Raw genomic sequence first — 72,089 nt, forward strand, 5'->3', positions numbered from 1 at the left:
GTGAGGGTCAACTGAAATCCAAATATAAGGGATTAATATAAAGGGCTTCAATAAACACCCATGATACGAGTTGTGTTTGAGATTAGTCAAACCTTGGTGACTGCTCTCTGAAATTTTATCTCTTGCTACTCCACCCTTACGGCTGGCTTTGGTCCCAGAGCACCTTGAGCTATTTATCTATTTCCTAGGGAAATCCCATGCCCCCTGCACATGCATATAGCAGTCTCATACCCCTTGCCCATCCAGGGTTCAGAAGTGGTTCAGGGAGAGTCCACCGTGGCATGCAGAGGGTTAATCTCGCGCCACTGGGGATGTGCAAAGCAGAAGCCCGTCTAAATCTCAATACCACATGCTGCCTTAGGGATCATCATGTACTAAAGCCCAAGATAAAAAGGCCTGACAAAGATTATTGACGGTTTACCTTTTAATGAGCAGCTGGGATTGATTCTGTTCCCCTCTGGGATGGCTTCCTCTGTCCTTCCTCCACCAGAGAAGCCAGTGGGGAATGACAACAACAAAATACAAATCTCCTATTTGAATAATTGCAAGGATCTGCTTTCTTGCAAATGAAGTCTCCATGGGTGAGAAATGGCCCACCTCTTTAAAAATCTGTATATATATATTCAGGATTGTTATGATTGTCCTGATTACTATTAAACATTCCTGGAACACTGGGTATTTTCGAAGAGGCTGGTTGCCTCTAATTGGATATTCCTTGCAATTTCCCTCTGGGCAGGTCAGCAGTGTTAACTCTTAATCATCCAAGGCAATTAAATGCACATGGTTCTAACCTACGTACCAATGGCTGCTGAATTGTTAATATAGTGATGATGGTAGAGCCAGATGTCAGGGTGCTATTTAGGAGGAAGAAGCTGGCAACCAATTGTGTGAGCTCTTGCACATCTGGTTTGAGAAAGCAAATTCCTGCTTTTGCAGAAGGCAGCGGACAGCAGTTCTGGAGATACCGACCTGCAGGCACCTCACAGGGCGCTGCTCTCTGGATCGAATTCCTCCCTTTGCCTGGGGCCAGAGCTCCACCTGAGCCTCTGTGTACTTTGCTGAGCTTAGAATGAGGCCTTCAGGTGACCTTTAGGTTGGAAATGGTGATTACTGGAAGTAGTCTAGAGTAGGAAGAACCAAAGAGGAAAAGGAGGAATTTTGAGCTAAGTTTTTGGACAATTTGAACATGTTGTGACCCTAAGAAAACCAACAATTATCTGTCCTGGCTTTACAACCTTGAACGTCCCATCATTCCTGCTCCTCATCCCTGCACCCCCATCCCTACCCACTGTAGAAACGGGCCGGGGATACCTGCAATACATGTTTTTCATAATTATTTTCTATGATCTCACATCGACTAGGATAGTGGTTTCAGCCTTTTTATTGGGACTCACATAAATATACTTTACATTTTCACTCAGCACATACACACAACCAAATCAACATTTCATAGGACAATAATTACCTTTTTTTTTTTTTTTAACATGCCATGCACTCTGATAGAATCTGTCCTGTGCCATTTTTTTTTAAAGCCTTGGCTGTGACTATTTGATTGCATAGCCTGCTAATGAATTGTAATGCATAGTTTGAAAAAAAACTGAGCTACTGGAAGAAGCAAGGAGGTCTCTGGGTTTTGAGTCTTAAGGATCAATGAAGATGTGGATGGGTGGCCTGCCTCGAGAGAAAATAGAGCCAAGCCAAGTGAGCAGCACATACAGCCTTTTTTTCTGTAGCCTCTTCCAAGATCTAGTGCTAGTCCAGGGACCAAGCCTAATGCACTAAAACTGACATTGAAGGGGCTACAGGATTCCTCTGTGGGCTCTTAATTCTGCCCAGACGCTATCTCCGTGATCTTGACCTTCCCAGATCACCTCACAACTGTTTAAGTCCTAGATCTGGTAGCACAGAGTGCTGGATATTTGTTGTTTGCCCCTTCACATCTGTAGTCTACCCTTCCCCCGGCTCTGCACCAGGGAGACTGTATCAGTGGACATTGTTTGCCCTCTGGCTTTTGTTGGGGTTCCCTACTGGTAGGAACAAGCAGGGGAAAGGAAAGCAGGAGAAAGAGGTCAGAAACTCTTTCCTCAGTTCCCTCCTTCCCAGGCTACAGGTTGATACTTGATACCTGTTCCCCCACCTAAGGCCCCAGCTCACTCCTGGAGTTCTGGTCACTGCTGCAGTCCTCTCTTGAGGTTATGTCATCTGCTACCTTCCTTTGTCCTTGAGGTTTATGGGTGTAGTTCAGTGCAGTTTACAGGGAATAGTGTAGCACCCTTGTTAATTGTAGCTTCTCTACACACTCCTCAGTCATCCATCTGTGCTGTCAATTTCATGTTGTGTCTGGTGGTGGACAACTTAGACATCCCTTAAGGAGGATGTGCTGCCTGGCTGTGTGGAGTGAGGTCAGCAGTGGTCAGCTCCTTTGGGGCCTGCCTCAGTGTTAAAGACCACCCTGCCCTAGTCGTGCTCTTCCTGGCAGCCTCATCTGGTTGTTACCAAGTCCAAGCTCATACTGCTTGCTGCATGACAGGCCAATAAATCTAGAGACAAGGTGTTGGGACAAGGAATAGCAACTTTTTTCAGAAAGCGAGCTCACCAACAAGGTGGTGGACTGTTGTCCCAAAGAACCATCTTGCCAGAGTTAGAATTCAGGCTTCTTTTATACTAAAAGGGAGGTGGGGGTGTGGTTGGTTGTTGCAAACTTCTTGGTATCAGAATCCTTTGTTCTTGCAGCTGTCCACTTAAGTCAGGTCATGATGTTCCTGTAAACCTCCAGCAAGACATATGTTACCCTCTGTTCTGAAACTGTTTATCTCTGTATGAATGTGAAAGTGTTATACCTTTAAAGGTCAGAGCCTTGAGAATGGGCTCTCTTATATATTTCAGGCGATAGGCAACATTTAAAAACTTGTAGCATAAGTAATAGAATACAAAAGTTAAAATAAAAGAAAGATCCAATACGGAGTCAGATTTGTTCTGCCCGATTACACGGTGACTGAGAGAAGTAAGCCAGCAGGCATAGAAAGGCCAGGCCATTGAGCCTGATACAGGACAACCTGGACAGACAGTATTCACTTTAGAGCTCCCGCCGGGGTAGATAGGCTTTGCTGGGACCACTCACAGTACAGCTTCCCTCTCTGCTCAATCCTGCTCATTCTCTTTCCTTTTTAACTCTTGGTCTCTATTTAAAATCTCGTACCCTAACTGTGTCTCTTCATCTTCCTCTAGAAAACGCTGTCTGTTACAGGAAACTAACTGATACTCAGGGTTATAGGGGACCCATTTTAGAAGCAGATATGTCTCCTTATTGGTTTTTCTGTCAAAAGGACAATAACAAAATGAGGAACAGCCTCACCCACCTGTCCTGTCTGGCCTCCCACTCTTAGAATCAAGGCAGAGAAGGAGTTGGACACTTGTCCTGTGGAAGGGATGTGTCTCTCAGTGAGTGTCCCGATGTTAAACATTTTTACTCTTTCTGCTCCATGGCTTGCTTTCTGCTAGAACCCAATCTCCTCAGCTTGTTCAAGAGTGAATTTAAGGAAGCAACTCAAATCACTATCTGAACCAGAAAGATCTGTACCACAATTCCCCAGACCCGCATTCTGAGGAGGGATGGCACCTTCTGGGTACATCAGACATAGAGGCTCACCCCTTAGTGTGCAGCTGCTTTGTCTTGCTTAACACTGAGGCTTAGCACAGTTAAAGAGGAAGACACAGCTGTGAATGACTTTATCCAATTTCCTTCCCTAAAAGTACATTCCAAATATAAGTATATTTTCCTTTTTTTTTTTTCATGACACTGTATTCTACAGGGCTTGTGAATTTCCCCTTTGTGAAAAGGAAAGGATGGGGGGAAGGAGAGGCTCTAGGTCTCCAAGCCAGCCCCTCTCCCTGCCCCTCCCCAATTCAGCCAAGCATCTCCACCTTCATTTTCTGTACATAGCTACGGCTAATCTGGTCCGTCATCTTACAGATGAGAAACCAAAGGTCCAGATAAGACAAGTAACTTGTTCAGGGTCTCTCAACGATTCACACCAGAGCCAGGAATAAATGTGGCTCTCTCCATTACTTATAGTCCAGTCTGGTACTTTCTTATAGATTCACCCATCCAAAGTGGCAGCATATTCAGATGCAGGTAAGTAGAAGGTGGAGAGGAGTGTCACGCCTTTGTGACAGAGGGAGTGAGGGGTTGTGTTTTGATGATACACGTGGGATCTTTGGCTCCTGTTCAGAGTCATAGGCTAGAATCACCACTTTATCTGTAGGAATATGGTTTATTCTCCTTTGGACTTCTAGCATCAGTTTCAGGCCTGGCATAGAATAGGTTCTCAGTAAATGCTTGTCTGTGGGTGAATAAATAAATGAATACATGAATTTGTAAAAATCCCTAATACTGGCAGCTCCAAGCTAGGGCAGTCACATTCATCATCCTGATTTTAAGTGTGGTTCTTGTCTCATCTGATGCTTGATATTTCAGGTGGGCAGCAGGACCTGAAAAAAGCCAAATTATACTGCTTGTAGCAGATCACTGGATCTGATGACAAGGGATTGGGTGGGGATAAAACTAGATGTAGGTTGCCATTAAACCAAGTGATCATGCGATGTGATATATTTCTTTCTGAGACTGTAGCTTAAATCCCAATTACCTCCTGGTGACAAATGAGCTCGCTGAGTAATTCATTCTGACTGTTGGAGCTCCCACCTTCTGTGTTACCAATGCATGGGGACAGTGTATGACAAATTTCTAGATTTAATTTTAGTGCTTGGGAGCCCAAGTGGCACAATTACCAGATCAAGAGCGATGGCAGAATATTAGCAGGAAGAAGTCATGTGAAGCTGAGTTTTAACTGAGGATGCTCAAACTTGGACCCTTGCAAGCAACGTGGAGCTCCAGCTGGTCCCAGGCATCCAGACCTTGGGATATTTTCTTCTCTCACTTTATCTTGATGCCTCCCATTCAAAAGGCCTCTGAGCCCTGCTGATGGTACCTCCAGCATCTCTTAACTTCCTCCCTTTCCTCCACTCTTCATCATCATTCACGTTGACTGTTAAAGACAGTGTACATAGTGATTAAGGACACAGGTCCTTTGGTCCACCTCTGCCTTGTCCTCCCTACATAACCCTGGCCAAGTTACTTAGATGCTGGTATAGGGTTGTCCTGAGTATTAACTATGTTTATACAAACAAAATGCATGTCAGATAGTAAATGTATACTTCATGGTAGTTTTTATGGTAGCATTAGCATCCCAGTCTAGCCCCTATATACTGTCCAATCACTCTGTCCAGGGACCAGCGAACATTTTCTGTAAAATACCAGATAGTGAGTATGTTAGGCTTTTCAGGACGTAAGGTCTCTGTTGTAACTATGCAATTCCACCATTGTAGGAAAAGTAACCACTAAGTCAACAAACGTGGCTGTGTTCCGATAAAGCTTTATGAACTCTGAAATACGAATTTTATATAATTTTCCCATGTCAAAATACTCGATTTTTTTCAGTCCTCTAAAAATGTAAAAACTGGACGGATGAAATAAGTAGAAATCAAAAGGTACAAACTTTCAGCTATGAAATAAACAAGGCATGGGGATGTCATGTACAGCATGGTGACTACAGTTAATCATACTGTACATATTTGAAAGTTGCTAAGAGAGGAAGTCTTAAAAGTTCTCATTGTAATGAGAGAAACAAAATTGTGTAAGTATGTATTGTGACAGCTGTTAGCTAGATTGATTGTGGTGATCATCTCTCAGCATATACAAATATTGAATCATTATGTTGTACATGCGAAGCTAATCTATGCCTCAATCTTTAAATATTAATTAATTTAAAATTAATAAAAATGAATGGGAAGGGTATAGCTTAGTGGTAGAGTGCATGCTTAGCATGCACAAGGTCCTAGGTTCAATCCCCAGCACCTCCATTAAACAGATAAATAAATAATTAAACCAAAGTATCCCCTCACAAATAAAATTTTAAAAATTTTAAAATAAAAATAATAAAAACGTAAAAAGCATTGTTAGCTAGCAGACTAAACAGATGGCCAGTCAGATGCTGTCTATGGGCGATCACTTGCTGACCCTGGTTCTGATATATTATATACTCAATGGTCAGCTCAGTCTTCCTGAAGACCCCTTGGAGCTTACATTTCTTCTTCTCAAAATCTTCAGTGACTCTGTATCTATATTGCCTAAAATCAAAACTGTTCAATTTGGCCTTGAAAGCACTTTGAGGTCATGGGTCATGGCCCCAGTAACTTCCCTGTCACTGCCCAAACCTCTCCATTTATCATTCCTAAATTGGGTCTTCCCAGGTTTATATGTCTCACTCCTAAAGAGTTGTATTCTTTTTAAAGGTTTGTGAACTTAATTTACATATAACAGAAAGGACTGAGGAAATCCAAAAGGCTCTAGGAAGATGCTGTTAGGACCACAGCCTGTCTTCTCTAGAACAGGATTCCGTTCATAGCCTTGAGGTCTGGGGGGCCGAGGAAACCCCTCACTCTCTGCTCCCGAAACTACTCTCCCTGACTTGCTCCTCTGAACCGATGACTTTCCGTTCACTCAGTCTCATCTCATCCTCACAAAGACCTGATGATGAAAATTATTTCACTTTGCAGTCAAGGAAGCTTACTCACAGCGAGGTTATATACCTGGCCCAGGGTCACACAGCTAGTAAGTGGTCGATCCAGAACTTGAACTCGTGCAGCAAGAGTGGGGGAGCCCATCCCCTTAACCATTCCATTCCATTGATGCTTTTCTTGCTTGACAGCTGGTGACCTTCTGAGAGGAGCGTCTTCCCCTGACAAAAATAAACGTTCCATGATGTGCATGACTGTGTAGAGGCATATGTAATACCTTCCCCCGGAGTTACGTTTCCCCTTTCTGTCAAATCCAGGGATAACAGGAGGAACATAAAATACCTTATTTAGCATTGCAAAGCCATACTGTTCCATAATCTGCACAGACAGTCTTGAAAGTGAGCCCAGAGCTGGAAGGACTGCTGCTTTGAATGTATACTAATCCACAGCGAAGGACCGAGCACAGGAAAACACTTCCCAGCTCCCTGCATTACCATCAGCAGAGGACGTGTTTCAGGCAGAAGGGGAGAAGCTGCTAAAATGAATTCGTTGCCTCATTTTCCAGCCGAGAGAGGTGAGACCACATAAATATAACGCGCTGTGACAGGAAGTGGTCAACTTCCTTTAACGAGACTCATTCGAGCTGAATCGGCACGTTGGTGGGAAGAGGTGTGGGGCGCTCACATCTCTCTCCCCTGGACCTTGAGACTTCTGAGAAGACCTCTGCTCAGAAGAAGGCAGAGCAAGCGGAGGAGACAACGTGCCCGAGGCTGGCTGTCTTTGGCTCCCTGACCCCTGTCAAAGCAGGCAGCCAGGTGCGGTGGAAAGCTCCCCCGAGACCAGAAATCAGGCACCCTCATCCTTCACTCGGGCTTGCCCTTACCTGCTGTGTGATTTTGTGCATCACCTCGGTCCCTGCTTTGTTTTCCTGGGCAGCGGTATGGGTATCACCAGCGTTACAGCCCGGGCCTTCCCTGCAGGCCAGGAGGCCCTGCGGCATGGGGGTTAAGAGCTTGAACTGTGAAGGCAAGCCATTTGGGTTTGCATGTTGGAGCTATCATTATTGCTGAAGGCCTTGGGGCCTGTTATTTATGCTCCCTGTGCCTTGATGTCCTCATCTGTAAAATGGGAATAATAGTAATAGTACCTGCCTCACATGGTATTGCCAGGATATAATAACTTAATCTACTTTGAGCTCTTAACACATTCCTGGTGTGTGATAAACCATAATAGATGATGATTGTACTAAGTGAAGCCAGTCAGAAAGAGAAAGACAAATACCTTATGATATCACTTATATATGGAATCTAAAATGATATGAGTGAACTTATTTACAAAACAGAAACAGACTCACAGACACAGAGAACAAACATAGTTTCCAGGAGGGAAGGGAGTGGGAAGGGATAAATTAAGAGTTTGGAATTAGCAGATACAAACTACTATATATAAAATAGATAAACAACAAGGTCCTGTTATATCCACAGGGAACTGTATTCAGTATCCTGTAATAAGCTACAATGGAAAAGAATATGAAAAAATTATATATATATACGTAAAACCGAATCATTTTGCTGTACGTTGGAAACTAACACAACATTGTAAGTCAGCTATACGTCAATAAAAAATTAAACGTAAATAAATGATGATTGTAATTTTCGTAGTCTTCTGTGAGGTTCTATTTAGAGAATAATAACTAATGCGTATATGACTGCATAATTTTCTGTAGGAACCAGTAACATTTAATCTTCATGAAAACCCCATGCATTGTTGTAGGTATCTTTATTCCCAATTCGGATAAGAAATCTAAGAGTCGGAGAGGTTGAAGACACCTGTCCTGGGCCACACAAATTGTTAGTGTATGTTATTGATTTGAACGAAGCCCTCTTTTCTGTGTTCTCTCTATGGTTTGAAAACTGTAGTCTTTTATACATGTAAAGAATGATTACTGTCACTGAAAGAAGAACCAGGGATTTCTGGTTTTCATCATTTTCTGGTGTCTGTAGGTTTTCTCCTATTTGCTTTTATATTAAGTTTAAAATGTTTTGAGGCTTCCAACGAAATAAAGGTGAGGATAGCATGATATCTAAGTGGCCAAGACATACATCTGTTTAAGCCAAGATTAGATTCAGTGTGTTACAGAGTAATGTGACAAGAAAGAGGCAAGGTATTCTGAATGTCCTGACTTGCAGAGGAGGGTTATACAGCAAGACAACAGGCTTGCAGACCAGACTGTTGTCCTCAGAGTGAAATTCCCAGATGCCTTCTTTCTCCCCCTTTAACCTATATGAGACTGATTCTCGAGGACGCAGTTCTGAGCGTCTGATAGAAAAGGCACAGGGGCAGCTGCTGTTGGTAGGAGGAGTTAACTCAGGAGAAGTAAGCGAAAAGCCTTTCTTTACCCTGGAGGGTTGTTCAGAAGGCAGAGCGAGAGAAATAGGGTGGGCAGATGGGTTCTGATATTTTTTTCCTCTAAGCCAAATGGAGCTGCAGTGGGTAACTATGGGTGATACTGAGGGTGAAGTATTTTTATTCCTGTTCATCCACAGGACTCTAGAAAGAGGAAAAAAACCCTTGGGGCCACCCTACACGACTCTGCAGTGGGGTGCAATGTGGTCAGGAGAGAGCTGCAGGAGGGTAAGTGAGAATGCTGATTCCAGGGCCTGGCAGACCATGAACCCCACATCAGGCTGGATGTGGGGAATCACAGAGACCTGGGGGTCTGCAGCCAGCGGCACTGAGGACGGGGCAGCCAGACTGAGACCACGCTGAGGGAGAGACAAGACTATGACTCACACCATGGGGATAGGAGGGCACACAGAACCAAGAGGTCAAGGGTCATGACCCCAGAGACCCAAATAGGCAGAGGATGCTCCACTGACAATCCTAGGTCCCCTTTGCCTTCTCAAGGGCTTCTCAGACAGGCCTCCCCAAGCACATCTGGATACTACACTGAGGGAGGAACAGAGGAAGGGAGAAACCAGGCCCCAAATGGAACATTATTATTTTATTGAAATGAGTGACACTGAGTAGCACCTAAAAGGGGTTAAAATTATTGAGTTGGGATAAATTTCAACTGAATTAGGCATTTAGTTTCATTTAGATTGTATTTTCCCTGCCAATCATTACAGAAGAGTTTGAGGGGAAGCCCAGATCAGGCTTGGAAAATAATAAATCAATTACATTTTATCCGAACACATGAGTTCTGGAGCGAGCTAAATTTACCACAAGCGTATGTATGTGCCATGACACCTTATTTTATAGAGCTCTTTACAGTTTTAAAGCACTTTATGTATCAGTGATGTCGGATTCTGTGACTTTGGCAAGGCGTGAGTTACCTTCCCCATTACACTGACTTAGCAACTGAGGATTAGGGAAGGCAAATTATCTCATACCCAGGATTACCGCTTACTCACGTCGTAAGGAAGGATTGGATTTACTTATATTCTTAATCTGAAATCAGCATTTCCCTCACTGTATCATTTGCTGAAATGCATATTTATAGACATCCAAGCATTCTGTTTCAGGAGTAGTTATTTTTTAAACAGTGTAAGTAAAACAAAAAGTCATTTAGGCTATGTGTAGGAGAAAAAGCCATTCAGGGTTTGTTGAGAATTCTGCTACCAGAGTTTTGAAAAATGAGGAAAATGTAGAAAAAATGTATACCAATTAAACTTTGTATTTAATATCCTCCTATGACCTGTTCCCTACCTGTATATCTATGGCTGTGCTCTTGTGTCTAAAAAGCCCCTCTCCTTGAAGATGCTCCCCCTATATCCAGGGGGATTTCTTAATCCAGCATTTTCCGAAGCCTGTTTTATGGAACACTAGCTCCCTGGGATGTAAAAATGTGTAACAAGAAAAATGATTTCTAATGGTAAAATAAGTTTTGAAAACACTGGGCTAACAAATTAAATAGATGTCTTTACCTACAAATTTTTTCCAGACCTTGGATGTGATGAATAGAGCTTATGACTCCTAGAGGGAGAGAAAATACATTGCATTTCCCACTTATCTGACCGTGGAACCATTTTTGTCAGTGGTCTCCTGTGTTGCTTGTGGTCTTTAACGCACATGTTTCCACTGCCACCTTAATCAATAACTCTGATGGATGGGAGAGAGTCGAGCTATGATATGGGTCACTCCATTGGCCATTAGGGTTGATTCGGCTGACTGGATGGATGGATGGTTACATCCCAGCGCTCCATGCTCCAGCAGACAGTGCGACCTTCCCATGAGGACCATTATTAGGTCAAGTGCCTGTGGTCCCCTAAGATCCTGATTTCTGCTTGAGCGCTGCTTGCCCTAATTCAGATCTCTGTAGCCATGAGTCATGCTGGGAGGAAACCGGATCTAGGTGAGAACCGTGCCATGGAAATTAATCTTATTCATTAAAGCAGTAGATATTTTTGAACACCTACTAGGAGCCAGATAGCGTGCTGTGGGCGAGGGATACAGTGATAAATAAAGCATAGTCACCGTTCTCCAAGGACTTACAATCTGGGATGGGAGAGAAGATTGGGAAATGACAGATACAGAGACTAAAATAGTTACCCAATATGGTGTTAGAGAAGACATACGTGCTCTGATACAGCGGAGGCTTGGGGCAAGGAGTGCCCTGATCTGCCCAGGAGGGTCAGGGAAAGCTCTGAAGAGGAAGTCGTGCCCAGGCTGGGGCTTATAGACTGGGTAGTGTCTTTGCCTGGTGAGCATCCCAAGAAGAGAGAAAAGCATGTATTCAAGTAGGGAGGTCTGATAAAACATGGCACTGTTAGAAAACAAGTGGTACAACATGGATGAGATACAGAAACTGAAGAATACACTGGAGAAGCGGATGCCAGGAAGACAGAGAGAAGCCAGATCATGATGGGCCCGGTGCCCACACTAAGGGGTTTGGACTTTACCCTGTTGGTAATGAGGATCTGTCTGCTACTTTGCTAGACGGTTCCGATCTCCTTCTCTGCTAATGTTGACAAAAAGTTGGATTGTGGCAGGAGCAACCGGCAGCTGAAGTCCCAGGTTCCTGGGGATGAGAGGAGCTCGGATTCAGTCAGTCCAAGGGGACCCCTCTGACTTTCCGAATACAGGGGCAGGACTCTTCCGGGCCAGAGACAAGTCTTGGGGTTCCAGGAGGGTCTAGCACAATGGAGCAAAGTCAGTGAGGGGTATCAGGATCCCAGCCTAGCACCAAAATCTAGGCTGTGCCCCAGTTTTGTCAGGGCGTCCAAAACTAATCAGGACACCAAGATGGACGCTGAGGCTTCTCTGCTAGGCAACACTCCGTGGATTCAGAATTGGACCGCTGATCATGGGACACACAGAGGGCTGGGTGACTCATTTTAGAGGCCACCTCCTTTGGGGGCTGAGCCTTCTTGGTAAACACTGAGTGATTTACGATCATTATCTCATTTAATGCTCACAACCCCAGAAGGTGCCCTTACTCTCATGGTTTCAGAGGAAAGGAAGTTTCGAGGCTTAGTGAAGTTCGTGCAAGTACACACAGGGAGTGAGTCGTCAAGCCAGGACTTGATCCCTGGTCTGCCTGTCTCCGAAGTACAGCACAGCTCAGCCACCAGCCCGCACTGGCTTCCTGTTCTAACTCTGTGCCTCTCTGCTGCCTTGGTCCGTGCTGGCCAAAGGTCTTGAAGCCCCTCAATGCCGGTAGCATCACAGGACTGGAGCAAGTCACGGCCCGCCACGTCTCCTGGCATTGCCACTCAAGGCCCACTTGTCTCTCCTGCGAGGCCTTCTGTTCACTCCCCGTGTTCACTCATCCAGTACGGTCAGGTTCAATGCTTTTATGATGCCTTTTTTTTTTTTGTGGAACTCAGTACATCAGGAAGAATTTATCTCTACGATCCCCAGCCATTCCTGTGAGGAGCATTCATTTCTATTTCCATTTATTCAGATATCTGAGGAAAGGTCATAGAGAAAAAAGTTCACCCACCTGGGGACTCCAAGATCCCCACCTAGGAAAGATACCCTGTTCATTTACTTGCTCCACCTGCCTGAAGCTGTGCACTCTCTTCTCTCCCTTGGGGCTCTGGCCTAGGCGTTGCATTTGGATCACCAAATCCCTACGAAATGCCACTCATTCCGGACGGTGGACCTAAAACTTGACTGTAGGTAAGACCCTTTCCACTTGGAGTCTGAGGTTCCCCATCAACCAAGCAAGGAGATTCACTCCGTGCTCTTTAAAATCTCTTTCAGCAGTGTAATTCATGCCCATTTTACAGATGATGAAACTGGAGGTATCATAAGCTTTAATGGTTCTGCTAAGAAATTCCCGAACTAGCCAGTTGGCAACATATTATTTTCAAAGAAATCAATTATTTAAACATATTTATTGAGCACCTCTGATGTGCAAAGGCACCATGCTGGAAGCTCATAGTACATGAGGTAAAAGAAATCATCCCTGCTGTCTAGGCAAGTATTGATATATTGGAGGAGATAGACGGATTAAAAAAAAAAAAAAAGTTCCAACATGATGTGAGAGGAATTATAGGGAAAACATGAATGAGGTTTCACAAGAGCGGAGACAAGAGAGTTGTTACCCAGGCCCAGGTGTCTTAAGAAAACTTACAGCGAAGGTGGCCACGCGGCGGGGGAAGGAGAATTGACCTGTGAGTTAATGAAACTGGCTGATGAATTTGCTCTTTGGCTACTTCTAGAAAAAGACATCCTCACTTTCTTTTCACTGTGTTGGAGTCTAAAAAACTTCAGCAAGTAGAGTTTTAGGAGCTGCCCAGTGGAAGAAGAGCTGTAAGGAGATGATATAAAAGGACAACTAGAAAGAGAAGGTCCTCAAAGATATAGGGATGTGCACCTGGACAGCCTGCCATCGAGCAGTCAATAAGGCATAAAAATAAATACATGCATCTGGCAAGAGCAAGGGGAAGCAAAAGGAAAAGTCATTGAAGATAACAGGAATCTGCCCATTGTCCGAGTCATTCGCAAAGCCTGGTGAGATTAGAGTGATTTTAAGAGACAAAAGCAAATTGTTAAGGGAACGCCAAGAGGAGAGCAGAGGGGAAGGCGACAGTAGGGACAGAGATAAATAACCTGCTTTTCAAGTATATGTCCAGTAAGTCCGCAAAGGAGGGGTTGGCAGGGCCTCAGACACTCACCCAGTGTGATTTATTGACAAGGAAAAGTAGACATTCCTTTAAAAAATTAATTCTTTGCCTCGGTGACTGTTAACAGCAGAGGTTGGGAGATGGATGCTGGAAGTGAGCATAAATTCCCTTCCAGAGGAGAGAGTAGCCCTTGGAAGAGATAAAGGTGGATGCTGACAAGAGGAGGTTGATTAAGAAGTCAGTGTGCTCAGAGAGGGAGAGACTGGTCAAGCCTGGAGTGACTGATTGGAGAGTCTTCAACAGCACATCCTAGATTGGATGTCTGAGCATCCCCTGGACGTTCAGTCGGGGAACGGGGGATGGAGAGATGAGAGTTGGAGCCCAGGTCTCATGCACTCAACGAGCTGCTTCCCTTTGGATGTCCAGGAGGTGGGGAGTGAGTGAGTGCTGAAAACAAATTACATGCTGGGCACTTAAAGTACATTGTCTCATTGATTTCTTATCATACCCTGCAAGGTAGCTGTTATTATAAGAAAACTGAGGGTCAGAGAGGTTAAATAACCTGTCCAGGTTCACATGGTACATAACAGACTCAGGATTTGAACTCCAGTCTATCTGATTGTAAAATCTATAGGCTTTTTTCACTACATTTCAATGAAATAGTCATATCTTTTTACATTTTCATAACGGATATGTCAAGCCTAGTAGCTAGTAGGAGCTCAAATAATGGTAGCTAGTAAAAATAGAACTAGGACTAGCAAGGGTAAAGGGGGGCGGTATATGTAAAAGGATCATAATATTTATCTGAATGGATGGTTGTGAGAAACAGGATAAAATATGTCAGGTTCCATCACAGGGCCAGCAGCATACTGGGAATTCACAAACTGGGAGGTCCTTCTTTGGTCCTTGTATCAGACTTCTCTGTATGATTTCTGTACGATCGAACACCTCTGATAGGCGATAATTAATCTCTGTATTTCTCACATAAAGGACACCAGTCAGGGTTTACTGGATGCGGGCAAGTACTCTGAATGCAGATCAGGACTTTATAATATTAAAATGCCATATTTCTCTTTACAATTACTATTGTTATTTTCATCATCCCTAATAGCTCATCTGCTATGCTTTAAATACATACACATATGCACACGTGTGTATATGTTGTGTAATGTACCAGGTGCTTTATATAGATATATAACCAGCTTATTGAGGAACTCAAACTCAGCAGTATATAACCTTGATTTTTTTTTTTCTCCATTCACTGCTTGCAACATGCTCATAAAATCTCCTTTTCTCATTCCTTAATGATATCCTGGGCAGAATCTGTAACCTTCCAATCATTTTCTGGTATTAAACGTTTATCCAACTCTAGTCTCACACTGGATTTCACATCTGCCCCTCCTGCGTACCGACCAGAATTGTGGCTTGGGGTCATGGTGGGAAAAAGGTGCTTGGGGCTGCTTCTGGCATATGTCTCCCTCCCTTTCCAGTGCTTATCTCCTCTGGTGTTGGGAGCTGGTGGGGCGAACGTTACTTTCTTACTGGCCCGTGATAACTGTCCTTCACTACTGGTTGGTTGGTGGCTGCTTCATAAGGACTCCCTGCCCGTCATCACCTTCTGTAAGGCACATATCCAAGTGCTGAAGATACATGGGGATCTTGAGAGGCCCCATTGCTGTAGACAGCACTGTTTGACCTCTGTCACTGCCTACCCTGCCAGGCTGCATCAAAGCCTCTTGCTTTGGGGACCGCTTGCCCGCCCAGCAATCAAGACAGCTCAAGCCCCGCCAACTTCCATGACCTTTGACTCCCAGGGCACCACTCATCCTTGCCACATCCAGTCACGGTAGTCATGGCTGACTCAGTGCCACGCCGTCTTTCTCCCCATCATTTCTCCCCAGTCTCTTTTCCTTCTTTTCCTGTGAGCGCAGAAGCAGCTCAGCCAGTCCTCTGTGTAGGTAAGTTATCCAAACAGAGAATGCCTGGCTTTCTCCCTTGCAGGCCCCTAGTCTGTGAGGGATCTTCTTGGTATATATGCCTTGCCTTAGGGATGGCCAGGTGAAGGCTCTGGCAGGTGAAGGGTGAGCCTCTGCCCTAAGCTGTCTCCTCTCCCAAGGCCTCCAATGACTCTTCCTGAGCCTCTCCTGCCAGATTTTGGTTTGCTTCTTTCATTATAAATGAAAGAGAGGAGACAGCGGTCATGTTGGGGGGGGGGGAGGGATGGGCACAGCACCGTCCATTTTGGTGCTTTGTAATAAGTACTAAGGGAGGTGACCAGCCTCATTTGTTGATGGTGTCTTTTAGGTGTGGATCTTTTGTCTGCCTGACATCAATGTCCACACCCATAGCAGCAAAGAGATGCTCTCCTAAGCAGAGATGGGAAATAGGCGGAGAGACATGAGTGGGAGATGCAGGGAATCATGACAGGAGGCAAAAGATGAGCTCTCCGGTGGGCTGCTCCCAGCTGGCAAGGTGTCCACTAGACCAAGGGGTCTGACAGCAACAGGGCAGCCCTCCCCCAGGGCCATAGCCATTAAAGATGGGCCTTTAAAGGGACCCTGTATTCTCTGGTCCTGTTGTTTGCAAGACTCTCTTTCACCAGCATAGCAGGGAAAGCTGTTCCCCTCCTAGATTATTGGACCGAAAGCCTCAAGGAGCCAAGGCAGAGGCCCTGGGTGACTGCCTCTGGTGGCCATCATTGGCTGAATGGAGAAGCCCCAAGTGACATGCATGTGACTAGTGTGTTTTTAATGGCAACCGGCCCACAGCGAGAGAGCCTATTCCAGGTCCTGAGTACAGAGCACTTCCCCCTGATACTCGTTGGGATGCTGGGTTCTCAAAGCAGAGTCTCCAACCAACAACCTCCGTTATCACCTGGGTACTTGTTAGAGATGCAGTCTCGTCTGCTCCCACTCCCCAGACCTAAGACGGAGACCCTGGGGCTGAGGCCCAGTAATCCGTTTCTATAAGCCCTACAGGTGATTCTTTTCTGTTAGGTGTAAGTCAGGTTTACCAGGGTATAATTTACATCCAGAAAGCAGTTTGCCTTATAATGTAAACCTTGATTAGTTGTAATAAATAGGTACAGTTTTGTAACTGACACCAAAATCAACATGTAGAATGTTTCCATCTCCCCGCGAAGTTCCCTCATACTCCTCTGTCGTCAGCACTCCCCGTCACCTCCAGTCCCTGGCAAACGCCAATCTGATTTCTGTCGCCAGTTTGCCTTTTGTAGAGGGCGGTGTAAATGTCACGTACACTATGTAGCTTTTCATGTCTGGCTTTTCTGACTTAGCACGATGCTTTGCGAATGATCTATGTTGTTACTCATTTCGGTACTTCACTCCTTTCTATTAGTAGCTTGCTCCTTCTTGTTGCTGACTGGTGTTCCCAGGTATAAATGGACCCAAGATTTTTTATTCATGCATCAAGTAATGGACCCTTGTGTTGTTTCCAGTTTGGGACTTCTGTGAATACAGCTACTGGAAATATTCCTGTATGAGTCTTTGTGTGAACATATGTTTTCATTTCCTTTGGGTAAACACCTATTGCTGCATCACAGGTAAATATATGTTTAGCTTTATAAGAAACTGCTGAACTGTTTTCCAAAGTGACGGTAACATTTGCTTCTCCACATAGGAGAGTTTCACTTGCTATAATCTCTCAATCACTTGGTATTATTAGGTTTTTGTTTTCGTTAACATAGCCATTCTAATAGGTGTTTAGTGGTATCTAATTATGGTTTAATTTTTATTCCCCTGATGATGAGTGATGCTGAGAATCTTTTCTTATGCTTATTTGTCATTTACATCTCTTCTTTGATAAAATACCTATTTAAAATCTCTTCCTGTTTTTAAAATGGTATTGTCTTCTTATTGAGTTGTAAGAAGTCTTTATATAATCTATATACATGTCCTTTAGCAGATATGTGTTTAACAATTATTTTCTCCCACTCTGTGGTTTGTCTTTTATAATCTTAACAGGTTTTTTTTTTTTTGAAGAGCTGAAGTCTTAATTTTGATGAGGTTCAATTAATCAATGTTTCTCTTTTATAGTACATGCTTTTTTTTTGTCCTATTAAGCATTTATTTTCCTAACCTTACAAAGATTTCCTCCTTTGCTTTCTCTAAGAAGTTTTACAATTCTAGATTTTTAGTTTAGGCCTGTGATTCATTTTGAATTAATTTCTGTATATGGTGTGAGAGGGTTTTTTTTTTTTCCTTTGCATATAGGCATCTAATTGTTCCAGCACCATTTGCTGAAAACACTATCCTTTCTCTATTATGTTATCATCGCACCTTGTCAAAAAATCAATTGACTGTATACTGGGGAGATATTTTTCAGACTCTCCATTTTGTCCCACTGATGTATTTGCCTACCCTTATACCAGTACCACCCTGTCCTGATTATGGTAGTTTTATAATAAGTCTTAAAATCAGATAGTCTTAAGTCCGCCAATTTTGTTCTTTTTTTTTTTTTTTGAGAATTATTTTAGGCATTTTAGGTCATTATATTTTCATATAATTTGTATAATTAGCTGTCAATTTCTTTTTAAAAAGTGCCTTGTAGAATTTTGGATGGAAATTGCTTTGAATCTCTAGATCAATTTGGGGATAATTGATTTGTTAATAATGCTGAGTTTTCTAACTCACTCACATGGTTTATCTTTCTATTTGTTTAGGTTTCCCTAAATTATCTCAGTTCTTTTTATGGTAGCAGCATACAATTTGCTGCTAAAATTTTGCATTATTTTATTAGATTTATCCCTAAGTATGTCATGGGTTTTTTTTATGTTATTGCGGAGGATTAGGTATTGAAAAAATTAGTAATGGTGTTTTACCCATCACACTTTTCCAGGAACCACGCCATGCCCTAGAATGGTTAAGGTAAGGGCTTTGATATCACACAAAGCTATGTCTGACCCCAGAATCACCAGTTTGGGGAAGCATTACAGGGCAGTGTTGAAGAACTCAGATTCTAGAGTCAGACTGCCTGGGTTTGAAGTCTCACTCTACCTCTTGCTAGCTTTATAACACTGCATTCTCTAGGGTTCAGTTTTCTCATCTGTAAAATGGACATCATAATAATACCTATTTATTAGGGTTGTTAAAAGGATTAAACAGTGTAAAGCTATGTCAAGCACATAGTCACAACTCAAAACATGTTAGCTTTTGGTATTTCTTACTAGTTGAGGGATCTTGGGCAACCCAATTTCAATCAGCTTCCATCTCCACATTTATAAATTAGGGACAATAATAGTAGGATTGTGTTGAGGATTAAATTAAAATAAAACATTGAAAGCATAGAGCACAGTGCCTGGCACATAGGCCCTTATAAATAGCTATTATTAATCGTAGCTATTGGTTTTATTAATACTAGCTATTAGCAGTGTCTTTATTAGTATGGCATCTGACATACATTGACATTAAACAAGTGAATATTTAAAAATAAAATACCTTCTGAACAATGACTCCTAGCCTTGCAGAAGAGCTTGTAGGGGAAATTCAAAAGTTGTAGAAGTGGCTGCTAGAATATTTAGGTGGTGTGCAGACTGATTTATCGAAAACTGATTTTTTCCACCATCCATGCTAAGTGGTTTTCTTGGGTCGTCCAGAGAACTGCCCCTCCCCCTGCACCGTTTCTAAACTCATCGCAGATGGTAGTGGTCAAGCTTCAACCTAAAATCAATCTATTTATTGTAATGACTTCTAGTTATGTACACCCAATTACCACCGTCATTAGGAAAGCTGGAGCTGCCGATACTGGATAGCAATGTGACATTAGGCGTTCAATGCGTGTAGCTCCAAAGCATGACCTTCTCACCCAGGAAAATTAAAAAGCACCCAGGATAATACCATTTATCCCTAACTCATCTCCTATTTAAAAAACAAAAACGAAAACCTTTGCCAATTTGCTGATGTTGGGCAAGAGAGAGTTAGGTGGTTCTGGAAGACCTAAGCACTGGTTGAGCGTTTGGGCTGTGGCATGCCGTCGGCAGGGATAGTAACATAATCTCTAGGGAAATTAGCCTGTTTGCGCCTGTAAGCATGTGTCTGCACAGATCTAGGCACCCGGGATGATACCGGAAATCATAAATCAATGATATACAACAGGGAAGAGTGGATCATGATTTAAGCCGCGGGTTTGAATGTCTAGCTCTGCAGTGAGATTTATAAAGCTGTGTGTCTTTGGCCAGGCATTTGCCCAATGTTTTTCATCTTCTTCATCTGTAAAATATATAGGCCAGTGTAATGAGGTTGATTAGAACTTAATGATTCAGATTTTATTCTCTGGTTTTAAGATGTGTTCTCTGGCTTCAAGCTTCTTGCACTTATAGTGGAAGAAAGGGGTCTACCTGAAAAGGTATATAATTAACCTAAATACTATTTGGTTAAGAGTGATGTGAATAACCTCCAAGGTAGCAAATGTCTCCATCATAGGCTATATGAATTAACATGGAAGAGTGTTTTCTCATCTGTGAAATAAGGTTAATGATATTTGCTTTGCAGTGTATAGAATTAGTGACTTAATGTTTTTCAAACTTCTAGAATATTTAAAGTATTTTAAAAGTTAGTTGCTTTCCTCTTTGGATCTACTATCTAGTTAAACCTCTCAGAAACTGTATCTTGACATAGTAAGGAAAACTGTGCCCTGAAGATGTTTGGATCATAAATCTACCGTGGGAAAGGGAAAACTCAAATCTGTTTTACTGTCTTCAAGGGAACAAACTATCCATTATTTTCCATATATAAAATTTGTCCAATTTGATCAGCACCACATCATCTACTGTACTTTTTCTCTCTCAATTCTTTTAACCAGATCCAAAGACCGAGCTTGATAACTGCTCCATATTGAGATCTGGTAAAAAACTTTGGAGTCATACCGGCCTATGTTGAAAGCTCATTTCTGCTATTTACACAGCTGTATGATTTAGGCAAACTGCTTGTTTTCTGGGAGGCTCAATTTCTCTCTCTCTGTAAAATGAGAATGTCCTTGCTTTATAGGTTTTTGTTTTGCTTTGTTTTGAGGTGTAAAGTGATCAGGCAGGTAAAGCCTTTAGCAGAATGCCAGGCATAAAGTAGGTGTTCCCAAATACTGCCTATTGTTACGTTTGCTTCCCACCCCAGTGAAGTGGGGACGGGGTTTCCGAGAGCTGTTCTCTCACTATATCTCATGCCATTGGCTATAATACTGGATTCTTCAAATAGCTTAAATGGAGGTAGCCTAAATTAAGCATCCTGTTTTAATTCTGACCATGGAGAACAATTATACCTATGTGATAGAAAATGATCCAGCTATAACAATAATCCAGTAATATGGCATTATGTTATAAATCACATGAAAACAGTAATTAGGCAGCTATATATGTATACACGCACACACACACATACATGTATATATATTTTTACATATATATAGCTATACACTATATGTATATAGTGTAAAATGAAATTTATAAAATATGCATAGAACAAAGGATGGGAAGGAGACAGTGCATAAGGGTAAAGTAGGTGGTGGTGGGGACAGGGTCATCTTTTTTTTCCTTTTTCTACTTTTCAAAATATGGGTAATTTTAAAAATTTTTTGTACCTCCCACTTTTCAAATTTTTCTGTTCTTTTAAACAATGAGCATATATTAAACATATTACAAGACAGAAAAAAACCCATCCATTTAAATGCATAGTGAAGAAGAAGCCTATATCATTAAAGACGTTCTGGACACAGAAGAAATTCCTATGACAATGCTCACCTCTGACAGGACTATGATACCTAGTCACCAGTTTTAGTTAGACAAATATCACATTTTCTCACAACCTACTTCAGGTACTTGCTTCTCGCCTTTGTCTTCTCCTTGGTGTAACTATATTTAATTTAAATGTCTACATTATGTACAGTTGAGAACAGCACAGATCAACATGTTAAAGTATGAGGAATATAACTGGCCTGTGATTGACATAATGTGAGAGAGAGAGAGAGAGTGTGTGTGTGTGTGTGTCTGTGTGTGTGTGTTTTAATTTAAAAACTGGAAATTCCAGATGTTCAGAGTCCCTGTGACTCCACACAGGATACTTGGTATAGAGCCCTGGTTTCCCCCCGTGACCTCCAGGGGATTATCTAGCTCTGCCCATTCCTCAAGCTAAAATCCATTTCATTAGGTATGACTTTCCTTTTATAACTTAAAGCACCATTCTTCTATCTCAGGATTAATCTTTAGTAAGTAGGATAGAGAGATTAGAACTGTTATATAAAAATTAAAAAAAAATTTTATATATATATAAAATGGTCTTGGTAGTCTCAGACCTACTCCTTTCTGTGATTCTTTTTTTTTCATTTTAATTAAAGCATAGCTGATTTACAATATTACGTATTTCAGGTGTACAACCTAGTGATTAACAAATTTAAGGATTATACTCCGTTTATAGTTACTATAAAATATTGGCTGTATTCCCAATATATCCTTGTAGCTTCTTTGCTTTATATATAGTACTTTGTACCTCTTAATCCCCTACCCTGATCCTGTCCCTCCCCTCTTCCATCTCCCTACTGGTAACTGCTAGTTTGTTCTCTGTATCTGTTTCTTTTTTGTTATATTCATTAATTGGTTTTATTTTTTAGATTCCACATATACGTGATGACACACAGTATTTGTCTTTCTCTGTCTGACTTATTTCACTTAGCGTAATACCTCCAAGTTAGAACTTCTGTCTTGAAGAATGTTCCACTTTTTGGATTTGTCTTGTTTCCTCGTGAGCAGATTCTGGCTAAACATTGTGGCAAGAGCAGCATGTAGATGGTGTGTACTTCCTATTGTGTCACATCAGTGGCCCCTGTTGTCAGGTTGTCTCACCCTTGGAGATGCTAAGTTTGAGCTCTTGGGTGAGCACCAGATCTCTTCACTCTCAAGGTATGTAGAGGGAAGGAGGAGTGCAGGAAGGAAGGAGAGGGGAGGGAGGGAGGAGGGAGGATCATTTACCAAATAGTAGCAGAATAACTGAATATTCATCTGGAGACAAAAGTACTTGATTCTTATTTCGCACCATACAGTAAAATCAGTGAAATGGATAATAGACCCAAACAGAAAGTCTGAAACTAAAAAACTTCTAGAAGAAAAAATATTCATAACCTTGGAGTAAATATAAAGCATGAGACATAAAAGGAAAAATAGAAAAATTTTACTTGACCAAAATTAAAAGCTTTTGCTCTTGAAAGACACTTTTAAGAGAATGAAAACCAAACCATAGATTGAGAGAAAATATTTTTAAACTACATACCAGACAAATGACTGGCATCCAGAATGTGTGTATGCACGTGGGATGAGAAGCAAACCTAATAATAAGGATTATTTGGACAACTATTTTGTGTCTGGCATTCTGTATGTGTGTATATATGTGCATGTGTATGTGTGTATACAACTCAATAACAAGAAGATAAACAACTCAGTTGAAAAATGGGTAAAAGGTTTGAAAATTTGCTTCACAAAAGAAGATACAAAATTGGCCGATCAGTACATGAAAAGATGCTGTGTTAGTTTCCTAGGTCTCTTCAAAGTACCATTAACCGGGTGACTTAAAACAACAGAAATTTATTCTCTCACAAGTTTGCAGGCTAGAAGTCTAAAGTCAAGGGCTCAGTAGGGCCATGCTCCTTCTGAGGGCTCTAGGGAAGAGTCTGTGCCATGACTCTTTCTTAGCTTCTGGTGGTTGCTGGCAATCCTTGGCATTCCCAGATCTGTAGATACCTCATTCCAGTTTCTGCCTATGTCTTCACTTGGTATTCACCTCTATGTTTGTGCATGTATATATCAATATGACCTTCTTCTCAGGACATGAGCCATTGGATTTAGGGCCCACCAGAATCCAGTCTGACTTCATCTTAACTTGATTACATCTGCAAAGACCCTACTACCAAATAAGGTCATATTCACAAATACTGGGAATCAGAAATTCAACATTTCTCTCTGGGAAACACAGTTCAACCCACAACAGATTTCTCAACATCATCAGGGAGTTGCAAATTAAAACTAAAATGAGAATGCCTACTACAATGGTTACATTTAAAAAAAAATCTGACAATATTAAGTGTTGACAACAATGTAGCGCAAATAGATTTCTCATATAAAGCTGGTAGGTGGTAAAATGGTATAGACACTTTGGAAAAACAGCCAATTTCTTGTAAGTTAAACATATTATCATCCTAGGCCTAGCAATCCTACTGCTAGTTTTTAATCTAAAATGAATGAAGACATATGTTCATACAAAGTCCTACACTTCAGTGTTGATAGTAACTTTATTTACAATCACCTAAAACTGCAAACAACCCAAATGTCTACTAATAAGTGAATGGATAAACAGATTGTAATAAATCCATACAGTGGAATAGCAGCAATAAGAAGGAATAAAGTATGGATGCATGTAATGACTCAGATGCATCTCAAAATTAGTACAAGAAGTCAGAGACCAAATGCTACATACAGTACGATCACATTTATATGAATTTCTAGACTAGAAAAAACTAATCTATAATGACGAATCAGATCAGTATGTCCTTGAGTAAGGAGATTTACTGAAAAACACTAGAAAGTAACTTTGAGGGTGACAGAAATGTCCTGTGTCTTGATTGCAGTGGTGGTTACACAAGTGTAAACATTTGCTCAAAATTACTAATGGGTGTAATGAAATAGGTTCATTTTATTTCACACAAACTATGCATCAATTAAGGTGATTTTTAAAATAGAAGCATCTATTATTGGAGTGAGACTTCTCTCTAATTCTCATTTAAGCCAGGCAGTTATAACTAAAGAGAACAACACCTACTACCAGCCTGTATCCACCCAGAGTTGTTTCCTGTTAGGAAGTTTTAGGACCTATGACACAGTGTTAATATTTGTATTTATGTTCATTCAGTGCTAATTATTCTATTTCACAGATGTGAACAATTACATCGTTTTCTGAATTCTGCTGGTCTTGTAGCTTTTATAAATGACAGACTCTTAGTATAAACTTGATTGTGGTGTCGTGGTATAGTGGAAAGAGCTTCAGACCCAATCAGCCTGTGGTTGAAATGCCAGCCTTGCCGCATGCCAGCTGTGCAACATTCATTCCTTCATTCCTGCGTTGAACGTGTATATAAGGTGACTGTGATGCGCCAGGTATTTCCCCAGGCGTGAGCGTGTGTATTAAGGGTATATGCACCTGACCTGGTGGAGCTTGCGGCCCGATGCTTCACTTTACTTACACTCTCCAAATTTCTGAATTTTGCCATTTTACAGATGAGATTGTAATACCTTCTTCACAGGGTGGTTGTAAGGATTAAGTGAGATCACCCACTAGTCTACTCAGGATGCATTGGCCAATAAGGCTTCCCCCTCCTGCCGTGCGCATCTTTGTGTGTTTCCAGCTCCCTTATCTGCCCTCTCCTCTCTTCTATCCTATCACAACCTACCCTTTTTCTATCCATCCTCCTTATCCTGTCCTCTCCCATCATGAATTTGATGTCTCCTTCTATACTTGGAGTAACATACTACAAATGCCAATGCATGTTTATTTTCTCAGCTAATAAAGTCATTTGTACTATTGAATGAATTCATTCAGCTCTTTTCCTATTTAAGCTTTTATTATTAAATTTGTGTTGGATGGTATTTAAAAAACAATTCCTGCACTGATTTTTGCATTATCCAAAATTAAATGGAGTATGATATTCCTCAGCGATAACTCTTTGTATGTGTATGGCATTTTACCTTTCCAGAGCCTTTTCCTGTCTATTAGCTCATTGAATTATCTCAACCATCTTGTGAGGTCAGTGAGGGGAGTATCATATCTCCTGTACGGATTCCTACACCAAGGCTTATCTAGTTAAAAAGGTATTCAGATCAGAGCTGGAATGTGCACCTGCTTGTGTTTCCCATTTGTTTATGTATTTCACTGAATTTATTGACTCCAGATTGTGTACCAGGCATCATGTGATGCTGCCCTTAAGCTCATTGTCTGTGGGGGTGTGCATCCTGCAACTGGAAAGCAGTGACCATGATACATACTGAAGATACAGTGACAGACCAGGACACATGAACAGGATGGAGACGTGCCACTGAGAAGGAAAGGATCTGCCTTGCTGGGATGCAGGGGAAAGGGTACTATGCTGTGCCACTTAAGCAGAGAATCGAGGCTAGCTTTGATTTCTCCGTGAGAATGAGGAAGGGAAAGTCCTTGCTAAAACACCCCCCAAAAATAACCCTTTTTCCATCAGTGCTGAGTTGTTCTTCACTTTGACAAAAATGATTTTACAGAAGTCACAGAGAAGAAAGAGAATCACAATCCAGGCACTCACTGGCTGGGCTTCTTTTTTGGATAAATGGAGAAAACAAGGACTGGTTTCCTGTAGCCACTCTCCATCAGACCCATGTTCCTGCTCAGGCTGGATGGAGCCTGTGCAGGGAGGCAGTGGGGGATAGGGTTTGCGTTCATCAACATGCGTATCTTGAAACTGGCCACCAGTGAACAAGCAGATCTCTTTGGAATATTCTTGAGCTTCCTACGTGTTTGATTAGTTTTTCCCAGTAGGGAATGAAAGAAAGGCAGCAGCCACTGCAAAAGCTTGCTCTCTGCGTAGCCCAAGACTGTCTCCTGGAGTAACACATCTTCAGAATAGACATGACGGTCAGAACCATTCCAGGTTTTGATGGAAAGCCTGCTATTGGAGGTGCTTGGTCTTTGTCATGGATGGGGGCAGAGGAGGCAGGAAACCCAGGTTTCTTTTTAACTGTTCCACAGGGCCCTTCCCATGCTTTCATCTCAGTTTCCTCTCCATAAAAGAAAATGGATTTGTATATAATATTCTTTCGTTTATTCATTCTCTTGATATCCCACAGAGCATGTACTACATGTAGCAGGTCCTCTGCTAGGTGTCAAGGATATGAGGATACAAGAGTAAGATACAAGTAAAATACAGCTCCTGCTGAAAGGGGGTGACAATCATAAAGACTGGGTGGGGGAAGGGCAATGTGAGCTCAGATGAAGGGGCCAAGTTATCCTGGAGGAAGCAGCAGAGAACCACATGGGGAAGTGGGGAGGGAGAAGCTGGTTGATTATGTGGCCAGAGGACAATCTCGGTGGAGAAGAGAACTATCCAGTGAAGATCTTTTACATCATTTTGGTGTGATGTGTGATATACGCCCTCTCTTTAATATTGCTCATTAATATTTGGTGAAGTAGATTATCTTTGAAGATGCTGAGCCCTGCTTCAGGGTTTATGTGGAAAACAAGAGGCTGGACACAGAAAAAAAGACAGCCAATATGGAATGGAATTTAAATAAGCACAGTATGTGTGTGTATATATATGTATGTATAAAATAAATATATATACATACACACATATCTGTAAATCTAACTGTGTATACATTTATGGGGTATAAATGTAGATCCTCCTGAAACAAACTTCTTAGGGAACAAAAAGGAGGATTATTTAGACAATATGTTGTTAATGTCATAACATGTGTTAACACTTAAGTACTTACTAAGTACCAGATCCTTTTCTAAGTACCTTTAAATGTGATACGTCTTCTTTAATCTTTATAGTAGCTTCATGAAATAAGTAGTAACATTATCACTGTTTTGCAGAGAAGGATCTGAGACACCCAGAAGTTAGATTACACACCCAAGGACATACAGTGAATAAGAGCTCGAGCTGGGATTTGAATCTAGGCAGCCTAGATCGAGCACCTCAACTCTTAACTTCTATGCCTATTATGTAAGATATGATTTATTTTTAATATTTTTATAAGGAATTAAATCCTTCAGGGAAACTAGAGTGTGTATGGAAGAAACAAGGAGGCTTGGATTCTGGAGCAGTCGCGCCTTCAGTGGTGGCTTTAAGTGGGCTGCTTCCTCAATTTGACTGTAGATCATGGACAAGATTTGCTCATTTGTTTCTTTCATTCAGTAACCATTTATTGAGTAGCTACTCTGTGCCAGAAATTATTTGAGGTGGTAGAGAAAGAGCAGTGGACAAAATGAGCAAAATCCCAGTCATTATGGAGTTTCTGTTCTACTGGGGAGGACAACAGAAGTGTGAATTGATGGTTTGTACAACCTTGATAACTTCTAGGGAAACAAGGGACATAGTGAGAGTACAGAGGAGGGAGGAGAGCTGCCGTATAACACAGGGTGGTCCAGGGAAAGGTTACTGACAAGATGACCTTGGAACAGAGACCTGAAGGAGGTAAGGGAGCAGGCTTGCAGTATCCAGTAAACAGCACTGCAGGTAGAAAAAAGGGCAGGTGGGAAAGGCATGCGGTTCACTTGTGCTTGGCATGTGCGGGGAGTAGAGGGCAGACCAGTGTGTTTAGGGTAACATAGGGGATGAGAGATTTAATGGAGACTGTGGTTTTTACTCTGAGATAAGAAACCACTGGCCATGTCTAGGCAGAGGCATGAAGGAATAGTTTCTTTCAAAATCTTCATGTTTTGAAAAGATTACTCTGGCTGCTGGGTGAAAAAAGTCAACTCTAAGTGGATGCAGGTGGGCACAGGGAGGGAAGCAAGGCAACTATCACAATAATCCATAAAAGATTATGGCGATAGTGGTGGAGGTAAAGTGGTTAGGCTGTATTCTGAAGGTAGAGCTAACTAAATTTGGAAGCTGTCACCCTATAGGTGACATTTAAGCCGTAAAACTGGCTGAGATCACCTAAGGAGTTGTTACAAGCAGGACCGTGTTGTCATCAGTGACCATCTGGTATCTGTAATAGTGTTTGTAACTCCTTAACTGTATGATGGTTTAAAGGGTTTTCCTCACGCTCTTGCTGACCAGGGTTGGGCTGGAGAGGAGGGAGGCTTGGGTGGTCTGCCTAGCCCCATGTGGTGATACATGTGGGGCTCATGCTCAGGGCCCTGCTTTTGCCCCTGATGCCCTCTTTTTGACCCCAACACCTCAGAAACAGCAGTTGGGTGTTTTGTGCATCTTGTTGTTCATAACTTGGCCCAACTGCACATGTCAGCAGTTGTTTTTGGCCCTTTGTGGTTCCCTTGTATCCTGTTGTTCGAGCTGCAGGCCTTAGCCTGCAGGAGGAGGTCCCAGGCCTCAGCCTGCTTAAAAGGCTCAAAGCATTTATCAACTTGACTTTAAACTGCACAAATTTTTCTCTAGACCTCTTTTCCACAGAGCTACTTCCTATGCATCCTTTGTTCTAGGTACAAGAATATTAAAATAATCCCGAAGCCAGAGGTGAACTTCATATCCAGCAGAGGTAAGGGGACCACTGCTTCAGCAAAAACAAGAACAATGTGTTACCCTGTATACACTCCCTATGGAGCTCTGCCCCTTGAACTCTTGAACTTTTACTATAGAACCTCCTGCCTTCTCTCCCCAGCAGGTTCACAGTCTTAGAGACAGCAGCCCACTGTGACCTCCTTTGCCTGGCAAAGAAATAAAGTTGCTTTTTGTACTCTATCCAAAACTCTGTCCTCGAGTCTCCGTTTGGTAAGCGGGATACAGAGGCCGTGTTCGGGAAGCAGAGTGAGTCTAGGTAGAGAAGGAAAAGTGTTCAAGGATGGATACCTGGGAAACTGATGTTTAGAGGTCGAGGAGGTGGGAGGGACCAGCGAATGAGAATACGATAGGGTGGCCAGGGAAGAAAGAAAAACCAAGGGGGAGTGGCATCACAGAAGTCAAGTGAAGAGTGCGCTTCAGGGAAGAGGGTGACCAGCTGTGCAGTGCGTTGCTGGTGGTCAGTAAAGACTGAGAACTGACTACTGGATTAAGCACCACAGAGGTCACTGGTGACCTTGACAAGAGCTGCTTTGGTATGGTGGAGTTGGGGGATGTCTGATTGGAGTGGGTTTAAGAGAAAATTGTGACCCCTGGGTATGCTATCACATGAGGCTGTCATCCGTGTGGAAATGGAATCTGCTTTCACACTCCTCAGAGGCCTGAGTCTTGTCCTTAGAAAACCAAACCTCAAAGGCCCAGGGCTTCAGAAGCAGCAAATAAGAAAGTGAACCCTTTGAACTTGGGAATAGTATTAAAGTTGTCATCTAGGGCTTGAAATGTTGGAGTCACAGATCTTGCTCAAGGAAATGAGGTGGACCAGTCGTTGGGCTTATTCTGGTGCTCTGCTAAGACTCCAGCTAAAGAATCTCCTTTAGATATTTACCCAGGGACTCTGTCCCCCCAGCACTCCTTGACAACAAAGTGCAGTGTCCTTAAAAGTCTGGACTCTGGAAAAAAAATGATTCTTTCTTTCTCTGATGAAAATTTCTTCTACACATTCTTAGTCTTCTTCACTTGTTGGTGGAGCATCCTCTGAATGCCAGGTGTGGCTGGTATGAACATTATGCTAGGGCATGGGAGAAGTGAATTCTAATCTATTTCCTGTTACTAATTTGTTGTGCAAAAATAATTGTATCATTACATCCCTGTGAACCATCATTATTTCCATCTAGTTTGGCAGGATAACTTCTGAATTACCTTCTATATTTTACACCTTCTGATCCCTTCTGAAATTCATTTATGTTCCCAAGTTCCTAATTTATGTCAGCCATCCATTCCTTCTACTCATGACAATTCCCCTTTGCAAAAGGAATAAGGGATATTTTCCAACCATTCCATCTTCTTTACGAACTTTCTGTTGCTTCAGGTAATGATAAATGATGGAGAACAGCATTCAGTCTTGATGTGTCAAAAACTCAAGACTGGACTCAGAATGACAGCTGATCCCTGGGGTCTCGAACACTCTAGGACTAGAACTGGTTGCTTCCCAGTGCTCTGGGACTGGTTGCTTCCTTTGAGCTCTGAATACTCTCAGCAAAAGCAAAGTCCCAGGTACCCATCCCTGGCTTTGTGTACTTGCTCAAGGTAATTAACCTCTCTGTGCTTTGACTTCTCAACTAAAAAGGGAATATCACCATCACATGTGTTGGGAGAACAGATGTGATAGTCCTTGTCCTCCACAGGAGCAGTTACTACCACTTACCTGTCTACCTACCTGAAAGATAACTGCTAATTGTAGTTAGTTACCTGGGACTATCCACTCAATTCCGACTTGGCTGTGCAAAAATAGCCATCCAGATTCTCTTAACCTCAGGACTTTATGGAAACAACAAAGAAATTAAATGAAAACCAAACACACCATCAAGACTGCAAGCCTTCCTAAATTTGTCTACGACTCTGCATACTGTACCGTGGGTTCTGAAATCAACGCCCAGTTTCCCCTCACTCTGAACCATTTCTGTTCTGGCATGGTCTCCATCGCTGCCCAGATTCTGCTGGCTGCCTCCTGTTGTCTCGTGCTGTCCCTCTTCCGTGTGTGCTGTGACACGGATTGCTGCCTTTAGGCTCTTAGCGCAGGAGTCAGCGAGGCTGCAGCCTTTGCATAAGCAAATGTTGAAAATGCATTTGAACAACTGAGTCTGACCGTGGCCTGGCTCAAGAAGCTCGACCCTCTACTGGGAGGTCTGCTTTCTAAGTGGCCTCTTTCTACACCCTGCGTTCTGTGTCACACACTTGTAAAGGGAAGCTTTCGGCAGGTGAATTCAATGATTTAATCCCATTTGGGGTCCCCTGTATTGACTAGGAAGATGGATTATGTGATACAGCCTGCGTAGTATTATTCATCATCCCCTTTGCCTATGTGGCAATGGGGGAGGGAGTATAGCATGGGTGGCGGTGCCCACTTACATCATTTCTGTCGTCTCTTCCACTACAATTTGAGCACCTTAAGGGAAGGACTAGTACCTTTCACTTCTGCGTGTCTGCCTGGCCCATGTGAGGAGTGTAGTCAGTAGCTGTTGGAATGACTTGTTGCTTCGACTCCAGCATCCTTGCACTGGGGCATAATACCAGGTGTCACAGCACTGTGGGATCAGAGATACAGGGCTTCTCTTAGCGTGGTCCGGGAACAAAGGTCAGGAAGGGTAGTGTGCAGAGCATGGACCCAGCTTCGGGAAATCACAGAGAAGACCATGGTTTCCCCAAAATTTGCAGGCTGAATAGGAATTTCCCACTCTAAGAACAGTGGTTCTCAAATCCTGGTCCACAGAGTGGTGCTAGAGCTGGTCACCAGTGAAATGAAAATGAGCAATGGAGTGTTTTTTTTTTATTTTATTAAAACAAAAATAATGTTTTAAATCTGAGTTTACAGCCTCCCTGCATTTTTTCATTGAAATAACCTTTATGAAATTATGGTGATGATATATGGGAAATGGTTTTACTCATGTTACTGTTAGATGGGAAAACTTACTACTTTACATTGACTCCTAGTTTACTTTATTTTAATTTATTTTTGACATTTTTCCACCCCTGTCCTCTCTCTAAGGTTTACTGTTAGAGCAGTGGTTTCTAATGAGACATGGACCATTTCATAATCTGAACTAAAGTTTTAGACCCTTTCTCCAGAAAAAAATCTCATTATGTACACACACTCAAACATTTGCAGGTAATTTTGGAATGTTCACAGACCTCTTTAAGAGCAACCATGGGCTTTTTAAGGGTCCACAAAATCCATGTTAGGAATTCCTGAACCAGAGGGAGCAACACTTATTGTGAGAACATGGCCTTTTCCTATTTATTTGCTCTTTAATGAAATATTCAGTGTCAATAAAAAGTTTTCCATTACACCCTTTTAGGACCATTAAAAATCCAGGGAACCAAGGCTAGAGATGAGGGATTTAATAGATATTTTAGAAGAGCAAATGGCACGCTGTCGAAGGCTGCTGGTAAGTTACATTTGAACCATTATTCTGTGGATGCGCTGGGTGCAGGAACCACTCTTCCCTTTGGCATTTTTTGCTGAGCATATGTTGCAACCCATCACCACCGACAGGGCTTCATGCATCTCCCAGGCTGTCTGGGGGAGTCTTTTTGAAGGCATTTCAGCCATCTGTTAGGGTTTCCTGCTCACAAGGGTGCTTTGGTGCCATGAGGAGATGTGACATGACATTTGGAATCTGAGCCCACGTGTCACAGTGCGAAGGGCAGGGACAGCCCCGGGGAGACTGACTCTGGCTGTTGTGTGAGGATGAGTGTGTCAATCAAATACATCTGTCTGGGCAGTCATATTAGCAGCTGGGCCCCTGGAATTTAGAGAGGAGGGGGAATGAAAGGTCTTAGAAACCTTCAGCAGAGAAGGGCAACCCCCTTCCTGCTCATCTTCCTCTGCAGAAGCCTTGCGGTAAAAGTGGAGACCCCAGCTGGGGCAGTGAAGTTGGCAGTAATCACAAGATCTCAGAACCATAAAGATCATCAAATCCAGAATTTCCCCGACTTCAGTGATTCCAGACCCCTAGCCATAATTTGTTTTTGCTATCCACGTGCCACCAATAATTTACTTGATACTTTCTTAAATAGGCTCACATTTTAATTTAAATGCGTGCATTTTTAAAGGAACTTTATATAAGTAACTAAATAGAAGCGTCACTTGCAGGAAATATGATATAGTCAAATAAAATGAAAACAAAGCCATTTTTTGAAATTCTAGCTTGACACTGTGATTTCCTTGCTCATTGTTAACGTGGGAAGTCAGCGAGGGTCGTGGGCTTGTTAAAGGCGTGAACTCAGACCTTCTCCTTGATGTAGCAGCCACATTGAAAGCATATTCAAAAGTGAATCATCATTCCTCTATGTGCTTAATACTAATGAATACCACATCCACAAATTCACTAAATTTCATGTGCCACCTAAAATCATTAAGTGTGTTACTACGGGATTGCATTTCACACAGTTAAACGATACCTGGAGATTGGAGACTTATCCAAGGTAACCATGGTTCTGTATCCATCCTTCTACTCATGCCATTTGTCAACTAATTTTATAGCTTCTCTTGCTGAAGGCAGATTATACATGCCTACACCGTGACTTTGGACTCTGCCTTTGTGCCTTGCTCTGGCCAATGAGATGTTAGCAAATATGTCGGTAGAGGCTTCCGCTTGGTTCATAGAGCTGGGCTTGCTTTCTTGCTCTTTGCCATCACCATGAGGAGGCTATGCCATGGTTATCTTATCGATCTAAGGAGGATGGAGACACTTGAGCAGACCTGGATCTATCAGAAAAAATTCAGATTTGGACTCCAGGCTGCTGATCCCCCCTTTTTGGTGCGGTATGAGGAGTATGTGTACATGCGCATGTATGTGTGAGAGAGATTCAGCAGGCAGGAATTAAGAAAGAAAGAGGTAGGGGAAGAAGAGAAGGCAAGAGAAGAGAGGAGGGGGTGGAACAAAGGAAAGGACAGGTGGGTAGGGAAGATCTATGACCTTCGGGGCACAGACTATATCTCATTCATCTTCTATATTCCCAAAGCCTTGCACAGGCTCTCAACATTTAAAACATTTTTTTTTATTGAAGTACAGTCAGTTTACAATGTTGCATTAATTTCTGACATACAGCGTAGTGTTCAGATATATATATATAGATAGATATATAGATATGTATGTATGTGTACATATATATTCATTTTTATATGCTTTTTCATTATAGGCTATTATGAGGTATTGACTGTAGTTCCCTGTGCTATATAGTGAGACCTTCCTATTTATCTATTTTATATACAGTAGTTAGTATCTGCAAATCCCCAACTCACAATTTATCCCTCCATGCCATTCCCCCATGGTAACCATAAGTTTTCTATGTCTGTTAGTTTGTCTCTGTGAATAAGTTCATTTGTGTCATTTTTTTAGATTCCACATATGAGTGATACCATGTGATATTTTCTTTCTCTTTCTGGCTTACTTCACTTAGTATGACGATCTCCAGGTCCATCCATGTTGCTGCAGATGGCATTATTTTATTCTTTTTTATGGCTGAGTAGTATTCCTTTGTATAAATATACCACAACTTCTTTATCCAGTCATCTGTTGATGGGCATTTAGGTTGTTTCCATGTCTTGGCTATTGTATACAGTGCTGCTATGAACATTGGGGTACATACATCTTTTCAAATTAGTTTCCTCCAGATATATGCCCAGGAGTGGGATTGCTGGACCTTATGGTAACTCTATTTTTAGTTGTTTAAGGGATCTCAATAATGTTTTCCATAATGGCTGCACCAAACTACATTCCCACCAACTATGTAGGAAGGTTCTCTTTTCTCCACAGCCTCGCCAACATTTATCGTTTGTGGACTTTTGAATGATGGCCATTCTGACTGGTGTGAGGTGATATCTCATTGTAGCTTTGATTTGCATTTCTCTAATAGTGGTATTGAGCATTTTTTCATGTACCTATTGGGCATATGTATGTCTTCATTGGTGACATGTTTGTTTAGGTCTTCTGCCCATTTTTTGATTGTGTTGTTTATTTTTTTGTTATTGAGTTATATGAGCTGTTTGCATATTCTGGAAATTAAGCCCTTGTCAGTTGCATCCAAATTGTTGATGACAAATAAATGCTTTGTCTTTTACCCAACGACTTTCTAAATTCAAGAAGCACTTATTGAGAACTCTGTTATACATGTGTGATGGGGCTAAATATACCTGGGGATACTAAAGAAGTCATTTTTGTGCCGTAGGACATTATCATGTATTTTGGTGGCGAGGCCACCCCTGCATAATGTGACTGAGCACCAGTTCAAAGCTGTATTGTTCTGTGCATAAGTGACAAGCACAGTGTTCCTCAAATATGACAGTGTCCTCTCCTGTAGAGCCGTGATCATGTATCCCCTCAGCCTGCAGTGCCATTCTTCAACACCCTGGGGAGTGTCAAGGTTCTCTCCCAATCTGGGTTCTTTGTCTTCCTTTCTTTCCTCTTTTTTTCCCATCAGACATTTCTTTTCCTTTCCTTTGGGGGCCTCTGCTTTTGCTGTAGAGTATGTGTAGGTACCTGCATACGTTTCATCACGTTGCCCTTCTGTCTAGTTGTCTTGAAACCCAGGAGTCATCCTTCACATCCCCCTTGCATGACTGAGTCTGTGGAGTCTGTCTGCAGTTTACATGTTGAGTCCATTCTGCCCCCTTAGCTCCCCGCCCACCAGAGACTGTCAAATCTCACATATCTGGTTTCTTAGCATCACCTTCACCCTGTCTATTCCCCAAGGAGTAGTTGGACTAATCTTATAAAATGCTGATATGATCACTTAACTCCCCTGCTAAAGGGCACCTCAGGTACAGCCATCACAATTTGGGGAAAAAAAAAAAAAGACTTGTTACCGTGGCTTATAATATTCCTCAGGATGTAGACACTGCATATGTCCATTTTTCAGATGAAACCAAGGAGATTCTACAGTCAGTGGCAACATCTTCTGACTTCATTCTGTCATTCTTCATGCCAAACGATCATAACCGCAATCATACTCACCATTTACTGAGTGCACACTGCAATATACCCATAATTAAGCTCTTTACACATTAAATGTTTTTAATCCTCCCAACAAGTCTATGAGCTACACACTGTCATTACCCTAGTTTTACAGAGAAGGAAGCATCTCTCCAAGGCCACACAGCTTGAAAATGACAAAGCTCAGGCAGTGTCACTTCCTTACCCTTACTGGGCCCGACAATGAGCAGAGAATTGGCCAAAAAGGGACAGACTATGTTCTGCCCGCCACCCGCTTCTCCATCACTATCAGTTTTCTGGCTGGATATCGGGCTATGCGTATCTTTCTATAGTTTCTTAAATGGCCATTGCTGCTTCTCCCTCCAGAGATAGCTGAGTGTAATAGCGACATCAACAAAAACTAGGAATCAACTGTTTAAAATTGATGATGTCTCTGAAGGCCTGAGATGGTCTTCTTCCAAAGAGGTAATTACAGGAACCCAGTAAAGATGGAAGGCATTTCGCAGAAAATAGAGTATGAGCAATCCTGACGGAAATGTCAAAAGGATAATGTGTTTTGCAAATGTTTATTGCAAACAGACAAAAGGAGGTTCAATTACTCATCACAGCCTACACATTGCTCTCTTTGTGGGCTGGAAAAACACTCAGGTGTTTTGATTTTCAGAAAAAAAAAAATTATTTTCTATTTTCCAGGATGGCATGGAGGTATTTTTAGCTTTGAAATTTTGATTGTGAATTTCTATGGCCTATTAAAAAATGCCGATGCAGCCCCGCAACATGAAAAAACATGACAAAAGCTGGTGAACATGATGAATCTACTGGACTTCATATATCATCTCTCCTTTGCTCCCTCCTTCCTCCAATCCCTGAGCCTTCTGAACGCCTCATCTGTGATTCTGGGCACTTTGAAAGCAGAATCTGTATTCGGCACATGTCACCACAGGATTAAATAAAAATAATAATCATCTTTCTCGGCTGTTGCCTCTGTAGGAGAGATTTTTTTTTAACTTCACCTCCACTGCCGCAACCCCTAGTCAGTCCCTTTGGAGTGGAAACAAATGTCATGGGCTTTGGAAAAAAACTAGATTTTAAATCTTAATAATAGTGTGACTTTGTGTAAGTTTCTTATCCTCACTGAGACTCGGTCTCTTCCGGTCTCCAGTGAGAAATGATGGTGCCGGCATCACAGGGCAGCAGTTGTGATGTTTAAGTGACATGTATTTTAAGTGCCCAGTGCCTTGTAATTCTTAACTATAACGGTTTGAGCCCTTACTGTGTGCTGGCACTTTACCTCTATGATTCCACTGAATTTAACCCTATTAAGTAAAAATAACTCTCTCTTATTGTACAGATGAAGAAACGAAGACTCAGAGACTCAGAGTGGTAGAATAACTTGCCTGTTACGGGTTGAATTTTGTCCCCCCCCCCAAAAAGATGCAGTGAAGTCCTAACTCCCAGCACCTCAGAATGTGACCTTATTTCGAGACAGGGTCTTGCCAGAGATAATCAGTTCAAATGAGATCATTGGGGTGGGCCCTAATCCAACATGACTGATGTCCTTATAAAAAAGGAGAAACTGAGATCCAGAGACAGACGTGCACGGAGGGAAGACAGCATGAAGACGCCGAGGGAGAAGACAGTCCCGAGGCTGGAGTGCTACCTCCGTTAAGTCAGGGGCTGCCAGGACTGCCGGCGACCCCGGAAGCAGGAAGAGGCCCGGAATATTCACCCCTAGGGCCAGCAGAGAGAGCATGGCCCTGCCGACGCCTGGACTTCCAGCTTCTAACCTTTGGAACTGTGAGATAACATCTTTCTGCAGGTTTCAGCCACCTAGTTTGGGGGACTTCGTTACAGCAGCCCCCGGAATCTAATACATTCCTTCAGGTCACGCTGTTAAAAAGTCCCAGCGTTGGGATTCAGTGCCTGGTCAGCCTGACTGAAACACTGGGCTGTTAACCCCTGTTCTACCGTTGCTACTCAGAGGGGCCTGGCCAGGGAGCTTGCTAGAAGTGGAAGAAACTCTGGCCCCAAGGAAGACCTACTGAATAAGAATCTGCATTTTAACAAGATCTCTAGGGAATTCTCATGCACTTTAAAGTTTGAGAAGCACTGCCTAGACTGCCTTCCATAGTGATCAACCAAAATTCATTTCCTTCTCTTTTTTTCTGTAGCTTCTCTCTTGTGTGCTGTTGCAAAAGGCTCCTAGTGGGTCTTTCTGTTTCTAGTATGTTCTTCTTGTCCATTTTCCACTCCACTCAGAAGCCTTCCTTAATCTCCCAAGATTAACTTTGTCCCTCACACGTGGTAGGAAAACTGGGTGCAGTAAAAAGACAGGCTTTGGACCCTACTGAACTTGTTCCAAAATCCCACTTCACCATCCCGTAGGTGTATGAGAGGGCGAGTCCCTTGTGCTTTCTGAACTTCAGCTTTCTCGTCTATCCCTGGTGCCATTACTCTTGTAGAAGCCACTCCCACCATCTTTTGCGTGGACCACTGAAGTGACCACATACGTGGACTTCCCACCTCCCCACACCAGTCTCAGTCTTACTCTCCTCATTGCATCCTTGATGGTCTCCAAATAGCAGATCCGATCATGTCATTTCCCTAATTAAAAGCCCCCGCGGCTTCCCTGCCCCTAGATTAAGTCTGAGTTCCTGCGCACGGCTCACTCACGTTCCTCGCGTGATCTGCCCTCACCTGTATCTCCCATCTCATCTCTCTTGCCACTCCCCACCCCCACTTTCTTATTTATTCTCTAGGTATACAGCCTTGCCTTGCTTTCTCAAGCTAGCAATCACCTCTTTCAGGATTTTTCCTATACCTTTTCCTATACCACTGCTCCGTTCCCTGAACTTCTATATGTTAAGTGTGTCTTCTCTGTGCTTTTCTTTATCATGATATTAATCAAGCTTTCTATTAATTGCTTGATAACCGTTGATTTGTCCATACACCTCACTGGACTACGTGAGTGTGGAGGCAAGGACCACGGCTCCCTTTGTGATGCTTGTATCCCAGTGCTTAGCCCAGTGTTGGTACCTAGTAAGTTCTCAACACAGAGTTGCTGAACAGATCAAAGAAATTGGGAGATGACCCGGTTTGCAGGCCAGCATTGTGCCTTCTCTTTAAGAAACATTTACTTTTAAAAACCCCACTGCTGTTTTGCAGATTAGGTGCCAGTTGTACAGTAAGCACGCAACAACCAGTGTGTTCTTTCTGAACTTTCTTTGTTCTTTCCCACATGGTGAAGCCTCCTAGATCCCGCCTCGTTGAGCAAAGCTCAAGTATTTACTCCTAACTGCTTAAAGTAAGGCCTGTGCGATCTAATCACTAATCAGATGCTTGCATTTAAGAAAGAAAAATGGCTAATTAACAGAATCCAGTACCACCAGTATTAAGGCTCAGAGCTCTGTATATGGCTGTGTGAGGATGGAAGACACACAGTGAGGTTTGGAGAGTCTTTGGGGCTTAAAAGTAGCTTTTTTACTCTGAGAGAAGTTGAAATAACAAACCCAAAGCTAACAGGGAGGAGGCATTCTGACAGAGGGTGGATCCATAAGTCCCAGGAGCCCACCCCTCCTGCACATTGTCAGCAATCAGAAATGCTCAAGGTTTAAAATGCAGTAGTTAGAAATACAAAATGAAGGCTCATGAGCCACCTGTGGAATTGGCACATGAATAAAAAAGGCGGCTAAAGTTTGGAGAAGTAGGAAATTTTATTCACATGGGATGGGCCCGTTTTGGTCTTGCATGTCATGTTGTGCTCAGTAGATGCTTGTTGAATGAATTTCCTGTGTGAGAAATTCATAGAAGAAAAAGATACATGTTTTATAACCTTTATTAAAGAGCATAAAAGAAAACCTAAATAAATGGAGAATACACTACCCTATTCATGGATAGGAAAACTCGGTGTCATAAAGATGCCACTTCTCCCCAAGTTAATCCATAGATTCAAAGCAGCTATTCCAATCAAAACCTTAACAGGGTTTTTCAGGAAATTGATACGCTGAACCTAAAATTCACGAGGAAGACTAAAGGGCCAGGGATAGCCGAGTGTTTTTGAAAGAGGAGGAGCTGGAAAAGAAAGAGAACTGATTTGCTTTAATAGATATCAAAATTTACTCTGAAGCTCTATGTAATTTTGAGAAATATTTTTGGTTTAGTGTTTGTGGTTTTGCGAGCTGGTCATTCAGGGAGCCGATTTTTGGCAAACGTCTAGAGTCGCTGTATACTGAGGGGTTAATCTGAATGAAAGTGAAGGGGCGCTGTGAGCTGTAGCCCAGGGCAGGCAAAAGAGCAGGGGTCGGGCGCACCATGCTGGACCCCGGCTCCGCCTTCAGGAGCTGGGAGACCTTGGGTTAGTTGCCGAACTTCTCTGAGTCTCAATTTCTTAATCTGTCAGATTCAATTAATAAAAACCTAACTTGGAAAATAAAAAATCATTGTTGGGCTGTATTCAGCTGCTTTTAAAGTAGCTGTTTATTCAAGTTAGAAATTACTTTCTGTCAAGAAGGGGCTGCAGACTCAAATGTCTGCACGGGGCCAGGTGGATAATGCACATATGTGTCGCATCTGTAGAGAAGACGACGGGGAGGGGGAATTACGGCAAACTGAGTGAGCATGAAACTGGGGTGCAGCCAAGACACACACCCCTAGCCTGCAATTTCAGCTCAAGAGTGAAGAACTTGGCTCAGGGGTCAAAAGAGGGGCAGAGAGATGAAGTCTAGCTCAAGTCCTCCCTCAGACCATCATGTGACCAAGCAAGTTATTTCACTCTTAGGGTCTCAGTTTCCCACCTGTAAAATGGGAAGATTAGATTCTCTAAGGGTGATTGTTGCTCTTAGATTCTAAAATGCCTGTCCGTGACTCTAACTCGTGGTGGCCCTCCTTGAATTAGAAGTGAGAGAATCTCACTTCTAGAATCAGAAGACCAAGGTTCACAGCCCAGCTCTACTACTTACTAAATGCCACTTGAGAATGTTCCAGAACCTCACTGCACTTCAGCTTTTATCACCAAAATATGAAGGAGGAATAATTATATCTTCCTTTACAGAGCTCGGATGACAAGTGCGGGAACTGGCTGTGAAAGTGTTTTGTAAACTAGGCAGCAGCAGGGAGAGAGGTGGATAACTGGTCTACCGCATCCTGCATACCCAATAGTTATGTTATTGGGAAATCCAACTTTCCTGGGGTGTAGGCCCTGCTATTGTCATTTTACAGAGGAGAAGACTGAGATTTCAGATAGTAGACCCAGGGATTGAAATCTCCTCCTCCTGATTCCAAGGCCTGTGCACTTACTTCCCTGCCTGTGGCTCCCTCTCATGCACCAGACACAGCCACGCCTAGTGCCAGAGCCTAGCCGTCGTCACAGGTCAGGGGCCACGTACAGGGGGATCAGAGGAAGTGAAAAACAGCGGCCACATTTCCAACCAACAGTCAGGCAGGGCTTAGATTCCTGTAGATGAGGTATCAGCCATGTTTGTACAGAGCAAGATTGAGGGCTTTCTCTGCACCCGCTGTCTTAAATGTCAGGTCGAGGCCGACAGCCTGAGACCTACAGTTCTTGGACATGGGCAGGAGAAGGCCAGGGACCCCGGCTGCACTCGCGTCTGACTCGGGCAGAGCACAGCTGCTGAAAGGGATCACCTCTTGTTCTCTTTGAAACCAACATGCTGCTCTGGCCCCGGGGAACACAGGTCAGCAACTTCCTGAATTGCCCTTTTGCTTGTAATCCAGTTGCAGAGGTGAAATATTACATTGCCTAGGGCAGGGCTATTCTGGCTTTCAGTTGTTTAAATGATGAAGTTTCCTTTATGGAAGGCGGGGAGATTTATTGAATGCCTACCAAGTGCCAGACATAGTGCCACTCACTTTGCATGGATGATTTTTACTTAACCCTTACAAGAATTCTACGTACGAGATTCTGTCACTTCAGTTTATCAGATGTTGAAAGGAAGGCTCCCTTAGGATTTTTTAAAATGTACCAGGTGTACAGATTTAGTGCATGCTGGAGTCGAGGATCAGAATCGCTGGTTTTCTGACTCCAAAGTCTAACTCCCTCCACAACACCAGCCTGCCCACCGGTGTGACACTGATGAAAAATATGCCTGTAAAAACCAAATAGAGTTTCACTTATTAATGGCCCGCGATGGAAGTGGATGGCTAGCCCAGCCAATGCAAAGCTCATTTGTTTTGTAAACAGAGAAGAATTCATTCATTTGCTAAACCTGAGCCAGTTCTGCTTTAAATCTGTCACACAGCTTGAAAGCAAGGATGTTCCCACACCCCACGTCTTTGAATATCCGACCTGGGACACGCAGAATGCGTCTTCCTTTGTCTCACCATCAAAGCAGTTTATGCCTTGACAGGTGTATATACCGTCAACAAATATATATGTGGAAAAATATAAATAAGTACAGGAAATCAAATCCCTCAGGTTCCCCAATTGTCCCATTTCCGAAGAAAATGAAAGAGAGGCTAACTTAAAATGAATAAAAATATACTCCCCATTTGGAAGTCTGAAATTGACAGTGTTTACCAGAAATTATATGAGCGGAGAACTCGAGCTTCTATTTGATTGTGGGTTTGAATCGGCGCCTGGGTGCTGAGATTCTTCCTTTGTGAGTGATTGCTGTTGCTGGGGGAGTTGGCAGTGTGACCAGGCCGAGGGGAGGGATAAAATGATTAGGTCCAAGACTTCACTGCGGAGCTTCTTCCTCTGAGATTTAGAAACCATCTCTCTTTCAGCCTCTTAATGTTTCCTGAACACCGTGAATTTCTCCAGGGGGGCTTTATGGCCAGAACTGATCGCATTCAGTTCTCCAGGGAGGAAATAGGCAGGTTTGTCTTATTTATTAATTTCTTTATAAAATAAAGAACAAGAAATGGAGAGGGGAGTTCTCTTATCTTGATTGTCATGGTTGCGGAAGGCAAGAAAACCCACGAGTGACTGGCCCTCAGCCTGGACCCAGCTGCCCCCCACCCCACCCTTCCTGTTCCTCTTCATCTTGCTTCTCCCATGCTTTTCTTCCACTTCTTTTTCCTTTTTCTCTTTACTCTTTCTTCCTCACCCTAATCTTTTGCAACAGATTTTAAGCCTCTGATGTGGTCAGCCTCTTCTGGTTAAAAGTCACCAAGTCGTACTCAAAGTGCTGCCAATAAATTGATGTGTCGTAAGGACTGGAACCAGAGAGAGGTCGGGACCGAGGGTGCATAGCTGAGGACAGGAACCTCCTCCATCTGCCACTCAGGACCCCTGTGCTCTCTCCTTCCAGACGCAGCCATGTCTCAGCACCTGCTTCTCCCTTGAACTTGGACTTGCTGTGATCCCTCAAGGGTGTGACCCTTCTTCATGACCCAGCCTCCTCCTCACTTTTCTCTCTACTTCCTTTCATTTTTAGCTCCTGCTTCTAGCTACATCATGACCTTTGTAGTTCCTAGTTCAGATCCCCAGCAAGGAATCTGATTGCCTGTTTTAAGATTCTCCAGAGAAACAGAACCAATAGGATATGTAGGCATAAATGTAGAGAGGATGGATAGATAGATAGATAGATAGATAGAAAGAAAGAAAGAAAGAAAGAAAGAAAGAAAGAAAGAAAGAAAGAAAGAAAGAAAGAAAGAAAAGAAAGAAAGAGAGAGAAAGAGAGAAAGAGAGAAAGAGAGAAAGAAAGAAAGAGAAAAAGAAAAAGAAAAAGAAAAAGAAAAAGAAGAAAGGAAAGAAAGAATGCACACACGGAGATTTATTATAAGGCATTAACTCAATGTAGGGCAACGTAGGCTAAGTCTCAAGATCTGCAGTTGGTAAGCTGGATACCTGGGGAGAGCTGATGTTTTGATTTGAGTCTGAAAGCAGGAAGACAATGGATGCCCCAGGTCTAGGCAGTCAGACAGGAGGAGTTCCCTCTTAGCCTTTTTGTTCTATTCAGGCCTTCAACTGATTGGATGAGGCCCACCCACATTAGGAGGGCAATCTGCTTTACTCAAATGGATACATAAAATTAATCATCCCATTGCCCCAGATCCCCTCTCTGGTACTCTCTCAGCTTCTTTCCACTCACCCTCTCCTACCTGGCTCCTCCCAGGTCTGGTCAGTCTTTGAATTGGCTGCTACAGGACCATGGTTCATCATCTCTATCCAGTCTCCTGAGGCTGAGTGGTAAGCTCAGGGAACACATCAATCAGCCACCTACAGCAATCCCTTTAAGCAGGAGCTTGAGGGGGTGCATTTTTGTTTCAGAGGAGCCTGGGATGGGACAAGTGGAATGATAAATTGTTAAGAGCATCCCTACAGTCCTAACACCTGTAAATAAAAAGTGTTGTGTGGCTGGAGCTGCCGAGTTGGTCAGATATTTTATTGCACTGCAGGGTTCATGCTAGGCACTGTGGGTTCAAAGGTAAAACAACATGACCTTCGCATCCGAGACTCTCATAGGGGTAGGAGAGGCAAGCTGAGGGTCCCTGCAGCACAGCAAACATAGAACATTAGGCTACAAGACATCTTAGAGACCTAGTCCAACACGTTCTGTTTCCCATGTCAGGAAGTGGAAGCTCTGAGAGGTTAACAGACTTGCCTAGGGCCACACAGCTAGTTATAGGTAGAGATTTTGTTTCAATTACCTTGTATTAAATATATAATATGTTTTTTATATATATAGAATATTATTTCACTTAACTCTTATTACAATGGCATGGGGTATGCTTTATCCGGAGGAGAGACTTGAATATCAAAGAAGTTCATTGAGTCGCTCAAGGTCACACAGGTAGATAGGAGAGACATGAAAGAAGATCTCCTGTGACGTCAGTGTTGCAGACAGAGGCAGTGTTAGAAACTGTAGGCGTGGCATCAAAATATCTCCAAGAAAAGCATCCAGCGCTCACTAGCGTGATTCCTTCCTGCTCCGTGGGAGAGCAGATACTGTGTAGCTAGAAAGAGAGCGACAGGAGGGCCATTTTTGAGAAACTGGCTAAGAAAGGAATGTGATGGAGACACAGAAAGGGAGGTAGGGTGCATGTCTTCCAGGTGATCGATACCAAAGACGTCTTCACTGAGGACTTTTGAATATCTAGGGGGAAAGATCCATTTCACAGGTGAATAGGATGACTTAGCAACAAAGAGGAGAGAGACTCAGGCAGGGCGGTGAGACAGGCCTGCTCAGTGCACTAATGAGACATTATGGCCTTGTTCTCCTTAACGTGAAAGACCTCTGCTGACCAAAGAGCTGTTGGAAATATCACGCATATTGATTTTCCCCCAGGCTACGTTTGCAGTCTTTCCTGAAATTACAGCATTCAGGCTAAAATGAGAACTGAGCTACTAGCTTCTGCAAAATAAGAAGGCTCTGTGGGTCAGCTGAGCAGAGCACTCAGGCAGGATAGCGTCTCCAGTTGTGGTGCTTCAAGTTCCCGTCTTGGTCTTGGTTTTCTGCATCTCCCTCCTCTCCTCTCCATCCCATTCCCTGTTCCCTCCCTTTCCCTGTCCTGTTTTCTTCCATCCCCCTCTATTTCTTGCCCTGTATTTTTATAACATAGTATATAGAGTAAGGATCACTACTCAAACTGTTACGTAGGTCAACAGGCTGCTAAAATTAGGGTGTAATACAATATGGGATGGAGAAGACTGCCCAACTGGAAAGGGCATGCCCAAGCCATAAAACAGCAGCTGCTCAGCCCCACCTAACTATTGCCGTATTAGACTGTGGACCCAGTGTTGCCAACTCTTCCAACTTTTAAAAGGACCTGGAAATCTAGATTTATCTTTTATGAAATACTTTGATTTTTTTTTAGTGTAATCTGTTAGCTCAATTCTTTTACAAATTCTTTCCGGCTGGTAATGACCCATGGGCCGCTAGCTTCTGACCACTGATCTACAGTAAGAAATACAGTTGAGATCCTAGCCTCGGTGCTTCTCACTGTGTGCCTCTGAGCCTGCCTCTTAACTTCTCGAGCCTTAGTCTCATGACTATCAAGTAGTAGTAATGATGGCACACGAAGTGCCAAGCTCACTGTCTCACTCGGAGTAGATACACCAGAGACAGTAATTCCTTCCCCTTCCTTGCACTCCATCCCATGACCATGCTGTTTTAATCATGTATATTTCTGACTCCAAAGAGGAATATTCAGTCTATTAGAAGACCGATGGCGTCTGCAACACGAGCCTGAGTTCCTCCTGCGCGTGATTGTATCACAAGATCTCACAGTGTATTTCTATCCTGCTTTGTTGAAAGCCATTTTCCCCAAATGCATTTTACGTGGGCAATGAGTCTCTATTCATGCACAATTTCACATGAAAAGATTTGCCCTTTTCATCGTACGCATGGCTTGAATCGGCCAGCCTGCGTGAAAATATTTCCATGCATTAGCATGCCAAATGATGTCACTGGCCTGGAACTTGGGAGGCTATTGCCGTGGACTCAAAGAATCCAAGAATTCTCAGAGGAGGCCTTCTAGTCCAGCCTTCCACACAATGGTCCTTTGGATGCAGCTTAAACATCTCCATAAGGTGATGGGGGGCTCTTTATTCTGGGAAGCTTGCCCTGGCCTGGCCACTCCAGTTATCTGAAATATCTTCCTTGTATCGAATTTAAATCTGAATGTCAGCAGCTGGTACCCATTGGTTCAGATCTACCCTCCAGCAATACTGAGAGGAAGTTTACTCACAGCACAACATGACATCCCATGAAATCATCATAACGAAAATGTACATGTCAGGACAGCGCTCAATGTTTTACATATATTTACTTATTTAACATTCATAGAAACTCTATAAAGTGGGTAATAAGAAAGCATTCTCATTTTTAAAATGAGGAAACTTAAGACAGAGCGATTGAAGGCATGCCCAAGGTCTCATGCCTTGTGAGTGGGCAAGGCAGGAAGGAGGACCAGGCAGCCTGGCCTCAGAGCCTATGTGCTTACGGCTACATTCCCCTGCCGCTCCATGACGGAGGACCCGCACTGAGGTCTGGGGTGCAGGACCAGAGCCAGATTTACATCCTGACTCTGCCACTCCTTCCCAGAGCAAACTTGGGCAAGCTGTTCCCTAGACCTTTAAATGAGGGCTAGGCCAAGTCTCAGAGGTCGTGGGACTCAAATCTCTGTAAACTTGAGAGCAGTACCTGGCAAGGAGGAGACATACCATGGGTTTTTGTTGAGTAAATGATGTTTATCAAGACTCCAGGCAATGCGTTGCCAGGCCTTTCATCCTTCCTTCCACGGAAGACTCTCCAGAAGCCCTCTTTGCACTCACTTCTCACACTTCCTTCTGCGGAAGCTCTCCATTGTCCTGTCGATTTTAGTGTGAAGGGTGTTTCAGGACTGTCTCACCTCGCTTAGAACACAGTGTTGTTATTGTGGGTTCAGGGCTCTGCTCCCCTCATTGCAGCTACTCCTGTGCTAATGCGCTTCTCTCTTCAGTACTGATCCTGTTCCAGGTGCAACACTAGGAACTGAGGATACGCACATGAACTAAGACAAAAGGTCCGCCCTTATGAAAAGAGGAAAAGGGGGCCACGAGAAGGAAGGACACCTCTACCCAGGGCAGAGTGCGGCGTAAACCATTCTTGAGTAAGAGAGGGAAGGGAAGGAGGGGAAGAAAATGTATGGTTTAGAACCCTGGAAGAGCCTAAATGTCAAAAGCCAAACCTTAAAACCATTATATGAACTCATGGGAGAAAAATCTATCTGCTCTTAAAATGGTTATAGGGATATTCATAAATATGACAAAAAAGCATAACATATAAAAGATAAGACTGGTAAATTTCACCACTTCAAAATGTAAACCAAGTGTATATCAGAAAAGAAAAACACAAAAGCTGGTGTGTAACAAAACATGTTGGTGGTGAGATCACCCACAGATTCAAAGATACTTTCATCATATTCTACAAAGGACGAGTATCCAGGGAAACATTACATCAGTAAGTAAAAGATAAAAATATATAGAAAAAGGAGGAAAGGAAATGTACAGGCAATTCATGTAAGAGAAATCTTAAAAGCCTGATAAACATATTCCCAACCTTAGCAGTCTGGGGAATTCAAACAAATAATAATGAGGAAGAGAATTTCTCACTCATCCGACAGGCAAACATATAAAGGTGTGACAAGATCAAGTGTTGCTGAGGGGATAAAGAAGGGAAAATTGTCATGAACTGCTGGAGAAATACACATTGATACTATACCTGCAAAGAGCAATTTTTCGCCTGCTGAGGGCAGAGGCATTCCCTATGACCCCATAATTCTTCTTTTATGTATATACATATGAACACATATCCATACACTTACACACACACACACACCCTGTAGAGAATATTACAAACACATGCACAAAGAGGATGCACCAGAAAATTCATTGCAGTTCTATTTATAATAGAAAAAAAGTCAATCATCTGCATGTCCACTATTTGGGAAATGGACGATTGAAGTACGTGTAGAATGGGATACTTAAGTGAACAAAGTAATGGTGAGCTCTGAAACACATAATTTAAGGGGAAAAATATACAGGATGATTTTAGTGCATGTGCAGTATGAAATCATTTGTGGAAATCTTTTTAAAAATCTACATAAATATAAAACAACACTGTTGTTCATACAATAAAATTGTAAAAAAATAGGCTGGAAAAGACATACATGTCACTCATGAAGGTAGTGATCACTGGAGACAGAAGCAGCAATGAGATTGACAATGAGAATCAGGGAGGACTTTAATTTTCTCTGAAATGTTTGACTTGTTTATCAGAAAAAGGTTTAAAGCAACCGTGACCAAAATGTCCACAACGATCCATCATTGGTGATGGGTCCATGGATGTTTGTTTCCTAAATCGTAGTCATTTTTGTTGCTCTCGTAAAATGCCTCCAAAATCTAAGTACGATCCCAGGAGAATAGGAGCTGCTTGGGAAGTCATATCTGATTGATGGGTGGGGGAGGGGATGCAGGCGAGTTTTTCCAGGTTTCTTCCTGAGGATGGCCCTGGGCTAAACCAAGCTCCAGCTCATGGAAGAGAAAAGTAACACAACCAACCGAGTGATTTCTGATCATAGGATTACAACCTACACAGGAACCGACAGCATTTTTATTTTTGCTAAAACTCAACTGTAAAATATTAAGCAAAAGCAAATTCCACATTTGTGTATTCAAACTCATTTTATAAAACTTTCAGCAAACATTGGTGAGTACCTTCCCCTGTGGTAGGCAATGTGCTGGGTGGGAAAGACACCTAGATAAACCGCTTCCTTGCGAGTAGAACACCAAAGCTGCCTTTTACTGGGTACCTACCCTTACCTCCACATTTGTCCCCCGGGTCTGCCTTTGTCATGATTCCCTACAAAAATCCTGAGAATTGGGCATTACTGTCCTCAATCTACAAAGTACTATATTGAGAGTAAGCCATCCCAGGGTCATTGCCAATTAGCAAATGGCCACATTTTCTCAGATTTCTGGCATGAGTTTCCACATTGCTAGAGCAGACATTGGCTGTTTGAAAAGAAGTGAGATGAATGCTCTTTGGAGATGCACAGTGTTCTGTGAAAAGCAAAACTTGCCAACCTTTGCTTTTGTCCTTGAAACTGAGAAATAAAATTGTAGGTGGAACTAATGGACTTTGGATGGCCGGCCTCCCTACCACTTAGCTTTCGTTCCCACTGGGCAGGAACCATGTCATCGCTGTGGTTTGCTTTGTGCTGAGGGCGTGGACGCTCAGATCAGGGGTGGGGAGTGGTGAGCCTTCCTTGGGTGCTCCTTGCACCTGCCAGCGACAAATCGAAGAATCATCATCAGGGAGGTCTGTGAGCACCTACTTAGCTCTTGGCTCAGAGGGCAACCCCCTCCCCCAACCCCACCCCCCACCCTACCATGCAGAGTTCGAGGAGCAAGATGCTGAAGGTCATAGGACAGAGGATGCAGACTCCCGATGTCACAGTGTCTTTCCGCTTCCTTTGTGACTTTAGCCAGAATGAACTGTCTGATCCTTCAATCTCACGAGTTGAAAGTGGCGCCCGTTCTGAGATCACCGATTTATTTAGGGAGCTAAATGAACAGAATCTGCTGGATAACAAAGTAATAGTTGAAGATTTTTCAAATGGTCTCTCTTGATCTTCAAGGCAGGCCTGTGATGTACGAAGGAAAATTCCTAAAACTTCTGTTTTACAGAGGAGACTCGGAGAGGTTACAGAATATTCTAGGAAGTGGCTCTCTGGTCATCAGAAGTGTTTTTAGGCTAAAGAGTACCTGTGAGCTTTGACCAGCTATCCCTCGATTGATATCCTAGTCGTCTGACAGCAGTCTTCCAGAGCTGCCCAGTGGTCTTGCCTGTTCTCTGAGTCAGGCGTGGACCAGCCCCACACTTGCAGGCACCATTCATATACTTTCTCCAGGGGCGATACCTGGAGGACCTCAGTCAAGGCACTCTTCTTTTTTTTTTTTTTAAGCAAAGCAATTTAGTTATACATGCATATATGTATTTTTTATTTTCGTATTATTTCCTATTATATGTTATTGCAAAAAATTGTATATGTTCCCTGTGCTGTATAGTAGGTCCTTGTTATTTGTCTATTTTGTATATAGTAATGTATCACTCTGTTAATCCCAAACTCCTATTTTATCCCTCCCCTGCCCTTTCCCCTTTGATAACTGTAATTTGTTTTCTATCTGTGTATCTGTTTTTGGTTTGTAAATAGAATTTGTATCTTTCTTTTTAGATTCCACATGTGAGTGGTATCATATTTGTTTTTCTCTGTCTGACTTATGTCACTTAATGTGATAATCTCTAGGTCCATCCATGTTGCTGCAAATGGCATTTCATTCTTTTTCATGACTGAGTAATATTTCATTATATATATATATATAAGTTTGTGTGTGTGTGTGTGTGTGTGTGTGTATACACATACATACCACATCTTCTTTATTCAGTCACCTTTTAATGGACTTTTAGGTTGTTTCCATGTCTTTGTCATTGTAAATAGTGCTGCTGTGAACATTGGGGTGCATGTGTCTTTTCAAATTAGAGTTTTCTCCAGATATGTGCCCAGGAGTGGGACAAGGTACCCTTCTTAACAATACCCTTAGAGACTCTTTTAACTCGGGATAGCACAGGAACAACTATAGAAGCAGTTGTGAACAAACATAGCTGCAAACGTGGTGAGTTATTTACACGTCCCAGATAGCTGCTACGTGCACCCACAAGCACCCTCGCGTCCATCCTCGTGCACCCAGGGCCATGGCTGTAGCGTGCTTTAGGTCATCCCTCTCCACTCAGCATGTCTGCCTGACGCCGATGCTGCCCTTGCTCCTGCACCTTCATACGGTGGCTCTCTCTGCGCATGTACCATCCTGGGTCGCTTTGGCTTCCCATCCCGCTATCCTCGTCCAAACCCTACTGCTCCTCAGAGGTCAGCCTCCGTCTCATTCCTTTGGGAGGCCATCCTGTCCCTTCTACCTCTAGATTCGGTTGTTCCCACACATACTCCCAGAGAGCCCCTCTTTCTCATTCTGTGACATTACGTATCACATGGCTAACTATTGTCATTGTCTGTGCAGGAGGAGGAGCCACAGGCCTGGGGAGAGCCCAAGAGTTTCTCAAGCTCGATATTTTTACCCAGCATCAGGTCGTGCCCTCAGGGCAGTCCCACAGGCCTCCTGCCCCAGGACAGGATCAGGTGTGGACTTTCCCTATCACGTCATTATCCTATGGAAAATCCCAGCTGCATGGTCCTCTCCCACTGTGCCTCCCTGTTGCCAGCCACGGTTAGGGTGACCTGTCTGGTTTTTCACTATCCCCTGTCCTGTCGACCCCACACTCTGATAGAAAACTGTTTTCCCTGAATTCACTGTTAACCTGGTTTCTAAAATACCATGCAGTCTATTTTTCTATTTTTATTTTACATCCCACCACCTACTTCTCCCTGGGCCTTGGTTTCCCCATCTGTATAATAAAAAAGCTGGGTCCTTCCAAGGATAATGTTCTGCATCTGGGAATTGTCCCCTTAGTGTGTTGAAGAGCCAAAAGAAATACTCCCTTATTTTAAGTGCTTATCGTCTAAGGACCATATTAGCAGCTTGAATGAACACTGTTTATTGTGCACCAAGATTCCATTGCCCTACTTACTTTTTCCCCTTCCAACCTGCTCCAGGTGGTTAAACCCCCACCCCCCTGGGCCTGATAAAAGATTACTGCTCCCGTGGACACCCGATACGCATTACTTGATGAAACCCGTACACGGGAAAGTTAACAGTGATTAGAATCTCTTTGCCTTCACTTCATCTTATTACAGATGACACTTGTATATTAACTTCATAATTCTCTGATTACCAAGGAGTTCAACTGAGGTCCTGGGTCTCTTCAGTCCTAATTAGACTTGTCCAGCTGAGCTCGTGCCGGACTGAACCATCATCACAATATTTCTCCATCGGCAGAGGAAGCAAAATGATTCATTCTGGGAACCTTGTCTCTGTTGCTGTAAACTATTTGCATACCCTGCGGATTTGCACAGACCTAGCCAATGCCAGGTCTCAGAAACAGTTTACTTTCACCCTCTTCCCTCATTCATCTGAGAAATGGCTGTGCATTATTCAGGAAATGAGCCCATCCAGTGAGTTGACATCACTTCCTTGTGAAGCAAATTTATTTTAGATGTTTTGAGACACAGCATGGCATAGTGGTTGTGTACACATTCTTGGGGGAAATGAGCTGTGTTTTAGGCTAGTGATCGATTTTGAAAAGGTTACCTGAACTTTCTAAGCCTCAGCTTTCTTATCCATAAAATGGGACTAATAACAATGCCCACCTAATAGGATTGTTATAAGGATAAAGTGAAATGTATAAATTGTATAGCATATAGGAAGCATTCAATATATGTTAGTTTTCATTATTGTTAATATTAATTAGTATCTGTCTGTGGAATAATGGAATAGCAGAGAGGCAACAGAAAGAATGTTTATTTTATGAATAAGGAAATGAAGCTAGGTGAGGAGAGGTGACTTCATACCCTCCATAAACATTTAGCAAGTACTCACCATAGGTCAGTCCCTCGATATCCAAAAACTCAACATCCAGCACCATTCTCTGCCCCTCCCACAATAAGAAGTAGCCTTTAACTGTACCTGTGGGACCAGGGAAGGCTTCTCAGAGGAAGTGTCCATTAATAGGTCTAGAGGAATCAATTTCAACCATCAATACCCCATCTCAATCTTTAAAACCAAGCCTAATATCACCTCCTCCATGAAGCCCTCCTTTATTCTCTTCCCACTGCCCATTATGTAGTTAACCACTTTCTCCTCTGTTCAATTTCTGTACTTTGTCTATGCTGACACACTTGCATATAATATGCACCAAAAAGTGGAGATTTTTAACTTCTCTGTTGGTTTTATGCATCACTAGCCCAGAGTCTGGTGTCTGGAACACAGCAAAGATCACCACAATTGCTGGCACCTAGGACGCGCTTACTGTTTATAGGCACACCTCTAAGTACTGTATTTCCATCAACTTACTTAACTTCCTGGCAACTCTCTGAGGATGCTGAGACACTGAGCAGTTTAGAGATTTGCCCAAGATTACTCAATACCAGGATTTGGACCCAGGCAGTCTGACCCCAGAACCCTTGCTCCTAACCATGATGTAATAACTCTCCACACGTTGTTTGCTGAAGTGGACATAATAATGGCCATCAAGTTGTGGGCAACTGACAGGTATCACGTTCTTTAATTTTTACAGCCATAGTCTGATGTGAGTCCTGTTCTGATCTTCATATTATAAAAGTGTAAACTGAGGCCTCGCATGTGCATGTACCTTGTCCATGGAAGTAAAGTTAGTAAGTGGCTGGAGTTTAAATCCAAGCCTGTTGCCAGAGCCTGAAATCCTATCAATTATCCCAATATTTTCTGTAATGGGATTCAGGAATCCCTAGCAGTATGTGAGATGATTTTTATGTGGTTCATGGTTTAATAGTTACGTGTTCTAATGTGTAAAACAAATGATAGGACAACAACCTTAAAACCATGATTTTATAGTTGCAAATGCGTAGAACGAGGCTGGTGTAGATGTGTAGGAGTTAGAGCGTGGCATTTGAAAATCTGTTAAGTGCGGGATAATACCGTTGGGTTGGGGATATGAGAATTGGTGCATTCATGACAGAAGTTGGGGAAGCTCTGTGTTCCGCTCCCCTGCCTCCGCGGCAGGTGAAATGGACAGTAATAGAAAGAGATGTGAGAACCTTCAGGTTGTGAAAATAGTGCGAGCAAAGGGATGAAGTCAAGAAAATGTTTGCCAGTTTCACACAGGGTATTGTCTGCATTTGTCTGCCTGGACCTTTGAACTTTATAGAAAATGAGGGACCTTTAAAGATTTAGGACCAGAAGCAGACATGACATTGTCTATTAATATTTATCTTTCGAAGTCACTGTGGGTTTACTATCTACCTGGATTTATCATAGCTTGACAATATCAGTGGGTAAACACAATCGCAAAAATGAGTTAGCTGATAGCCCCCTAAGCTTAGCGCTCAGGAAGCCGTGCAGTAAGACCAGGACCACAATGAAGCAATCTGTGATGTGTGTGTGCCAGGCGGAGCCCGCCTCCACCATTCACCTGTGCATTTTACAAATGAGGGCATTAGCCTCCTTTTAGAAAGTTGTTTCTAACCGCCGAGAGTGATAATCTTGATTTCTTTCTCTATTTGAAACCGTAAAACTAATTGAACAATTCATTGAACCTAATGGCTTCAGAAAAATCAATAATCGCATTCTGTTATTGATAGAGTGAAAGCATGTGGAAGAAATTACCCAAGACAGAAATAAGCCTGTGAAAATTAATAATTCAACAAGCTGCCTGGCAATCTATTCAAATTTTGAACTTGAACGATTATATGGAGTTTCTTAAGTATAAATAATGAAAGAGACGCGCTCAGTGCTGCCAGGGTGTGGGTTAAAGTAACGGACAGCAAAGATGCCAGTCCCTGGCATTTATCCCGCTGCCCCTGGCTGTGTGCAGTTGGTAAATAGGTCCTTGGCTGTAAGGTGTGGGTGGGGATGTGGGTGGGTGGTGTGGGGAGGGGGAAGCGTATGAACACTGGCTCTCAATTAGTATGATTAGCATTTGAGGTCAGAGCATAGCTGTAATAATACATTCCTCAAATATATATAGTAATTTGCAAACTTTCACATCTAGCTGTATCTAGCAATAAGCCTGTTAGGTATTTTGCACATGGAAAAACTAAGCCAGTAACATGACCTGACTTGTCCCCAATCACAGTGCTAGTCAGTACAAGAATTGAAACTGTAGCACAGATTTTTTTTTTAACTCCTTGTCCATTGCTCAGTTTACTGTTATTAGCTGGCTCCCCCCACCCTTGGTTGTTGTGCCGTTTCTTTTTTTATTTTAAAATTAGAAAAAAAATTTTATTCAAGTATAGCTGATTTACAATGTTGTGTTAGTTTCAGGTGTAAAGCAAAGTGTTTCAGTTATGTATATATTCTTTTTCAGACTCTTTTCCATTATAGGTTATTACAAGATATTGAATATAGTTCCCTGTGCTATACAGTAGGTCCTTGTTGTTTTTCTATTTTATATATAGTAGTGTGTATATGTTAATCCCAAACTCCTAGTTTATCCCTCCCACCCCCTTTCCCCTTTGGTAACCGTAAGTTTGTTTTATATGTCTATGAGTCTCTTTCTGTTTTGTAAGTAAGTTCATTTGTATCATTTTTTGGGGGGTTCCACATATAAGTGATACCATATGAAATTTGTCTTTGTCTGACTTATTTCACTTAGTATGATAACCTCTAGTTTCATTCATGTTTTCTGCAAATGAAATTATTTCATTCTTTTTTATGGCTGAGTAGTATTCCATTGTGTGTGTGTGGATAGATGGATAGATAGATAGATACCACATCTTTTTAATCTGTTCATCTGCTGATGGACATTAAGTTTGCTTCCATGTCTTGGTTGTTGTAAAGAGTGCTGTTAAGAATATTGGGGTGCATATGTCTTTTCAAATTAGAGTTCTCCTTTCTACATTCAAAAGAACCTTCAGGACTCAAGTCTGCTTTCTATCTAAGGAAACTACAACTAAAAAAGGAACTGTCATTTGGTCAGGGTCACATAGCTCAGACAGGATAGAGCTAGAATTTGAACACAGGTCCTCAGACTCCTGGTCTGGGTCTCCTTTCTCAAACTCCTCTGCCATTAGTGTGTCTCTTCCAGAGGCAGGAAGGTGAGGTGATGGGGAGAACAGTCACTGGCTGAGGACCCATGATGTTCCAAAGCAGAACTCAGGGCCTGGGACTGAGCGGGGCCTGGGACTGAGTAGGACTTTCTGCCCGTTCCTTGGGGTGACCTGCTTCTCCTCCCTGGTTCCACATTTTGTCAGGGATGGAGACAGATGGGGCAGATGTTTGTAACTGACAGAAACCTGGCTCATGGGTCCTGATATCCTGAAGACAAAAATTGTAGGACTACGTGAGGGGAAAATACAATGGAAAGACAACATTCCGCTTCCTCGCTAGTCTTTCTGCATTACAGCACCTTCACAGAATGCCCGTCACAGGCGGTATCTGAGAGCAGGAAGGAGTCATCAAGGAGGTGGTCCAGAGTGAGCTGCAGTTCAAGACGCTCAGAGAGACTTTTGCTCACGCCTCTTTCTTGTTCACTGTGTTATCTCATGTAAAACAGTACAAGCTGATGCTCAGTTAGCACTTAGGATGTGCCAGGCACTGCTCTAAGTGGTTATGAATATTAATTCATTTAATCCTCCCAGGAACTGACAGGTAGATACTTTTATTATACCTGGTAGGTAACGATGAGAAAAATTAGACACGGAAAGAGTAAGTGCCCCACCCAAGGTGCCACGGTGCAGGGAACAAGGATTCAATCAAACGGAGGCCCAGGGGCTCGAGAACCCATGTCCTCCGGTGCTGAGCAGTCCACGCTTGCCTCTTCAGCTCCAGCTCCACCCTTGTCCACAGAGCTGTCGGCGGACTGCGTCAACGGGCCCCCTTGTCCTCTGGCTTGCGGTTGGGTCTGGCCAGTAGAAGCATCAGCAGACATCAGATGGAAGAAGATGGGTCAGGGCAGTTAGCCTCCTGGCTCCTTCCCTGTCAGCGCCATGGGTTCCTCTGCCTGAGGCCACGGCCCCTGTTGACAGCCCGCTCCGGCTACTACAGCTACACCTACAGCTCTCTCCTGGCTTCGGGAAATGCTCCTCCCCTCGGGCCCCCCAGGCTTAATGGAAGTAAGGTCTCCCTGCTACCCTTAGCATCACCGTCCCGTGTAAGTTTCCCTTCCGCCTGGCCACACCTCTGTGAACAGCCTCCTCCTTCAACTCCCCTCGGCCACTTCACCTGAATGAAACACCTGCTTCATACTGGGACCCTGACTGGTAAGACTGTCTCTAGCAGCGTTGTTTGCACAAGGTTAGCACTTAATAAATACATGTTGGAGAGAGAAAAGAAGAAAGGGAGCGGGAGGGAGGGAGGGAAGGGTGGAAAGACAGGGAGAGGAGAATTAGAGGCCCTTATTAGAGAAATGCAGAACACCAGTCCACCTCGCTTCACCTGGGACACTTCCTCTTCTTCCCTCAGGTCATATGCCTTATCATGTGCGATTTCATCTTTAGCATGTGTATTATCACGCCCACTTGACAGTCGACAAAACTGATCCTCAAAGAGGTGAAATACTTTGTCTCAGTTCACATAGCAGTGGAGTAGCTAAGCTTTGACTCAGCCCAGCACTTCTGATTCCAAATCCAGCCTAGTTTCCTTTCTCAAGCTGCAGTTTCTGAGCATTGGCTGTTTCCTTCCCGACAATGATTGGATACTCAGGAAGTCAGAACCAACTTCGAGGAAGGTCTCTCTCTCTTTGCAATGGCTTTGGTCATGGTGGGGGAACTTGATTTCCGTTCCTTCACATCACTCTGGCTCCCCTGAACTCCAGTCTTAGTTTGATCTTCGGAAGGGGGACGAACACATCTCGATGCAGAAAAATGTATTGGTTCTCTGTGGGTTGCTTTCTTCCCAGTCTCCCAAGGTAGCCCCGAAACCATTTTTATAAGCAGCACATAGCAGTCAATGTCGGAGGCACTAATGTACTTTCTGATGGCCCACTTTGAAAAATGTAGGTCTTTTTTTTTTTTAAACTTAGATATTGCTATTTGAACAGATGGGTGGCATTTGAATGTATCACCATGAAATCCCCTGAGGATCTGAAAGGTCCCTCTGAGAAATGTTTATTTGAGAATCCAAAAGGCCATCCCTTCTCCACATCCCATTGAGTTCATTCTCCTGGAAGTCCATTAATCCTGGGCCCAGACAGCGCCTTGAAAGTGGACTGGAAATACCCGTTGTTAAGAAACCACATTTTTTTTTCCTGCCAGGAGGAAAATTTATGATTATGTCTGTGAATATTCAACATTCTAAACAAAATGACCAAAAAATGAACCATGTAGGCAGCTATTTATGTGAACAAAGGTTCAAGATACCAGATTGAATGGGTTTTTGGTTTTGTTTTTATTTTTTTGGACTAAGCCAAGCCGTTGTCTCAATCCTACTGACACTCTAAAATCAGGAACTTTCTAACTAAAAGGGAAACGACGGAGCAGAACAGGAAAGAGCACACGCAGCCCAGAGAGGTGCACCTGCTCGCTCGCACCTGCTCGCTCGTCTCCTCCATTCCACAGCAGCTTCCGACCAGAGAGGTGATTTATCTTTACCGGTTTTCTGTCCTCGCTGCTAGCATGCTGCCTAGCATATAGTCAGTGCCCATTAAATAATTACTGAGTGATTGACGGGTTAAATGAATGAATAGTTTACAAACCCCTTTCTATTTTGCATTTCACCTTCAAAAACCCCAGTGAGGTAAGCAGGGGTAGGGGTTCTTCTTACTCCTATTTTAAAAATGCCGAAACTGAGCCCCAGATAGGTAATGGGTCCTGCCCAAGGTCACACAGCAAGTTAGTAGAAGAGCTGGTAGTGAAAACTTGGTCTTTTAATGACAAGCCCATTGGTTCTCCCGGTTCCTTAACCAGGTCTCACTTCTTTTCCTTTGTTTTTGCCTTTAGTCTACCACATTACACAGTGGAAATATGATTTGGGAACTGGAGATGGAGTGGAGTGCAAACGGCATTTGTGAACCAAAGGACTGAAAACAAAGCTCTTCCAGTCGAAACCATGAAGTTCCCAAATGAAAGGGAAAGCATTGAATTCCCTGATACAGAGATCAATGCAGTAGAAGAGAAGTGAATGACAGATATGAAGTTAATGGCATTTAAATTTATGCAGTTACAATAGAAAACAATTCTTCTGGAATGCCTTCCTGAGGCTTTGATACGTAGTGGTAATTAAAAGAGCTCCTTTAAATCATTTATTATAATCATGTTTTAAATGATCCAGTGCTGACTGTAGCTGGCTTTTTGTTGTTTACTGGTAGCTGGTGACATTTGGAATTGACTAGACATTTGCAATAATTTGACTACTTTTTATATACAGAGAACTAAACTGCCTCTTGAAATTCGGGAAAGTGTATCAGGTCCCCTGTGGACCTCACTTTCTACCCTACCTCAGTGATATTATATACTCTCTGGGCAAAAAGAGTCAGCCAAAAGTAAGCCAAGCTGGGACTTCAGATCAGGCAAATTCTGCAACTTTCAACGGCAAAAGTTTTTTTATGAAAAAATGCAGAACTGATTACATGCTTTGGTTGTGAGATTTGAGCCTCTGTAAGTCCAGGCTGATTGGGAGTGACATTTGCAGAGATGGCTAAGATCTTGTGCTAACGGGGTTGAGGTTATACATTCAAGCCATATGCTAGCCATTTTCCTCTCCATATTAGCTAGCTATCTCTTATCTTAAGGCTTTGTGGCCTACTGGCAAAGACACTGAGGCTCAGAGAGGTTGAGAGGTTTGCCTAGGGTCACACAGCTCTCAATGAGTTGGGGGAAAGGAGGAGATACATTTGGCTCTGGGTTGAAAGCTTTCTCCAGCCCTCCTCAAGGGCTGCTCTGATGGTTGTGCAGTGTTTATCAGGCGGACACCACAACGTGATACTTGTAAAAGCGCAACCCCCATTTGAATGGCAGGGTTCAGAGCACTGAGGTGATGGATTCGCCCAAGGCCACACGTTGAGTGGCAGGACTTGGATCCAAGCGCCTAAGTTCAAGCACAGCTTCCTGGTTTAGAGACGTCAAGTAGGCAATACGTCCTGGATCATCAGGGGGCTGGGGGAAGGTCATTCTGGGTCAGTGGGAAGTTACTTCCTCCAGATGTACGGCTGAGCCTCAAGGAAGTGCTCAGAGTTTGTGAATTCCTAAGGTCACCTCTGGGACCCTTCCTGTTCACTTCCCTTCCCTGAGCCTCCTCTTCCCAAACAAGCCCCCTAGAGCTCAGGGTGTGCTTTCTCTTCCCCATCATCCCCCATCAGCCATCTCCCCTGCTTCCTCTTCCTCACTCTCTGCTTCACATCTCCTTTGATGCTGATCCACTTCCAGAAAAGCATGGGTTTTCTCTATATTAACATTTAACAAATGACTCGACCTCTCTGAGTGTCAGGTTCCTCATTGTAAAGGAGTATCTCTAAATTACTAATTCCTACATTGAGGGTGGATCCCCTGACATTTTGATTTGTGCCCAAAGGACCCAACATGGCTACTACACATCATAGATAAATGACCAAATCTTACAAGGATTCAATGAGATAAACCATGTAACTGGCCTGGCACAGATTTTAGCCCATGTGAGGTGCTTGATTAATTCTTCTATCTACAGAAAATCCATTGAGGGCTCACAGAATGCCAAGGGGAGGTTAGGCACATTGGATACATTCAGTGAACAAAACAGCTAAAAATTCCTCTTGGAACCTACGTTCTAGGAGGATGAGACAAAGAGCATAAACGCACTAAATAAATCAAGCAGGTAGGAAACATTATTGAAAATTTTTTGAAGTTGAGCTGAGAAATGGGAATCAGGACAGGGCTTGGCAGAGAGGAGGTTGCAATTTTAAATAGGGTGGTCTTAGGCAGTCCTGTGGAAGAAGTGACATTTGAGTTTAATCATTCACTTCCTTATCTTCATTTTTTTTTCTCTCTCCCTCTCCTTCTCTTGTTCCTCAATCCATGTTCTTCTTCTATACCTCTTGACTCCATGACAGGTTAGAACATACTAGATGACCTAGGCATGTAGTCATATTGTCCTGTCTGCAGAACTGGGAACATGAATCAGGACCCAATGCAAAATGAAAATCAGGGCCTCTTGTTAAAAAAGTAACAGATTTCAAGATAGCAACAGGAGAACATTAAACCAAATATAGGCCCTCTTGTCCTGGTCACACATATATGAAGGGGCTCTTGTGGCCTATAGAGGTCTGTCCTGTCATGACTGAAATTGCATTGAGTCATGTCCACTCTTTCCTTCCTCTGTTCTGTGGACCATGATGCAGCCGCCCCACCTGCTTTGGATCTGTGCCCTGTCCTAGACCAGGAGTCAGCCTTGTTCCCCACCATCTTCTAGGGGCTGACCCCACCCCTTCTCTGACCCTGCAGCCAGCTAACCTGACACACAGACACTGATGGATTTTTTAAAGTCAGCAACTGTAGTTTGGTGCAGTTATTGTGGAAAACAGTATGGAGATTCCTCAAAAGACTAAAAATAGACTCACCGTATGATCCAGCAATCCCACTCCTGGACATACATCCAGAGGGAACCTTAATTCAAAAAGATACATGCACCCCAATTTTCATAGCAGCACTATTTAGAATAGCTAAGACATGGAAGCAACCTAAATGTCCACCGACAGATGACTGGATAAAGAAGTTGTGAAATATTTATAGAATGGAATACTACTCAGCCATAAAAAAGAATAAAATAATGCCATTTGCAGCAACATGGATGTCCCTGGAGAATGTCATTCTAAGTGAAATAATCCAGAAAGAAAAAGAAAAATACCATATAATATCACTCATATGTGGAATCTAAAAAAAAAAGTGACAAACAAACTTATTTACAAAATGGAAACAGACTCACATAGAAAACAAACTTATGGTTACCAGAGGGGAAGGGATAAATTGGGAGATCGAGATTTGCAGATACTGACTTATATATATATAAAATAGATAAACAAGTTTATACTGTATACCACAGGGAACTACATTTGATACCTTGTAGTAGATTATGGTGAAAAAGAATATGAAAATGAGTATATGTATGTTCATGTGTGACTGAAGCATTGAGCTGTACACCAGAAAGTGACACAACATTGTAAACTGACTGTACTTCAATTAAAAAAAAAAGCCAATAAAACAACAACAACAAAAAATCAGCAACTGTCCTTAGGAATCAGTGAACTTTTCTGCACAGGGAGTTTATTTTCTCCGGATTCCATGGCAAGGGAATAAAAGCAGATGGAAGATTTGAGGATTTATTTCACAGTACTCTGTGCAGTGATGCCATTTACCTAAGAAACCATAGCATTAATTTTCAATGCTGATGAGCCTCTGACCTGCTCAGGCTCCTGCCCCGTCCAGACACTGAGCAATACAGTCCCTCCATGCTGCGCCCAGTACTAGACTAGGCTGCTGGCTCTGATGGAGTTGCCTTATAGGAGCACAGCACTTCAGAGTTTATCCTTTTCCTCCACCACCCTTGCCTACCCTGCCTCTCAGAGATGATGACACTGAAGTTCTAGAAGTGACGTGACTTGCACACACGATACCCCACAGTCATTGTACTGCGATTTCCAACCAGACCTTCTGACTCCAACACCACTGTGTTTTCCCAGTGTTGGTTTATTCTATGTGCATCTCCCTGGGACACCCTGCTGACTTCCTCTGAAAGGACTTGACTACAGGATTCTTATTCTAGAAGGCACCTCCCCACTAATGCCCTTATTCTCCAATCACCTGATGGGAGGTGCTGGAAGGCAGTCGGTTCCCTGCCCAGGCCCATATGATTATCAAGAAGCGAAGATAATTCTCAAACATATACACATTCCAGCCTAAGGAAATGAGAGGGAGATGGAATAGAAAAAAAACCCAAAACTGTAAGAAGAGCACTTAACTATATTCATCCATCTAGTCATTGATGTATGTTCATTTTTTTAATCATGCTAATACATATAACATAAAATTTATCATTTTCACCCTTTTTAAGTGTACGGTTCTGTGGTATTAAGTATATTTACTTTGTTGCACAATCACCAACACCATCTGTCCCCAAGCTTTTTCATTCCAAATTCTTTTCTTGAATATGAAATGCTACTGGTTGAGACAGAATGCAGCCCCCAGTGGCATTTGCTTCAGTCCTCTGCCAATTTAACAAACTCCCCCAGGCTGGAAATCAGAAAGGGCCAATCAGCAACCTTCCTAAGGGAACCCTGAGAGCAGTAGGAACAGAAAGGCTTGTCCCCCTGAGAAAAGATAGCCACAATTGGCTAACTGGGGGCCCCACGTACCTGCATGTAGGAACACAGGTTAAGATGAAAGAAGTCAGAGACGAGAGCTTGGGAAGCAAAAACCCTGCTTTTATGAGCACAGCCTGTCTCTCTCTAGATGTCATTCCGTGGATGCAGAAGATACACTGTGTGTGCACGAAAAGCTTTGTACTAACCGAGCCAGCCTGGGAGAGGGCTCAGCCCTGCACACCCAGAGACTTCTTTCAGAAGGGCAAAATATCCTTTCTGGGCTTGGAGATGGGGTCCGAGAATTTAAGAGAAGGACCCAGAGGCAGAAGCAGAGAAGTAGGGCTAAGCCACAGAATGCTGTGAAACAGATACGCAACAGACATGGCAGAAAAACACACCCCACCAAAAATACACACAGTCGCTGATATGTATTGAGTGCTTTCTCTGTGCCAGGGGTTTTTCGAAGTGAAGTGAGCGAAGCATGGAGAGTTTAAGGAAACTGCCTCATGGTCAGACAGCTCGTTTGTGAAGCTACAAAGAGTTCACTTTAACTATGGAATTTAAATGAGTTGAATTAAATTTGTAAAGCCTGTGAATTGAGAGTAGGAGAATCAAGATTGTAATATCCCTGGCAGATCAGGGAGTTTGGTGTTGATCTAGCAGGCCATAGGGAGCCATTGAAGGCTTTTGAGAGTGGGAGTGACACAGTCACAAGAGTGCCTTGAAGTGATCCCTCCAACAAGGCTGCCTTTGATGCTTTGGAGAGGGAGGAATTACCAGTGCTTCTCTCAGGTGGAGAGATTTACGGTTTGGGAAGGATAACTCAGGTGGGCTGAGTCCCAAGAGTTTAAGTCTCCTCCTACTCAAAGGAGCATCAAACCCAACATTTTGCCTCTGTGTAACGATGTCACATATGACAGGTCAGTTTACAGGTTTGTGGCTCTGCCCTTTAACCTTGTAGAGGACTCTTTCTTGCCCACGAGTCACACATGAGCTCTCAAGCTTCCTCAGTTGGAAAGGCATATAGCAAATGTCAGTGTGGAAGAATGCACGATATTATTGATTGCATCACATTGGACCTGAGATGGTATAAACTTCCTGGGTCCACTTCTCGGGTTATTCGGGGTGGAAAATCAGTTTCACACCCACATGCCTGGTCAGTGGGTCGTCACTGCCAGAAAGACCATGTTGAGAAGTCTGAGTGGGCACTCTGCTCAAGGAATGTTGGCAGTATTTGGTTGGCTAGGCAAGCCTCCAGAGGGTATAGGGGATGGGGGTGATAGCGTGCATACCAAGTATTTGCCATTATTTGGCTACTGGAATAAGCAAAGTGTGCCCTCTGGCTCTCTGGAGTTCTTTTCCATTCCTGAGGCTGCAGCTTTCCAGGCTCTATCCGGGAGCTAGAGTGTTCACCAGAACTCAGCATGTGTCCTTGAAGCACTTGTTCTGTGCACAGCATCTTCTTTACTCTGGGCTCCCCATAAAATGCAAATTACTTGCTGCTTCTGGATGTTACACTGATTCTTCTGAGACAATACTGAGAAATGGTGACAGCTTTTATGTCTTAAGAAGGCAAAGTTGGTTCTAGAAATTCTGCATATAAAGACAGATCTAGTTTGGGGAGACTTCATACCACGGAGAACCTTCAGAAGAGGATGGGCTGTAGGAATCCTCAGCCTAAAATCTTTCCTTGGACAAGTTATGTATCCACTCTGTGTTTGGTTTCTTCCTCTATGGAATGGGGAAAATAATTATAATAATAATACAGAAGACCACATTTTAACAGTCTACTTCCTTAACCAACTGGCCAGATTAATCAACTCTCTTCTTTCCTTCTGTGCATCGTACTGAGGGATGCCCGCAGCATGCTGACTGCTGGTGGCTACAGGCTACCCCCTAGTACATCCACTCGCTTCTGCCGCACATGACCAGCTACTGGTCCCGGTTCCTAAAAACTTCTTGATCTCTCTGTGCTAAGATTAACACAGTGTGATGGCTGAGAGCCTGGATTCAGAACCTAGACTGCCTGTGTTCAGGTCCTGCCTCTGTCCCTTAGTAGCTGTGTGACCTTGAACAGATTGTTTAACCTCTCTGTGTTCGGTGTCCTCATTGGTAAAATGAAGAAGTGAATCATGTCTATCTCATAGGGTGGTTGTAAGGATTAAATGAGCCAATCTTTTAAAAGCACTCAAAATAGTACTCAGTGCATACTTAGTGTTAACCACTACGTTTTTTATGACAGTTAAGACACTGCTGTGGAATATGCTCTAAGAAAAAAATTCAGGCCGTGTTTAGTCACTTAAGGTCTGATGATCAACACTACTATGCATTGTGCTGATAAAAAAATGCAACGCCTGTTGTATGTCTATCAGCTCATCTTCTTACCTAATTATTGGTACATCTTTTATCCATGTTTATGCAGTTCACATATGCACATTGTATGCTTTTTTTCTCGTATAGATTCTTGTATATTAGATCCACCTTTCCGAGTCCAAGTTCAATGTTTTTTTATAATTTGCTTCTTGGTTCTGAAGAAAGGTACACATCCAGAGATGTTACGTTTCAGCTCCAGGCAACTGCATCAATTGTAGGACGTGGTCTCCAACTGACAGGATTCTGGTTAATCGCTCAACCATTGTCCTCCCCCTCAGTGAACACATGCTTTGCTTGTAGCATCACTGGCCACATTTGACAAGGTGGAGCTCCTCAAGGAGGTTGGTTGAGAAGAGAGGGTGTCTGCGGGTCAGGAGTGAGATGCTGAAGGAAGTCTGGGTGGGTGAAAAGTTGACTACAAAATTGTAACATCAATATGAGCAGACAGGCTAATGAAGGACTGCAATTTGCAGACGCCCATCTCACGCTCTCTCCTTTCAAGGAAGACAGCATATGTTAATCAGGACCATCTGAGCCTGACCCAGGAGCCGTGCAGTGCTGCATACGAGACGGTACTCTGAGGATGGGAGGCTGATCTTACTCTAAGCAAACGATGGCCTCTAAGTGTTTGGAATCTCTATAGACAAACCATGCACATGAATAGGACAAGCAGAAAACTGGGGGTCGGGGGAATGATCAGAGCCTGAAAAAAATGAGACAGTGAAACAGAAGAGGATGAGAGGAAGGAAAATATCTCATATGCATGTTCTATGTGGCTGGCTTTCGGCCAGGCACTTAATATTGGCTTCTTTATGCCTCAGCACAACCCTATGGGGTGAATGTTGATATCCCCATTTTACACATGAGGAACCAGGCCTGGAGAGCCCAACACTACACAGGTACCATGGGGCAGTATTATGATAAATACCCAGGACCATCTGACTCCAAGCCTCATGATCTTTCTCTTACACCTCACTGCCTTCGTGGGATAAAAAGAAACCTCAGGATCATGTCCCTGTTGTTCTTGGCATGATGGGGCAGTGGTTAAAAGCTGGGGTGCCAGAATCAGCAAGACCTAGTTTCAGTTCTCACCTTGACTGCTTGGTACCTCTCAGTCTGAACTGTCCCTCATTCTCAGAGCAGAGTCTTTCCTCTGTGGGAGGGAATTTGCACCATAGAATCGCTTTGATGATGGAATGAAATAATGGAATGGCAGTGTGTGAGGTAATAAACACGACTGCAAGGTACAGAGCCCCATAAACAGAATATCCTTCCTCTTGGTATTTTCAGTTTTATTATTTTTATCATTGATTTAGTTAATCATCTTTGGTGTGCTAGCCATATCGACTTTGGATAACTCTGAGCTCCTTGGGGACTGTGAGTCAAAATTGGAGACTCACCGAGGTTTTAGATCCAGAGAGAAACTCAGAAGAGCCATTCAATTCCAACCTTGCATTCTACGGATGGGAAAAACTAATCTCAAGAAAGGGAAGTCATTTGTCCAAGGTCATGTAGAATGATAGGTGACACCTCCTGTATCATTATGTTACTGGAGAGCAGGTTCTTGTCTTGCACAGGAAAGAATTCAAGAGTGAGCCATGGTAAAGTGAAAGTAAGTTTATTTAGGGAGATATGCATTCCATAGACAGAATGCGGGTCCATCTCAAAAGGGAAAGCAGCCCCAGGGTGTGGTGGTGGTTAGTTTTTATGCGCTGGGTAATTTTATAGGCTAACAAGTGGGAGGATTATTCCAACTGTTTTGGGGAAGGGGAGGGGATTTCCAGGAATTGGACCCCCACCCACTTTTTGGCCTTTTATGGTCAGCCTGGGAACTGTCATGGTGCTGGTGGGAGTGTCATTTAGCACATTAATATATTACAGTGAGCATATCATGAGGCTGAAGGTCTACTGAAGCCAAACTTCCACCATCTTGGGCCTAGTTGGTTTTAACCAGTTTATATCCTATTCTCAATAGCTGTGTCATTCTTTTTTTTTTTTTCCCCCATATGTAACATTTCTATTTTTTTAAATTGAATCATAGTCAATTTACAATGTTGTGGTAGTCTCTGGTGTACAGCATAGTGATTCATTTATATATATTTATATTCTGTTTCATATTCTTTTTCATTATAGGCCATTATAAGGTATTGAATATAGTTCCTTATGTCATTCTTTTAATGGCTGTGCCCTTCCCCCTTCCCTCCTTTCTCAATAACACCTATGAAACTTCTAGGTCTATAGAAAATAGTCTTTAAGAAACACTTATTCAGCTAATTCTGCTTTCTTAGTGTCCTTTAAGCTCAGAGTAATCTGTATGGTACTTCTCATTCACGGACTGGTTGTGACTCTTGTTAGGAGGCCTCATCTGAATCTGAGGGAAGTGTTTGTGATGGTCTTGGCCCTCCTGCCTCCGGCTTGTGGCTTCTCTTGCAACTCCACAAACCCTGCTTCACTTTTCTCTAGGGGAAGACAGGACATTATCAGCCGTTTTGGTCCCTGTAACAGCAGAGTGGTTTTGATGGAGAACAGGGAAGAGTTTTCAATGTTGTGGTTTTTTGTGGCATTTTATCAGCCAACAATGTAAATTAAATTAATTAAGAAACACTGTACATTTCTAATTCCAACACTGGATTCACTCAGTGGCCGTGGAAATTTTGAATAATGGATAATAGTCATCTCTAATTTCTCAACATATTTTTTTTCACTTACACAGCTGTGAAAAAAAATTATATTTATATTTTTGTTGATGCATAATTTCCAGCCTGAAAACAGAATTGATATTCGCATTAAACTGCCAACAGGTGTCTTTTTATTTTTTCCTTCTCTTTCTGGAGAGCTGGAATAATCCTTTCTTTGGCAGGAAGTCAGTATTTTTTCACAGTCATTTTTGCATCCTTAAGAATGACTTTAAAATTATTTTCTACTTGATGAAACACATCCTCTCAAGGCTTCATTATTTTCACCCTGATGGTATCTGATTGAATATTTCAATCACAAAAAATGTGGGAGATTTGAGTCATTTCCTACTTAAGACTGCATAGAGCTAGGGCTGGGTATATTGATAACATTTTGAAGTGTTTTTGGTATAAAACAACGATGCCTTTAATAATCCAATTGCATTAAGCCTGGTTTCTGTTTACTTTAACTATTGATTACAAAGTGTCTTTTAGGTAAAAGTTAATCAGCCCAAACACAGCTGATTACTGCGTCCATTCAAGATGGTGAGCAGAATAAGAAAGATTCCCAGAAAACCTTGTCAGTTTCTTCAAAATTGCTTTTTTTTCTTTCTTTTATTTGTTTGTTTGTTTGTTTTGGTCTACAAAAACAGTTCTCCCAGACTACAATAGAGTTTATAAATTCAAAGCAAAGTAGAATGCAAGTTTGACAGTTATCCTAAAATTTAATCATCTTCCTGTATTCCTTCCCAGTTAGTATTACACCATCCATCTTTATCTCCACCTCCCCTACCCCCACCATCCTAGGCTATTTCTTAAGGTCCTGAAACTGTTCTCGTTACTTGCTGCTCACCACCTGCCCAATCGCAGGTGGTTGAGTTCTTTTGTGTAAAGGCACATTTAATTTGGACGGTCTTAACTTAATACCCTATAGTGGCTCTCCCTTGTCCTGGGGATAAACTTAGAATTCTTGAGATGTACACACAGAATCCTTCGTATATGATCTGGCTCCCTTTGCCCCTAATTCATTTTCCAATATCATCCTCAGTTAACTAAACTTTTCAGATCAATGTTGCAGTCATGTGGAGCTTGCTGGGTTTCCAGGAACAAATATGTGATTCCATTTCAAGCTTCAGTGACTTTGTTCAAGCCCCTCTTCTGCCCAGTTGCCCCATGCCATACTTGTCCAAACTCTCTTCTTCAAGACCCAGCTTAGGGGGCTTCTCCTCGGCAAAGCCTTCCCTGTTTTATCATCAGCACTACTATCACACTGACGCCCTTCCACCCACACTGTAGATCAAGTGGCTTTCTCCTCTGATGTTTCACACTATCTTTTTAGTTCAAAAGAGAGTTTGGAAAGAAACAGACTGACAGACATAATAAACAATCTTATGGTTACTGGGGGAAAGGGGTTGGGAAGAGATAAATTTGAGAGTTTGAAATTTGCAAATGTTAACTACCATATATAAAAATAGATAAAAAAATTTCTTCTGTATGGCACAGGAGACTATAGTCAATATCTCATAATAAGCTTTAATGAAAAAGAATATGAAAACAAATATATGTGTGTGTATGTGTATATATATGTATATGACTGGGACCGTGTGCTGTATGCCAGAAACTGACACATTGTATCTGACTATACTTCAATAAAATAAATAAATAAATAAATAAATAAATAAATAAATAAATAAATAAATAAATAAATAAATAAATAAATAAATAAAATGATGAAAACAAAATCCAAAAAAAAAAAGAGCTTGGGTCCTAGAGTTAGATTCCCTGGGTTCACTTCCCAGCTCTGCCATTTACTAGCTCTGTGACTCTGTGCTTGATTTGCCCATTGTAAAATGGGAGAAATAATTACAATTACCTGATAGGGTACTGGAAGAATTAAATGGGACAGTATATATATAAAGCACTTAAAGCAGTAGCTGGCAGGTAGTAAGCACATAACTAGCAGTTGATACAGCTTGCTTCTTATCTGTTTAACTTTATTGTATCTCTTTAGGTTCTACTTCCTCCACTGGAAGTGAGGGTTCCTTGAGGGCTGGAATGAAGTTCTCTCATCTTTTTATCTTGAGTGCCCGGTACTGTGCCTGGCATATAACAGGTGCTCAGGAACAGATGTAGGTGGAATGAATGAATCAATCCATGTAGACAGGCAATCTGGACGTTCAGCGAGCAAAGAGACATTTTCCTCCCTCAGTTACATCATGCAGTTATGATGTCCCTGACACTTCTTCATGCTTTTTTTTTTTAAACTAAAAAAGCTCCCCTCATTTCATGTTTACTAGCTAAAACACGAGATGAGTGTTTGCTGCACATTTGCAAGAGGGTTTGAGTCCAACATCCACACTCCGGTGTCCTGCCTTGTTCTATTTTACTTTCCTTTGCCATTGCCAAAATGAATATCCATTGATGGGATTTCTAGTATTCATCACATGCAGCTACCAGATGGATCTGAATAGTTTCTCTAACAACCAATTTGCATTTGGACTCGGCTTCCAAAATGCCTTCCCATTATAGCCTCCATTTGCCCTCCACATACTCCAGTATCTTCCACTCTGTTCTAAAGGTCACACCTCTAATTTTGGAAATCATGGTTCAATTAAGTACAACTGAGCTGCACCAAGTTAAAAAAGAATTGTATTTTATTGCCAAATCATGACTTGCTCATATATTTCAACTTCGACCATGTAATCTAACAAAATTTTTCATTACAATTATCTTTTGAAGAGAGTCCCCAAGGTATTGTTGCAAGACTGATTTTTCCCCCCACTGCTCCTAAGGCTTCATCTTTGGGTTCTGTTGCCTAGTGGGCATGGTTCTTGAGTCAAGATCTTCTTGTTAAGGTTGTTATGCTTATCTGGGGCTCTGTTAGGTTTCATGAACCTAAATGAGGAGCAAGTAATAAATTCATAGAGGAAATTGGGTTAGCATGTGATTAACATCCCGGCTGATGCAGACGGGTGTACCAATGATGGAAACATGTGCTTGTATCATGATGAAATTCAGATTAGAGGCCCTGGAGCCAACCCAAGGATATCTGCCCAAAACTGTTTCATCTCTGTCAGCTTTAATCTGATCGAAAGAGAGCACGCTTCAGTGCAGTGCGAAAAATGTGAACTCCTAAAATAACCCAGTAGCACTCTGTTTCCCATTTAGGTGCTATTAAAATGCTCCCTTTCCATGTGTGGTATAGGAGAAAGTATACTAACTGTAACTTAGAGGACCTGAATTCAGATCTCATCTCAGCCATTAACTTATGCTGTGAAATCTCACTGGGCCTTAGTTTCTGCATCTGTAAAATGAATGTGCTGCGCTAGACTAATGGTTTTCAGTCGTTTTTCTTCCATGAAACAAATGACAAACGATACTCACGCACTCCCACAGGCAGCCCCACGGTTGTGCACAATTACCCATGTACTGGTTATAACTCCCCCCTTTCCTCCTGCTCAAGCACATCAAAAAGCATCTGAGTAAGACTGACATTTCAAGATATGACCTTGAATCCTGTCTTGTCTAATTTATTTTAAAAATTAAAAGTCAAATAATTTGGAAGCTTGGGTACATCATTATTAATTTTTAAAAGGTGATTTCCTACACAATTCCCAGAAAGTGTGTCCTAAAATTCCATTTTAACAGTTCCTTTCAATGCTATCATTGTATGTTTCTGTAAGTTAATCAAGGTGCCAGTAGGGAAGAGTCCACAACCTTGAGTCTTTAACCATTTGGAATAGAAATAACAAGGAATAAATTCTTGTAGGTAGT

The sequence above is a fragment of the Camelus bactrianus genome, chromosome 13 (assembly GCF_048773025.1).
Source record: "Camelus bactrianus isolate YW-2024 breed Bactrian camel chromosome 13, ASM4877302v1, whole genome shotgun sequence".
NCBI lineage: Eukaryota > Metazoa > Chordata > Mammalia > Artiodactyla > Camelidae > Camelus > Camelus bactrianus.